The following is a 72,089-nucleotide window of genomic DNA, read 5'->3' as shown; positions in this document are numbered from 1 at the left end:
CAACCTTTCGCCAAAATACTGCAACTCGTTCGCCAGTCGCCAGTTAAAAAGGTAGTAAGAGACATGAGACATTTGAATTAGTTGATGAGATTTTGAGACTTTGTAGATTTGATAAATTGAGCAATTTGGAGATGAACAGAACTGGAAAATGGCGGTTCTTAGAGAACTGGAGATTGGAAAAATCATCTCATAGATGAAATGGTATCCGATCACTTACAAGCAAGTTTGACGGATCTGGATTAATTCCGTATGTTTGCTTCATTAATTTCTAATGAGTGGACAACATTAAACAAATAAAGATAAGGTGGAAGAAAAGCAAATTAACAATTGTTTGTTTTGTGGGTACCTATCTACATATTGAAGAATTCGAGCTCGTTGCTCGATTGTGGCATCATCACAATTTTGATTTGTGTGTACCGGTTGTAAGAAATGTTTCAGCACGAACGGTAACGTATATCTTGGAATCCCACAAAGTGTGTGTATTTGTATCCCGTCGAGAACAAGGGATCATTGTTTATTGGGCAAATTACATTTTATTCCTCTGTGATTTAGCATTTTTTACATAACCTCCCTATGGTTTCAAAAGCTATACATAATCCCCTCATTGTTTGGATTAAAGTGTCAAATTAACGGAAATAGTCACTTGTAACGGAACTTCTAAAAATGTCGAAATTACCCTTATAAATACATGACACATTAACCCGTATGATTTTTATATTTTACCATATAACCCCTTTATGGTTTAATACTTTACTATATAACCCCCTTATGATTTTCAAAATATCCATATAACCCCCCTTGGTTAATAAATAATTTTCAACTTTACATAAGGGTGTTTTTGATATTTTAGGTGATTCCGTTACGAATGATCATTCTTGTCACTTTGACATATTAATCCAAACCATAAGGGGGTTATGTATAACTTTTGAAACTATAGGAGGGTTGTTAAAAAAAGGCTAAACCACAGGAGGATAAAGTGAAATTTGCCCTTGTTTGTTTAATGGTCTCAAAGCAATAACCTTCTTGGATCATTGTTTTCAAGAAACATTTCTTTTTGGTATAAATCAAAGGTATTTTATCAATTTTTCGGTCTACGGTTAATGCTGTTTGAGTCGGACCATACAAATATAAAGATCACATAAAACATGTACTCTACATGAGTCTTCCCTTTTCTCATCCAATTTCCCGAGCGATCCCATACTTGCACTAATGGGGTCAAAAGCTATATATCTATAGTGGGCTAGAACGAAAAATTGCTTGTTGGACTTGCACCAAAAAAAGGCCATGGGCTTGAGTTGTTACCATTTTGTAATTTTTTTAAAATTTTTGTCTAATGAGAAACTCCAAGCTTTAAGCGGTGGAAAAGGAGAGGAGCAATATCTTAAAATCGAATTAGAGATTTCATGGTGGACTAAACCAAGTCTTGGAGACCATATCGTTCCCTATGATTATGTGTTAATTGTGATTGCAAACAAAAATTGGTTTAGTTTTCAAGGTTTGGACTTTGAACACTCTATGTGAAAGATGTTTATATCAAAAGTTCAACTACCAATTGTCTCTTTCTTAGTATGCACGGATTGGCCCAAAAAAAAGAAGGGTAAAAAAAAGGTCCATCTGGGGTGGAAAGCTATATTTTTAGAACCGGACCGAGTATCGACTCGGTCGAACTCAGGGCTCAGGGCTCAGGGGTCAGGGGTCAATGGGTTCAACCGAGTTCGATCGGGGTTGAACCAGACGATGTCATAAATAAAAATTATTTAAAAATTAAAAGATTATATGTAAACTACCTAATAACATGTTAATATTAATAAAGGTATATTCATATATATTTGATGTTTCAAATATATTTAATAAGAAAATACAAAGAAATTAGAATAATCAAGTAACAATTTATATTATTTAACGAGTATTAACAAGTTTAGAATTAAAATTATGGATTTAATTAAAAAATAACACCAAATTTTAAGACAACATTTATAAAGTATGAAATATTTAAAGTATATTAATAATTTTTAACAATCTAGGGGTCAAAACATAATATTAAAAATATTTTGATCTTTCAAAAAAAAGTTCAAAAAAAAAAGAATTGATCTAGCACGAATATTGTTATCTTCTTTTGTTGACTGAACTTCCTGTATACCTTTGACCTGAAAGATTTGACCAATTTTTCTCTGACTGGGCCATAGCCCAATGGGCACAAGAAGAGTTCAAAAATCCTACCCGTGTACGGAAGTTTCCCGGATGAATGTTAGCTTTGAGAAAAGAAAATCGCCCGGTTCTTATTTTTTCGGTCAAACCCTGTCAAACCCGATTTTTGACCTGATTTGACCGAGTTCTTAAATTTCCGGTTTTTAGAATTAACTCGGACCGAACCATTGGCTGATTCCCGGTTCGATCGGTTGGACCGGCCGGTCCGGTCGGAGTTTAAAAACAGAGGTGGAAAGAGGACTAGGAACAGTTAGGCCTTGTTTGGATTGCATTTTCTTGGATTTTTTGTAGAAAAATTACTGTAGCGATTTGATGTATGTGAGAAAAAAGGTAATAGGTAAATGTGATCACAGAAAATAATGCAATTTTTCGACGAAAAATGGCTGTCCAAACACAGCCTTAATTTCCGACCTATGAGAAATCTTGTAAGATGACATGAATTAAAGGATTGAAGGAAAATAATTAGGGATTGCGGATGAGAGAGAGTGGTTTCATGGTTGTAAGCATAGTCATAAAACACAACTCGATCGCTCGTTCAACTCAGTGAGCTCGCCATAAAATTAGACTGGATTACTAATTAGATCGAACAAGTAATAAAACTGTTAACCATTCAACAACCCGACGATTCAACTGGTGAACCGAGAAAAAACTATTGGTTGGACTATTAGTCGAAAAGTCAACTTACAAATTTTATTATTTTTGCAATTTAATATATATTATTATATTACATAATATAGCTACCACGCAAGCTACAGTTGAACCACCCAACCGAAGATTGAATCGGAAATCGTGGAACTAATCACCTCTTTGGGTTGAAGTTTGAACCACGTTTTATAGTTCTAGGGATTGGGCTGGTGGTTTGATTTGTAACCATGCCTGGGTTGATATTGCTCCAGCAAGAAAATCTAATAGCGGTCCTTTTGGATATAGTGATTGCCCTTAAGGTTTGATTTGTGACACCATGCAGAACCCATTTTACCAAACTAGCAGTGCTCTACAACACAGGCACAAACTTTGTTCTGGGTAACTAAATAGACGTGCAAACACTACACATGGTGCATGCCTGCACTTACGTTTCCAGAGAAGCAATAAACTTCAACGGATCAGCCAATAGGTACCAAGACAAGACTCCATAAGTCTTTGTTCTTATGGTTGAAATTCTGACTTCATCTACCAGGCTTCTTCTTGACACGGGCTGCACCTAAGTTGTGTGCGGCCGTGCCTTTTCGCACAAGTATCCGCGCGCGCCCGTGCCTAGTCATGAGCACGATCGTGCCTGGGCGTGCACCCACGCGCGCGACTGTGCCCATCCGCACAATCACCCGCACGCAACCGTGCTTAGTCACGTGCGGCTGTGCCTAGTTGGCTAGGGTTATTCCACAAGATGCTAGAAATGTGGAAAAGATTCTAGAACCTTGTGGAATACTCATGAGCCTTATGGACAAATATGAACTTTGTAGATAAGCATGAACCTTGAGCATAGGGATGAACCTTGTAGATAATGTTGGACCCTAAGGATAAGGGTTGACCTTGTGGATAAATTTTGACTCATGTAGATAAGGATTGAGACCTGTAGAAGCCTCTAGTGGATAAGTATAGATAAGAGTTGTGTAGAGATTTCTAGGAGAGTGTAGTGTTTTGGCTTGCCTTGCCTATAAATAGGCCAAGCCCTTTGTATTTGAAATGGTTGGCAACCTTTGAAAAGTCGGATTTTAACTTGGGATTGAAGGTATATTGAGGTTCCAGAATTGGATAATAGTGCCAAAGGATATAGGGCTTAAGAAAGAAATTTTAGAAGAGGCACACCGATCAAGATTTACGATACACCCGAGAGGGAATAAAATGTACCAAGATTTGAAGAGTTTGTAGTGGTGGGAGAGCATGAAAAAGAAGATTACTCAATTTGTCCAAACCTATTTGATTTGTCAACAGGTAAAAGCTGAACATCAGAGACCATCGGAACTTTTACAACCTTTAGAGATACCCGAGTGAAAATGAGAAAATATCACCATGAATTTTGTATCAGGATTACCTAGGACACAAAGAGGCCATGATGCTATTTGGGTAATAGTGGATAGATTGACCAAATCAACTCATTTTCTGCCGATTAATATGAAGTACCCATTGGAGAAGTTGGATAGGTTGTACTTGGATGAGATTATCAGGTTACATGGTATACCTGTAAGTATTGTGTCCCATAGAGAGTCTAGATTTGTTTCGAGATTCTGGCAAAAGATGCAAGAAGTATTGGGGACTAAATTGAACTTCAGTACTACATACCATCCCCAGACCAATAGTTAGTCTGAGAGAACAATTCAAACTCTTGAGGATATGTTGAGAACTTGTGTTTTGGATTTTGGGGAGAGTTGGAGTACATTTTTAACTTTGGTGGAATTTGCTTATAACAATAGCTTCCACTCTTCTATTCAAATGGCCCCGTACGAAGCACTTTATGGTCGGAAGTATAGATCTCCGATTTATTGGGATGAAATAGGTGAGCGAAAAATCTTAAATCCGACAACAGTGCCTTGGATTGAGGAGGCGAATGAAAAAATGAAATTGGTACTCCAGAGAATTTAGACCGCACAAAGTCGTCAAAAGAGTTATGCGGATAACCGAAGGAAGGATTTAGAATTTGCGGTTGGAGATCTAGTATTTCTTAAGATTACACCTTTGAAAGCAAGTTTGATGGCAGGAAAGGGAAAAAAATTGCAACCGAGATTTGTAAGACCTTATAAGGTTATCTAACGCGTGGGAAATGTAGCGTACAAGTTGGAACTGCCACCGAATTTGTCTCGGATTCCTAATATTTTTCACGTGTCCATGCTTAAGAAATATTATCCAGATCCTTCTCATATCTTGCAACCGAAAAGTATCGAAATTGATGAGACGCTGACTTATGAGAAAAAACCAGTAAAACTTCTAGATCATAAAGTAAAAGAATTGAGGAACAAGCGGATTCCATTGGTGAAAGTTCTCTAGAGGAACCATGGGTTAGAGGAAGCAACTTGGAAAGTTGAAGAAGAGATCCGAGGAAAGTATCCAGACCTGTTCGCAAATCAAGGTATAATTTCGAAAACGAAATTCTCTTAAGGGGGAGAGGATGTGATGACCCAAAAAAATTTACCTATTTTAAACTTCTTTTACTAGCTTATTTGAATATTTAATTATCCGTTTGCTCCAAATAATTTATTTCAACCCTTTTAGACCCAATTGCATGGAACCATGACTTACATACATTTTAAAAATGGCTTATTTCAAATTTAATTCTTGGAAGCTCGTTTAGTGAAATTAGTGAATACGCGTTTGGAGGCGATAATCGAATTGAGGGGGGACAGTGAACTTGGAGATTTGAAGACTCATATGTTAGTCTTAAAATAGGTATTTTATGTCTAAATACTCAAGTATTAGTTAGTTATACTATCGTTATATGAATTTCTTAAAAATTCCACTTTATCGCGCTCAAATCGGAAGTTCGCATTTTCGCGCGCGCGACTAATTGGAGAATTTTGAAAATTATTATTAAACTATCAAGAGTGAATAATAATAGTGTTAATGGAAGTGCATTAGAGGTTTAGTGCACAAGTGAAACAAACCCGAGAGGAAACGGGCACGAAACGGGCGTGTACGCGCACTATTAGAGAGTTGACTTTTGTGCACCTTAAAGCCTTACCTACCAAGCTTCCTCAAGAAGCCAAACAACACTCTCTACTCTCTCTTTTCTCTCTCAAGACAGCCGGCCACACCAAGGAGGAAGAAGACCCAAAACTTCTTCATCATCTCACTCAATCTTTCACCAAATTACTTCAAATTCATACCACAACTTGCAAACAATTTGGAGATCATCTTGGACTAGGAGAGGAGCTTCATTCTCACGGTTTTCTTGGAGCTCAAAGGACCAAAAATTTCTAAGTTCATCATCTAAGGAGGTAGTTAATCATCCAACCCTTGAATCTTAGCTTTTGTAAGTTAGATTACACCTAAAAGCTTGTAACTTCATGTGGGTAGCTTTGGATTGTTGAAAATCATGTGAGTGGACTCTATGAAATCCTACAATGGACTTGTTGGACTGATTTGATGATTTTAAATGTTATTTATGTTGATTAAGTGTTAATCTAGTGGATTTAAGTTGAAATAGTAGAAAGAAACTCAAAGAAAGTTGAAATGGAAGAAGGGCCAGTTTTGCCTGTCCTTGCCGCGCCTTTTGGTGCAATTTTTTGTGGTCAAATTGTCTTGATTTTGATGTAGATATGTTGTATAGATTGTGTGGAAAGTTTCCACCAAAAATCACTTGATTTAGTTGGGTAAATGTTTGGATTTTGAAATTTCTTCATGGCTGGAAAACGTGTCCAGAGATACTTTGGCAGCGAATTTCAAACGACTATAACTCTTTACTCCAATGTCAAAATCAAGTTCTGTTTGCAGCATTTAAAAAATAGACACTTCCAGTTTTCTAACGGTATAAAATTCATCCCCTGATTCGACCTAAGTGAACCGTACTAGCTTTTCAAAGTTACCTGTCCGGTTTCTTGACTGTGCTAGAAAACATGTTATGAGCTACGACTTGTTGCTCGAATATGAGTTAGTTATGGATAGAGTTTCAAAATGATTTCTTCTGAGAAATTGTAGCCTTATGAATTTAGTTTCTAACGCCACCAACCACATGCAATTCCAAATTGAATTCAGTGAGTTGTGGCCGAATTACATACCTGCTTCAAAGAAAGAAAACCCTAGTTTTGGCTAGCCAATGGCTTATTTTGAATTGGGATTTGTTATTTTGAAATTCTTGGTGTTAATCACCTACCAAACATGTTTTGGATGTTTCTTAGACCTTTCCTCTATAAATGAACTAGATTTGCAATGATTTCATTGGACCAAAAGTTAGAAAAAGGAAAACGGAAGTACAAGGCAGATTTGCCTTGAAAATTCTTGGAACTTTAGTGGCTTTGTTAACTGACCATCCGTGCGAATTTTTGCATGAAATTTGACAGAGGAATAGCTCTTATATGTTAGGGTAATACCACCAAATTTGGTGCCATTCGAAGTCCATTTCAATACCTAACTGAAGTCCCAAATTTTACATTTCAAATCTGGAAAATCCTTGTTCAGTGAGAAATTTTCAGCAACTTTGAGATGCTATATCTTGGCGCTCAAAACTCCGATTCTCATTTCTTTTATTGTGTTTTAAACTTTGATTGTAACTCTAATTAAGTTCCAAATTTCAGAGGCTAGTTCGCATTTTACGAATTTTGCCAAATTTCCAAAGTTTGCCAAAAATCAACCCCGAATTTATCCGGGGAGTCCATATCAGCAACTTTAAGCTGAATTTTAGGTGTCTTCCATTTTGAATCATGAAAAAGTGCTTTCTAGGAATTTTTAGAACTTTGAAAGAAGTTTCCAACGGCATTAAGTTTTCCAATTTTGGACCTACAGAGAGTGAGACGTGATTTTTCAAAGATCGCACCTCAAATCTGAAATTTCCGAATTTAAAGGAAATTGAGTTTTTAGAACTCTCTATTTTCCTTCAAGATTGCTTGACCGTTTCACACTTGGTTTCAAAGAAGAAAATCAGATTTTTTTCTTGTATTATTAAATCCCACTTTTGAGTCTCGATTTATGAGTAATTAAGGATAATTTTTATGATATTTTTCAAGATTGTACAAGTGAGCAATCTTCCATGATAATTGGGGTTTTTAAGTGATAGTTCATTATTAATTGTTCAGGCATTCAAGAGTACCTTCAAGAAAATCCCACAGTGGATGCCTGAACCCTCAAGTTGGCACTACTTCTTTGTTTTTGATTGGTGAGTGTCAAGTGTATGTGAACTTGATACGTGCTTAATTGTTATTAGTGATTGGAGATTTTGAAAATGCTGAGTCGAGTGTGTACTTTACCGCACTCGTTCTCATTTGAAATCAATGACTCGTGATTGAATTGATTGAAATGAAATGAATGAATCATGAATGACTTGATTGAAATGAAACGAATGATTGAATGAAATGGAATGGTATGCTATGGCTGTATATATCGTTGGAGTGAATCTCCTAAACTCACAAATGTTACATGGGGAACGCCCAAACTCATAAGCCGACATTAGGACTCGAGCCGGCATGGGATTGGTCAAAAACCTCAGTGAGTCATGAGAATTACATGATAAGTTTGATCTATTGGAGAGATCTTACTTGGCATACTCGTGGAGTATCGCCTTACAAGTGACGTTCGGATCTGGTGCGATGTACGGTGGATGGACATGAGAAATAAGTGGAGTTCTACGGATTGAAAATACTAACCCGGTTGACGGAGTGTCATCACGGAAAGGTATACAATTGAGATCTGGCAAAGCAAGTGGAACTTAGCTCCTAAGAGCTACCATATCCTTGAATTGTTTCTGTTTATATTTCGATTGAATTGTTAATTACTCGAATATTATCGCTTTCTTGTTAATTGGGAATGTTATTTGGACAGCGTGCTTGCATGTGTGTTTCTTGGCCTCACGAGCAACTGCTCACCCCGTAGATTTGTTTTCCTTAACGGGAACGGATTTGGAGTGAAACTCGAAAAAACCCTTGGGATGTACTTTTGTATTAGGGTTTCAAATGTAATCGACTAGACCTTTTGGCAGTTGTATATTTTGGGAAATTGATGTATTTTGAACTTGTGGTGTAAGATCGGATATTATTTATAGAAGTTTCCGCACTTCCTTACTTTGTCTTGTCGTTTTAGTTACTATTGTATTAATCTTGAACGGAAATTGTACCGAGTCCTGGCGAGAGTTGGACAGGCATCCCGCTGATACCATTTGGTTCGCCTTAGGGAGAAATGGGGGTGTCACGATAACATACAAAAGTATACTAGGTTCAACCAAAAGTTGTTAGTTTAGAATCTCGAACTTTCACCTCCAATGCCTATTAAGGAAAACAAACTTAAAGGAATGAAATAACGCTCAGTGAGACCAAGAAAATCAAGCAAGTAAGCAAGTAGCACCAATCAATCAAATAACATACTTGAAAGCAACTTTAAATATGAACTTTCATTTAAGTGCACAAGTAGGAAATGAACACACATGGAAGGATACAGGAGCTCTCAGGAGCTATTTTCACATCTCGACCAATTCAAGCCATCTGTGGTTGACTCTCCGTCAACTCAAATAGTAATATGACCGTAGCGCTCCACTTACTTCCTCCATCCAACATAACACCCACTCGGATTCGGAACCAAACATTCATGTAGTGGCGATACTATTCGAATATATCAAGCGAGATTTCAAAAGATCAAACTATATCATTTCCCAAGGTTCACCAAACTTCTCGACCAAGCCGTTGCCAGCTCGAGTTACGAGGTTAGCTAATAGGTTAGGGCATCCCCACAAGCATGATTGGTCGATGAGACAACGCTCCAATCGACTTAGAATCGTTCATAACACTGAGTCGAGATGAGCGGCACCTCCCACCCGAATAAGGTATGGTACATTCTGCCTTTCAGTGCTCACGAGTTAAAACATGTTCGAATACAAGTGCAAATCACAAACATTCATATAACAAGTATCATTTAATCAAGAGAGAGAGTGGACGAAGGCGGTAAAGTACACCCTCGTCTCGGTAAGTTCACGTATCATATAGCACTTGTATAAATGTCATTTCAATCATAGTAACATTAAACATGCACTTGACACTCACCAAAAGTCAAGGCAAAACAAGAGCAAAGTGAGAGGTCAGACAAGCTCCTCGGCGTCTACGTGACCACCTGAGACATGCACAATCACGATTACTAGGTACTCGACCAAGGCTAATTAGAAAAACATCTTCTTGCTACATACTTTCAAGGTCACAAGTTCAAGTCAAGTTAAAGGAGCCTTTCTCACTAAGTCATTAAAATAATACTCAAAAGAAACTCAAAAATCATTTTCGAGTCAAGTCTTGGCAAGAAATCTCAATTCCAAAAAGAAAGTACCATACTTAACTTTCGGCACGAAAATCGAGAAAAATGGAAGATGGTTTTCATCTCTAAAACTTCTAATCTTATGTCCAAGTTTTAGAATATAAAGGAGCATTCACATTTTCTAATCTTATGGGGTCACAATCCATCGAAACGCGACTCATTTTTATAGTAATTACTAAAGGTAAAAGTTTCAAGTTTCGAATATAAAACCAGTGAAATCTTTCAAGAATTACTCTAGTTAAAACGCTCAATTTTTAAGGTTCAAATTCATGGAAACCAAGGGCATAAGACTAGGGTCGAAATCCATTTCTCAAATATGAAATGAGGTGCAAATAACTAAGAAAGTAATGCTTGTCACCTAGAAAATGTTTCCAAGTGACTTTAGAATATTGTCACTTTATGAGAAAAAATTCAGTTTTGGCAACTATTTTTGAAAAATCGTAACTTGAGTTCCATAAGTCCAAAATTAGCAAATCTTATACCGTTGGAAAATAGACTCAATTAACTAAAACTCTCTACAAGATACCTTTTCCAGATTCGAATCTGAAATCAGTAAAATTTTAGCTCCAACTAACAGATCCAGTCAGAACAGAGCAAAACAGTCTTGCATTTTCAGCGAACTTTGGAAATTTGGCAAAATTCATAGAAATAGAATCAACCCTTGAAATTTATACCACTGAAAGAACTCCAAGTCTAGTTTCAAATGCAACAAATAGAATGCAATTTGGACCTTTATACAGCAAGATACAATAGTTTCATGAAAGCTGATTTTTAGAACCTGGTTCACGGAATTCCAGCTTTGGAGCACTTGACACAGTTTGTAAATCAGGTCATAACTAAAGCTACACAAATCAAAATTTAGCGTGATTTGTGGCATTGAAAAATAGATTCAAAATTCTAAAATTCACTAGAAGAAACTGTCTTAAAATTCATTTTATAAGATGAGTGAAAATGAGTTACAAACTGCCGCTATGCTTGTTTCTTGGATTGAAACAGTGAGGAAAATCAGTCATTTTTACGGGTTCACTACGGCTCATAAAAAATGAACTAGTAGGTACATTTTATACCGTTGGAAAGGTCTCGGAGTCTAGTTTCATATGCCATAAATAGCACTTGATTTTGACTCTTGGACGAAAAGTTATGGCCTGTTAAGCACACATTGGTTTGGTATCCTGATCAGAAATTTTCCAGGTTTGCTTCCTCTCTTTAATCCAACTTTCACTCAACCAAATGAAATGTTTTTAGGGAAATAATTTACACACATAAACACCAACATATAACAAGCATTTTGGCATCAAAATAACCACAAAATTTGAAATTAAAATAAAGGAAATAACCCGTAAAGTTTTGGACATCTTGCTCCCTTCTCTCTTCAACTTTTCTTTTCAACTTTCCAAACCAAAACCAAGCCATAAATCATCAAAATAATCACCAAACAAACAACTAAACACGCAATAATTCTTCAAGACCACTGCCTAAGAAACCACCTCAAGACATCTACCTAGAATCAAGGTTCATTGAACCCATCAACAATCCAATGCTTAACTAGTTAAAACTAACTAAACTAATCATAAGTTGAAAGGAAAGATGAGGGCTTTTGGAGTTTTACCTTTCTTCCAAGTGTAGGGTGCAAGAATACAAGGAAACAAGCTCTAAACCACCAAGATTCTTTCTCCTCCAAGTCTCCTTTCAAGCTTGAGTGATGATCCAAGAAGTTGAGCAAGATTGGAGTGAGTTTTTGGAGCAAAAATGGAAGAGATGCTAGCTGAAATTTTGGCAAGAAAATGAGAAAGGATGGCTGGCCATGAGGGGAGAGGAAAGAAAGGGTTTGTGTGGGTTGTTGGTGAAGTGATGGAATGAAAGGAAGAAGTGACATAAAGGTGCTTTTGGTGAAAAAAGTCAACAAATGAATAGTGGGCCATTAGTGCTCCGAATTGAACTTAATTCAACTCACTCACCTCTAATCCCTCACTTAACTTTTCTTAATCTACAATTGATTACCCTTAATTCTCCAAGATCACTGTACTCTTGGACTGAACATTACCTCGAAAAACTTGTTTTCACTAATTTTCACTAACCGAGTAGCAGAAAAATTAAATTTACTAACAAACATTTTAAAAATATAAAATGAGACAGTGTTCCATGCAAATGCAATTAAAATGGATGAAATTAATTAATTTGAGCAAACAAATAAATAATTCATTAAATAAGCCAGTAAAATAAAATAAAAGTAAGTAAAATAAAATTCGAGTCCTCACACAAAGTCCCAAAAAAGTATAAAGTCGTAGACAAGCTGTAAAAAGTCATATACAATATCTTCAATTCTATCAATTTTGTTAACTTCCAATAACATAGAAATGTGTTAATCATTTTCCGTTAAAAAATGTAGGGATATTGCTAAGTTTTGAGGATTGATTTTTAAAGAATCTCCATCCAATTTTATTGACTTTGGTAGGATGGTAGGATATTGCAGGGTTATGTTTTTGTATGGATAATGTAGGGTTATGTTGGTATCTGTTTTGAACTCATCTTAAATCTATTGAATTATAGTTGGTTATCTATTTTTTATTTGATTTAAAAAAAAAGGCTTGTACCAAATATAAGCATTTCATCCACATATAAACTAATTATCACATACTGATCATTTATAAGTTTAGTATATACACATTTATTCACTTCTATAGATGAAAATCTATCTCTTATCAAAATTTGATTAAATTTCTTATGCTACTATATAACATGTTTTAGACCATAAAAAGATGTAACTAATTTACAAATCTTATTTTCTTATCTAGATGTATGTGATAAAATCTCAAGTTTGCAAAAAAATTATAAAATAAGAAAAATATATGACAAATAAGAATAATATGATTCGTAAGAAAATATGTGAGTTACAATCTCCGAGATTTTCTCAAACTTGTAGAGAGATTCCTTCGATTCTTCTTTTCAAATGCTAGTCCAAGGGTTTCGCAACTTATTCTTGGATCAATAGCTAATTTCTTTAAATCTTGTTATGGAAGATTTGAAGAACTTGACAAAGTTAATAGAAGATACGTAAAGATTCAAGTCTTGATATAAAAAAGAGTTGAAAAACTTGAAGAAGCAGGCCTTTATAGCTTGGAGTTGCAAAAGACTTGAATCTATGAGATGTGTGATGTCTAGTTTTGATAGAGAGACCCCCTATTTATAGTTGTAGTATGAGGTAGAGGTTGAGAACTTATGCACCCCCTTGTTTGCCTTGCAAGACATACAGTCATATAAGAGCTGTGTCACTTGAATATTATCTCCTTATTTTGTAAAGAGATAATACTTATATGTATTTTCTTGATTGGCCAACTTGTAAAGAATTGTGACATGGCGCAATTTCACTGGATGAACCTTTGCAGTATATAAAACATATGTAAAGACTAAATAATTCTAAATATTATCTCTTTAATAAGAGATAAATATTGAGATATTTAATATTCTCAGTCATGAAGACATGCGACATTGCACGATTTAATTGGTAGAAATGTTTCAACTCTTTTAATTGGTTGGAACACCTCATCTTGAAATGTGGCAGAATACTATTGACTATTTAATAGCCAACCTTCAAAGTGTACATAACATATGACAATATCCAATTGAATAACAATAAACAATATAAATAATTTATAGACCAATGAAAATATTTAGAATTAATTAAAATTTCATTATCTACACCAGGCACAACACATGTCTCAGATTAAATCATATAATTTTTTTTTCTAAGTCACCATTTAAAAAAAGTTGTTTTGACATCCATATAAAGAACTAAGAGTTTGTGGAAAGAACTAAGAGTTTGTGGATAGAACTGAAAGTAAATAAAATATGAATGAAAGAAATTCTTGTTATTGGTGCAAAGGCGTCAAAATAGTTAACATTTATGTTTGAGAAAATTCTTTTGCTACTAAACGAGTTTTGTTTTTCTATAGAGCCATCAGGATTGTGTTTTCTTTTAAAAACTCATTTGCAATCAATAAGTTTTCCACCAGGAGGTAAATCTACTAAAGTCTATGTTTTGTTTTTCATAATAGAATCAATTTTATTTTTAATTGTTTCTTTCCAAATTTTGCCATCAGAAGAAAAAATAGCATCAAAATAAATTAAAGGATCATTATCAATAAAAAAATGTTTGAAAATCATTTCCACAAGAAAATTCTTTTCTCTATCTTTCACTCATCCTCAATTCTTCATTAGAGGCTATTTCTCTATTTATTTCAACAGATGCATGAGAAATTTTATTTGACAATGAAAAAATATGTTTAAAGAATCCAACATTCTTTGTCTCAATAATTGTGTTACAATCAAACACATCACTTCTTAAAATAAGAAACTTATATGCAACACTATATTTAGTATATCCAATAAATATACAATCAAAAGGTTTTAGAACCTAATTTTCTTTTCTTAGATTCAGACAATAATACTTTAGCAAGACATCCCCACACTTTTGCATATTTTAAATTTGGTTTATAATGTTTTCATAACTCATAATGTGTTTTACTAGTTTTTGTACGTGACATACAGATAATATAGTTTCTCCCCACAAATTATCAAGAACATGAGAATTAACTAACATGCAGTTCATCATTTCTTTTAATATTATGTTTTTCGTTTTAGCTACTCCATTAGATTTTGGTGAATAAGAAAGTGCTATTTCATGTATTATGTCTTCATGCTCACAAAATTGATATAAAACTAAATATCCACGTCCTCTATTAGATCTAATTCTTTTTATCTTCTTATTAAGTTGATTTTCTACTTCAAACTTATAAGATAAAAAGGCATTATGACTACTATCGTTATTTCTAAGTAAGTAAAGTTTGGTGTATCTAGAATAATTATTTATAAAAATAATATAATATATTTTGCCATTCTAGTCATAGTTTGTTTTACATCACCTAAATCTTTGTGAATTAAATTTAATAATTCAGTTTCTCTTTGGACAGATATACAACTTTCTTTGTTATTTTAGTTTCTACATATATTTCACATTTAGCCATGTTATTATTAATATCAGAAATTAGGCCACATGATTACATTTTCTTGATATTTTAATATTAACATGTTCTAATTTAGCATGCCATAAAGAAATTGAATCAACAATAAAAGTAGAAGAAGAAAGATTTTTATTGATCACATAGGAAATATTAAGTGCAAAGAGTCCCTGATTATAATAACATTTGCCCACAAACACATTATTTTTTATCATTACAATTTTGTCAGATTCAAATGACACTTTCACCTCAACTTTTCCTAACTAAGCTATGAAAACCAGATTTGTCTGAATGTTTGGCATATGTAGCACATTATTAAGGGTCAAAGTTTTTTCCGAAATGAGTTTTAAGAGCACTTTCTCATTGTTGGTTAGAGTGTTGATTAAAGAAGAGGAAGATATTTCCTTTACATCATCGTTAGTTAGAGTGTCGCCACTTAAAGTAATTAAATTTATGTCATCTCTTATCATTTTTTTTATTTTCATGACTTTTTTAATTTTCAATCCCCATTTCTTGAATTCCACCGAGAAGAAGTTGGCAATAATTTACAGATTGAAGGTGAAGCTGATGGTACAATTTCAAATAAGAAAGATCATGAAGTTGTTATCAATAGTTCAAGATAATTTACCACCAGTGAGTCTAACTCATCAATACATAAGAAAGAATTGACTAGTGTGCATGAGATTCAAACGAGACCTAAAGTAGCATTGGTGTTAAAATCTAGTAGGCAGAAATTGATTCAGATATATCAAAAAAATACTTGCAATATTTGTGGATAAATTTTTATGGGTAGATCATTGACACTCCTATCGAACAACTCTCTTCTTTAAAAGTTTACGGAGAAAATTATTGCAGAAATCATAAGGACAGATCTTACAAATGATCTTCCTTTGAAAGACTTCTGACAGAATTGTTTGCTAAGTCAGAGACATATGATATTTCGGTATATTCATCATGAAAAAAGATAAATAAAGAGATACATGCAGAACTTTTTTTTAAAATAACTGCATAACTTGGGAGAGTCAAGCAAAGGAAGAAGAATTAATTTGTTACTTGCAGAATTGTGAAGAAAAGTTGCAATCTATTGAAGATAGAAAGAAAGTTCTTCAAGAGGAACTTATTGATTTTAAAAAGTAAGGCATGGAGGTCAATTCAACCATCAGCCAAAAGTATGAAACTCCCAAGAAGATTCAGGCCGAACTATCTCGAACATATGATGAATTCTTTTTCAATGAAAATGTTAGTATTTTAATTGATGACGTAGCGAAAAAATGTGAAAACACGAAGTCTGTACTTGAAACATATAAAACTGTTGTAGTAGATTGCAAGTTTGATAATTATATTTCCTCTCGTGTTGCTGTTTTTCCCTAAACTTTTTTTCGCATGTAATGAAGTTTTTTTTTTTTGAATAATACAATGGCTTTTTCTTTTCCTATCTTGTGTTTTTTTTTTGGCAAGATAAAAGAACCTAAATTTAAAATTTTATTTTCAAAGAAAGAGAAAATAAAACTTTTACAAAGGAAAAAGATTTGGTTTGGGAGGTGTAACTGAATTTAAAAATTGCCCTCTAAATTACCTACGAATCCCAAAAAGGAATCAAATTATACGTAATTCCTTCTGCTTATAGTTTAATTTCATATAGGTCGGGAGTATCTATTTATTTACCACATTAAATTTGATGAAATGTTTCAACAGTTTAACCATATACTACACTATTGATAGTTGCCCTTCACAATTTTAGTTCATGTGGGTCAGGAATAACATGTAGTTTCAACTCTTGCATTATGGAGCTTTCAAATTATGCATAATACTTCTTTAAGTATTTATCATTGATGGGGCCAACCCTTAATCCATTTTCAATAACCAATTTGTTTGACCGATTTGTATATATTTCTTGAACAATATATGGACAATCCCATTTAGGGATAAACTTCCTTTGTCCATCATGAGTAAGGATGATTGGTTTTTGAATAACAAGTACTAACTCTCCAATTTGAAAAGAGTAGGGTCAGACACGCTTATTGAATGCTTTTGAAAAACAAGTTTGATAGTATTCAATCTGTTGTTGAGTTTCTAATCTCTTTGCATCAAGTGCTTCTAACTCTTCAAGGCGAAAATAAACATTATTTTCTTCGCTAAACCCTTCTTGAATTGCAATTCTTAGTGAATGTATTTGAAACACGAGTGGAAGAACAATGTCAACACCGTAGACCAACGCATATGAAGTAGCTTACGTAGGAGTTTCAAAAAGTAGTTCTATATTCTCCAATTCAAAAATGCCAATCTCTTTTTGACTTGTCTATAATTTTTTCAATAAATTACATAAGATTTTGTTGAATGTTTCGGCTAGTTCATTTGCAGCAGCATTGTATATGGAAGAATTATAAAATCTATTCATCGGTGATGATAAACGTGAAACCCTATACCAGTAAATGATGTGTAGATGAAAAGAATCTACTACATTTTTCTTTTCAACCTCTCTTAGAGGGACTGCTTCAACCCACATTGAGAAGTAATCTACTGTAGGCAAGATGAAAATATGTTCACCAGAAGATTTTGAAAGCGGTCCAATTATATCTAATTTCTAAGTATCGAATGGCTAAGAAGCCACAGTTGGGTGCAATGAATCAGGAGGCTGATGGATGAAATTGCATGAAATTGATAAGTTTGACATCTTTTAACAAAGTCAATGCAATTTTTTGCCATCATTGGTCGGTAGTATCTTATTCTTTTAATGCAAAAGTGTAATTACTTGCATAATTTCATTTTCTACAAGATATCATAGAAACACTCCATCAAATAATCTTCGATAAAGTATTTTCTTATAGTAGATGAAATGTTGCGCTCGACGACATACGTCAACTCTTTTCTTGGGATCTTTTGATAATTTTTTATGATTACGATAATCAATAATGGGATATGGTATTCCTCCTTTTCAATCCCTTGGACAGAAATATGATTGATATTTTCTTCCTTACCATTATCTTTTTCGCCAAACATCAAAGGTGTAATTCAATTTTGACATATTAAAATTTAATTTCAATGAGAAGGTAAAGTGAGTACGGAAGCCAATATTATCGAAGAGTCAGCTTGTTAGTTAAATCTTCTCGAGATATGTTCTATGGCAACATTGCCTAAGCATCCCATGAGTTGTTTTGCATAATTATAATATGAGATCAATTCAGACTTCTTAACATTATAAATACCAAGAAAATGATTTACCAACAATTTGAAATCATCGTAAATTCTAAGATGTAACTATTTCTTGTCTATAGTCATTTCAAGTTCAACAATTAATGTTTGATGTTTGGCCATATTGTTTGAGCATTGACATGTCAGAGTAAAAGAATACGACAATTTGTCGGCTTGAAAAATATAAAAGATGACTCCCGCACCGGCTTTATCACGATGAGCAGGTCTATCGAAATGTATCAACCATGAAAATTCAACTATAAACACTTTTTCGTCAAAAAATTTATCAATCAACTCCCACCCAACAGGTATGAGATAATTAGCTAAGAAATCAGCCAATACTTATCCTTTGACGACCTTTATAGGTATATAAACAATTTCAAATTGTTGAAATTGAAGTATCATCTTGTAAGATGGTCAGACAACACAGATCTTGTCATGATATATTTAATGGAATTAGTCTTGGATATGAGTCGAATAGTATGTGTTTGGAAGTAATGCTTCAATTTATGGATGACAAATATGAGTGTCAAACATAATTTTTAATATGTGAATAACTCAACTCATTTGATGCCATTATCCAACTCAAGTAATACAGTACATTCTCCTTATATTCATTATTTTCTTGAGTAAGTAAGACCCCAACTGATAGTTCTTGAGCGAAAATATAAATAATTAATGGCTTCCAAAAATTGGCACAACTAACACAGGAGAATTTATGAGATAAATTTTAATATTTACAAAAGTATTTTTACACACTTCATTCCATTCGAAAGACACCCATTTTTTATTGGACGACTAAACGATTGGCATCGTCCGATCAAATTAGAAATAAACCTCTAGATGTAAGTCAATTTTTCTTGAAGACTGTTTAATTCATAGATGTTACATGATTCGGGAATATTTACAATGACTTCAATTTTAGATTGATCAACCTCTATTCTACATTAATAAACGATAAAATCGAGAAACTTGGCAAAAGCGATTCCAAATGCACACTTTAAAGGATTGATTTTCAGTTGATATTTTCAAAGGTGTTGAAAAACTGTTCGAAAGTCTTGGATGTGATTTTCTCGCATCTTTGATTTGAGCATGAGATCGTCAACGTAGTACTCCACATTTCGATAAAGCATATTATCAAAAAATTTTGCATTTCTCTTTGGTATGTTGCTCTGACATTTTTCAACAAAAATGGTATCACTTTATAGTAATAAATTTTTTTGAGAATGGGAAAAGCAGTGAATTCGTTTTTGACTGTCATGCGTATTTGATTATAGTCAGGGGACCTATTCAGGAAAGATAGTGCTTCATGACCCGTTGTAACACCTACTGTCAACTCTGTGATGGGTAGTGAAAAATCATCTTTCAAATAAGTTTCATTTAAATCTCAAAAATCTATGCACACTTGAATTTGTCCATTTTTCATTTTCACAGGATCGATACTTGAAATCCATATTGGGTATTTTACTTCTCGTATGGATCTAATTTCAATCGATTTTATTTATCTTATTCTCTATCAAAACAATTAACTCAGGTCGAAAGCATCTTTGAACTTGCTTGATGAGTTTTATGTTTCGCTTGATAGATAAATTATAAACAGCGATTCTTGGATCCAAATTAAGCATTTCTGAGTAATTCCAAACAAAGACATTCTTGAAGTCAAGTAGCAAATAAACATAATTCTTTTCTTGTTCAAGAGTCATCCAAAAATTTATGTAGATTGGGTGAGAATCATCACTTGTGCTGAAATTAATCACTTTTAGCACATCAGCTGCAGCTTTTACTCCTTGATTAAATTCGGACGGTGCATCACTCACATTTTCTTCTTCTTTAGGATCTTTGATTGTAATATGATGATAGGAAGCGTGCTTTCTTGATCTTGCTCTCAAAAATGATTTTAATTCTTGTATTAAACAAGTCTCCATAGTGTATGAAGAAATTGGAGACTCATTTTTTCGAAACATTTTTCTTTATCAGAGCAGGACTTTCTTCTTCCTTGACAGCTTGCTGCCCTTGTTTTTGGTTGCCTAATCTCTCATGGATAGGTCGTTTCAAGCTTTTTGGTTGTGGGTTAAGTCTATCAAATATAGAAATATGCTTCGGCTTATTTTCTAATCTATCAAAGATAGATCTCTTTTAACTTGTAACCTCATTTTCTTCCTTCATATAATTACAATTTACCCTTTTGATCGCTATACGAACATGTGAAGATGGTTGATAGCCAAGACCCATTGACAAATTTTCAATATTATAACCTCTTTCTTTCAACATTTTTTACATAGAAGTCAGTCCATGAGCTTTCTTACCAGTCACCTCAGAAAGGAATTTGCCCAATACATTCTTCTCATTTGGGTTATAACCAATTTTAGTAAGAAATTTATATGCATTTGAATCAAAATTTTCTTGAGTCTGTGTTACTGGTAACGAGTGATGTTCTACTACAGATTCCCTTTTAGGAAGGACTAATCCTTTCTCCCTTTTAACAGTTTCTATTTTGTTGAGTGGAACATTTCAATGTATCACATCTGACAAAAAGAAATTGGCCTTTTTTTCTCTTTGATTTTAAGACATAACGCAAAACATGTACTTTGAAATCTTGAATTTCTTTCCTCATTGATTCTTTTCTTTTTACTTCTTTTTGAAAATAAAAAAATTTCAGTAAAGGACTTATCATCAGAAATAACTTTCACGACTATATCATTTTGATAATATTTTAAAACATTAATGAAAAGTAGATGGTATAATTTCATTATCATAAATTTATAATCTTCCCAAGAGCATGTTGTAAGAGGTTTTGGTATTAATAATATGAAATAACGCACTTACAGACAACTCGCCAATAAATAATTCAAACTTTATGAGACGAATTGCTCTTTGCCTCCCTTAGTTAAATCCTTGAATCATGAGACAGTTTTGGGAGAGATTATCATTTTAAATCTTAAGCTTTTATATAGCATGTACGACCATGATGTTGATAGCAGATCCTCCATCAATGACTGTTTGATTTATCTTCTGCTCTCGAATATATCCACTAATAAATAAGGATAGATTGTTGGTTTTGGAACCAACTATCAAATCATCATTATAAAAAATAATAGTTGTTGTACAATCTACAGGTGATTTATCATTAATTTTGCACAATCTAGAATCGATATGATATACCTTACCAACAATGGAGAAGTTGGTGCTCTCAAACCAGGAACGTGTTGGAAAGTCTTTTTGACGGAATTTATATTTTTGGACCGAAAGAACAGGAAGCGGGCTATGAATGTATATTGTGATGCTGAAATTCAAGCACTGCAAGTCGATATGATATACCTTATCAGTGACTGAGAAGTTGGTGCTCTCGAACCAGAAACGCATTGGGAAAACGTCAAGGAAAGAGCACTGTCGATCGTGGCATTTCCTCTGAGCTACTTGTTCCGGATGCGTAGGATGCTACCTCCTCCGAAATTCTTCAGATATGCAATAATTCGGATGGAGTTGATAGGGAATGGTTGTCCCCTGGGGCAGCAAGGCAAAATTCTTGTGGATCGCATGATCAGAAATGACATTCCCAATGTTAATGTTCTAATAAATGATCTACTGGAATTAGCTGATATTGGTAGGCGCTTTCTCATGACCTACCATTTGATCGGCAAGAAACACTACTGAATTTTGAGTCAGAGACCGAATGTTCAGAGTTTTCAAAATTTTCAGGACCAGCATTTTCAAGATTTTCTTTCCACTGTGTCCACAGTTTTTGTTATACACACTTGCCGATTTTGAGTTGACGGAGTTGTTTGCGAGCTATTTTTCTGGGTTAACTATTGGTTTTCCAAATGAATATAGTGCTGACAACATAGCTAACAAATTGTACAAAGTCCCATAAAAGTATGAAGTCGTAGACAAGTTGTAAAAAGTCATATACAATATCATCAATTATATCAATTTTGTTAACTTCCAATAACATAGAAATGTGTTAATCGTTTTCCTTTCAAAAAATGTAGGGATATTGCAAGGTTTTGAGAATTTTTAAAAAATCTCCATCCAATTTTATTGACTTTGGTAGGATGGCAGGATATTGCAGGGTTTTTTTTTTGTATGGATATTGTAGGGTTATGATGATATCTGTTTTGAACTCATCTTAAATCTGTTGAATTATAGTTGGTTATCTTTTGAATTATAGTTGGTTATCTATTTTTTATTTGATTTAAAAAAAAAAGACTTGTACCAAATATAAGCATGTTATCCACATATAAACTAATTATCACATACTGTTCATTTATAAGTTTAGTATATACACTTTTATCCACTTCTATAGATGAAAATCTATCTCTTATCAAAATTTGATTAAATTTCTTATGGCACTGTTTAAGAGCATGTTTTAGACCATAAAGAGATTTAACTAATTTACAAATCTTATTTTCTTGTCTAGATGTACGTGATAAAATTTCAAATTTACAAAAAAATTATAAAGCAAGAAAAATATATGACAAATAAGAATTATATGAATCGTAAGAAAAGATGTGACTTACAATCTCAGGAATTTTCTCAAACTTGTAGAGAGATTCCTTCGATTTTTCTTTTCAAATGCTAGGCTAAGGGTTTTGCAACTTATTCTTGGATCAATAGCTAATTTCTTTAAATCTTGTTATGGAAGATTTGAAGAGCTTGACAAGATACTTAAAGATTCAAGTCTTAATATATAGAAGAGTTGAAGAACTTGAAGAAGCAGGCCTTTATAGCTTGGAGTTTCAAAAGACTTGAATGTATGAGATGTGTGGTATCTAGTTTTGATAGAGAGACCCCCTATTTATAATTGTAGTATGAGGTAGAGGTTGAGAACTTATGCACCCCCTTGTTTGCCTTGCAAGACATACAATCGTATAAGAACTGTGCCACTTGAATATTATCTCCTTATTTTGTAAAGAGATAATACTTATATGTATTTCCTTGATTGGCCAATTTGTAAAAAATTGTGACATGGCGCAATTTCATTGGATGAACCTTTGCAGTATATAAAACATATATAAAGACTAAATAATTCTAAATATTATCTCTTTAATAAGAGATAAATATTGAGATATTTAATATTCTCAGTCATGAGACATGTGATATGGCACGATTTAATTGATAGAAATGCTTCAACTCTTTTAATTGGTTGGAACACCTCATCTTGAAATATGGCAGAATACTATTGACTATTTAATAGCCAACCTTCAAAGTGTACATAACATATGGCAATATCCAATTGAATAACAATAAACTATATAAATAATTTATAGACCAATGAAAATATTTAGAATTAATTAAAATTTCATTGTCTACATCAGGCACAACACATGTCTCAGATTAAATCATATAATTTTTTCTTCTAAGTCACCATTTAAAGAAAGTTGTTTTGACATCCATATAATGAACAAAGAGTTTGTGGATAGAATTGAAAGTAAATAAAATAAGAATGAAAGAAATTCTTGTTACAGGTGCAAATGTGTCAAAATAGTTAACAATTATGTTTGAGAAAATTCTTTTGCTACTAAACGAGTGTTGTTTTTCTATAGAGCCATTAGGATTGTGTTTTCTTTTAAAAATTCATTTGCAATCAATAAGTTTTCCACTAGGAGGTAAATCTACTAAAGTCTATGTTTTGTTTTTCATAATAGAATCAATTTTATTTTTAATTGCTTCTTTCCAAATTTTCCCTTCAGAAGAAGAAATAGCATCAAAATAAATTAAAGATCATTATCAATTAAAAAATGTTGAAAATCATTTCCACAAGAAAATTCTTTTCTCTGCCTTTTACTCCTCTTCAATTCTTCATTAGAGGTTATTTCTTTATTTATTTCAACAGGTGCATGAGAAATTTTATTTGACAATGAAAAATATGTTTAAAGAACCCAACATTCTTTGTCTCAATAATTGTGTTACAATCAAACACATCGAGGAAAGTGGACACAAAATATTGGGCAGAGGATCCCGTCTATCTCGGAGACGTCTCGGCTAAGTTCTTGGCGATTCATTATCTCGGAGTCATCTCATCCCGGTATCGAATCGGGAAGCCCCGTTCCAGTGACGACTCGGCCGAGTCTTTGAACCAAGGACTACCAGTTAGTGGCGGCGGCTGGCCCGAGAGAATGGAACATAACCGGTTTTTGCAGGCGTACAAATGTGTGCCCTTTATTTTCGGTATATTATTTGCATGGCTTGGCTTGGCTATAAAAGTCCAGCAAATTTGTTCATTTGTTCATTCTCTTTTGCTTACGCTCAACAAAAACTTATGGCTTTCAAGCGTGTATTCTGTCTTTCCAAACTCTTCCTTCCTCCCGGAGTGATGTCCTGCCATTCCGGTACTAAGAGACGCTGGTACAAAGCCACCATGGCATCCCGCTCTTTCACATGGCTGCATTATGGGGTCAAAACTTTGATCAAACGTCAAGATGGGCCAACTTGCGTACCAATTGCTTTCTGTGGTGCATTGGAAATGACATACCAGATCCATCGCAGGCAGAAGATTCTGCTCTCTGAACATGAGCTTATCAAGTACAGCGTCGTTGGCTCCTCCTCATTGGCTCTGGCATGGGTTTCAAAGTATGGAGTAAGCCTCCGGGATGACTATCTCCAAGGAAAACAGGAATTTTATAAAATTGAGGGAAAAGTAGTGAATGCTTTGCACACAATGGTAATAGTTGGATGGGCGTTGGATGACAAAAATGAAGTGTAATTCATGGTGCTCAATTCTTGGGGATCTAACTGGGGCAAGAACGGATATGGCTGGATTCATCAATCGTGCATAGAACTTGTTAAGAGTGGCTATACTCTATCCTGATTGCAGAGTCATTGCTTGAGTGGTGTATAATATGACTTTCATGATATGTGCTATAGGTTTAATTCCTTAGAAGGAAGTTTGGTTGTATGGCTATCGTTCTTTGCTTAGGAGCAGTGATGAAATCAGGATTTTTTAAAAAATTTTTTTTTAGAACAATCAAAATTTTCTTAATATGCTATATTCAAAATTAAAAAAAAAATCAAACACATCACTTCTTAAAACAAGAAACCTATATGCAACACTATATTTAGTATACCCAATAAATATACAATCAAAAGTTTTAGAAGCTAATTTTCTTTTCTTAGGTTTAGACAATAATACTTTAGCAAGACATCCCCACACTTTTACATATTTTAAATTTGGTTTATAATGTTTTCATAACTCATAAGGTGTTTTACCAGTTTTTGTACGTGACATACAAATAATATAGTTTATCCCCACAAATTATCAAGAGCATGAGAGCTAACTAACATGGAGTTCATCATTTCTTTTAGTATTATGTTTTTCCTTTTAGCTACTCCATTAGATTCTGGTGAATAAGAAAGTGCTATTTCATGTATTATGCCTTCATGCTCACAAAATTGATATAAAACTAAATATTCACCTCCCCTATTAGATTCAATTCTTTTTATCTTCTTATTAAGTTGATTTTCTACTTCAAACTTATAAGATAAAAACGCATTATGAGTACCATCTTTATTTCTAAGTAAGTAAAGTTTGGTGTATCTAGAATAATTATCTATAAAAATAATATAATATATTTTGCCATTCTAGTCATAGTTTGTTTTACATCACCTAAATCTGTGTGAATTAAATTTAATAATTCAGTTTCTCTTTGGACAGATATACAACTTTCTTTGTTATTTTAGTTTCTGCATATATTTCACATTTAGCCATGTTATTATTAATATAAGAAATTAAGCCACATGATTACATTTTCTTGATATTTCAATATTAACCTGTCCTAATCTAGCATGCCATAAAGAAATTGAATCAACGATAAAAGTAGAAGAAGAAAGATTTTCATGGATCACATAGGAAATGTTAAGTGCAAAGAGTCCTTGATTATAATAACATTTGCCCACAAACACATTATTTTTTATCATTACAATTTTGTCAGATTCAAATGACACTTTCACCTCAACTTTTCCTAACAAAGCTATGGAAATCAGATTTGTCCGAATGTTTGGCATATGTAGCACATTATTAAGGGCTAAATTTTTTTCCGAAATGAGTTTAAAGAGCACTTTCTCCTTATCCAGAACTTTAGCAATTCGTGAGTCTCCAAAGTAGACCACCTTTTCATCATCCCCCTATTGGAGTATAGGAGGTAAATGCTTCTTGATTTGCACATATGTACTTATTAGCCCCAGAGCATATCATCCATTCTTTCACAATGACTGTAGTGTTTACTTGAGAGATGACTGCAACAATTATTTCATCTCCTTCGACTATAGCTTTGTCACCTTTCTTTTTATGTCTACACTAAGTAGCACGATGTCCTGACTTTTCAAAAACATAGCAAATGCTTTTTTTTTTTTCTTAAAGTTGGGATCATTAGGCTTGTGATTTTAAAACTTATTTGTGTATCTCTTATTGTTGCTTTGTACTAGGTTAGATTTGAGGGTCATCTCCTTGACTTTGACAGCTCTTAATTCCTTCCTGTTGGAATTTTCAGTGAGGATGTATTTCACAATTTCCTCAATGGTGTAATTCTTCTACTTGTGCTTCAGGTTATTTTTGTAGTTGATCCATGATTTGGGCAACTTTTCAATTAGCATGCTTATAGCAAATTTCGAGGGCAGACTGATATCTTCATTTTTCAATTCTTCAAGCAATATTTGGTACTCTGTGATTTGAGCCTTCATTTCCTTGTCGTCAGTCATCTGTACTTTCCTATGACAAATTTTTGTTTGGTTGCATCTTCAATAGTAAACTTTGTTATCAGAGTTTCCCAGTTAGTTTTGGCTTCCTTGCAGTTAGAGTACACATCAAACTATTTATTAGAAAGCATTTGTAAAATAGTATGTCAACATACCTTGTTGGCATATTGCCATAACTCTTATGACTTGGCATCCACGGTTGCAGCAGGTTGAGCATCAGCAGTGCATAGGCAACTCCATAGATGTCGATCAATGAGTGTACACATTCTTGCCACTTTTTAAAGTTTTCATTAGCAAAACCTTCAATTTTGGAGACATCCAAAAAAGGCTTAGTGAATGGGAATGCGACTGCAACTGATGCTAGTGACAGCTGCGATGTGCCAACATTGTCCAAGGTTATAGTTTCTTAGATTGTTGGGAAATAATCTGAACAATATTAAAGCAATAATAATAATGAAATGGACTGAAAATTGAGTCGTGCTAAATAGCATTGTCCTAATAAACTATTACTAGTTGTTGAAATATTTCTCCAGAATTAAACAATCCTTTTTCTTATTAATAAGCAGAAACTGGAACAACAGTTGTAACAATCTAGCAAAAGAGTAGAAGAAAGAATTTGGAGAGGGATAATTGCAGTAAAATAGAAGAAAAGAAAAGAATGTGGAGGTAGTGCGCTTTCTAAACTAGAAGAGCCTAGTATTTATAAGCTCCAAAAAGTAAGAAACATTGCAATCCTGATTTTTTGTAGCATTCAGTTGCAGATAAAATTTTATGCATTGGAGGAAAATGTGTAGGAAATTTGTTGCAGATATAGTTTGTGGAAAGAGTTAAAAGTCTATCGATTGAAGTAAAATAAATAGTTGCAAGAAAGAGTCAAAACTCTATCTATTCAGGTAGGATAAATTGTTGCAAAACAAAATAATTTAAAATGAAACTGGACCATCCTTAACCCCATGCGTAGGAGGGGTGCAAATCCACCAGTTTATATTGGATTGACCCAACTCAACTTCCCTCTTGTGTGCGCTAGGCACACTAATTCTCAACACCTCACAAGCCCAGTAAGAAGTTAAACTTTATAAAATGATTGGAAGTCTCTTTGGTTTTTCAATATGGGATAAAATCTTTTGAAAGACAACTATTTATAACAAATTTTCATTGTTAATAGAGCTTATTTCTTGAGTAAATTATTTAGCACTTTTGCCATTACAATCACGATTAGTTGGCCATTAGTTGTGATTATCTAAAGCTATTATTTGATAAATAGTCATGGTAATTCAATACTAGTTCTTGGAAGTGTTAAATCTAAAAAGTTTATTCACAAATGTATGGTTATACCTTTGTGGCTTTGGTAACCTGTTTTACGTAATTTTATTGAGTTTAATGAATTTGTAGCTAGTTTCCTATCATGTTAATAGGTGTGGGATATTTATAGGTATGGTTGATATATCAACAAAAGCATGTGAAAATTGCACCATAACTAGTCAAGATAATGAACTCATTTAATCGGTTATTTTGTTTGCATGAGTAGATAGGAATTGCATAATCCTAGGCACATTTTCTTGTCAATTTTACTACTTTTATTACATGATAGTAGGATAAATTTACTTGTTTTATTTGTGGAGTTTAAATAATAGAAGAGTCCAAATACCACCGGTAGTTAACAATCTTTCCTATGGAATCGACACCTAATATTCCCTATAACGATCTGCATATTTGCAAAAAACGGGATATTTAGATTTTAAAAATTTGATGTGAAGTAAAAGTCTCGTCACCAAAAATGAAAACCAAAGAGACATCTCTCTAATTAACTTTTAACACCATCAATTCTTTCAAATTCGGCTAACTAAATTAACTATATAAAATATTTAACAAGCTTGTCCCCGCGAATGGACCAATCATTAATCAAAATTTCAAACTTATAACCAAATGGATCCACATAATCAATATAGTTTTCTTTTTTCCTTTTCTCCCTTTCTTTCTTTTTTTTCCTATGAATTCCGATGCACTTGAGCTTTTTCAAATTTTGACAAGAGGAATGTACTTAATGCTTAACTATTCAAACCTTTTGATGCAAACTCCAATATCTCTTAAATAAAGGAGCCAGTTACTCAACTTTTACCTCTCAAGAATCATATACTCATAATTACCGTCACTGTTTGACACGAAAGTCAACTTGTATCCAATGAAGACCCCCGATTACTGGACAACAACAACTAGCAGGGTATAGTCAAATTGATAAACTGAGCATATAAGTACAAAAAAAAAACACACACACACACAAGGCTAATTTAGATCCCATTAATACTGAGAACTAAGATTAATAATCAGTCCAAATTCACAAGAAAAATGCTTCCATCTCAAAATCACTTTTGTTTTTCTCAAAGCACAAATGCACATCATTTGATATGAAAGGCATAGTTAACATCAAGTTCAGATTGAGAAGAAGAAAATAGAAACAACCATTTTGGTGTTTTGGGGAGAGGGGGGAGGGGAGGGAGGGGGGTTGTAGACTGATAATAGAACATGCGGGATTTGAACTTGAAGGAGAGCAAGAAAAGATTAGGATGAGAAAACTGAAAAGTGATAGGCGCAAGAAGAATGGAGATGAAGGTATCACTTGTGGCTGCAGGAAGGAGAGAACCTGGAGGTAGGAGGGCGAGGGAGGGAATGGTCTATTTTTTTATCAATAAAACTATTGGGTCCTTTTCAAAATATTAAAAATCGATAAAACAGGCATTTGTAAGTATGAGGTCACACATGTTTGTAACGTTAGAGTAATTCAAAAAAAAAATTCCACTTTTCTTCTTTGACACACTACCCACCACCATCACTCATCACCCTCCACTACCACTGTCACTACCATCCCTTGTCCACCACCGCCATTCTTCTCTCTCCTTCTCTCTCTTTCCTCTCTCTTCTTCTCCTTTCTCCCTTCTCTTCGCTCTTTTTCTCTTCCTTATCTCCTTCCATCCTCCTCTCCTCCCCTCACCCACTACCCCCTTCCCTCCCTTCCTTTGCCCCCAAGACCCACCTTCTCTTCCATTGGCCGCGACATTGCTAGTCGCAACCAGAAATGGAGTTTAGGGGGGTAGGGGAAGAGAGGGGAAGAAGGATGAATGAGAAGGAAAAAGTAGGAAGATGAAGGGGAAGAGAAGGGCTGGTGGCAGTAGGTGGTGTAAATATTTTCAAAAATACCCTAAAAGAGTTATGAATTCTAAGAATATCCCAAAATGCAATACAAAATTCCCCTAAAAATACACTTTAAAACACTCAAAAGTATTTATAGTAAAGTTATATATGTTTATATATATATAAATATAGTTACAGTAAAATTTTTGAAAATACCCCAAAAATAGCTAATCCAAGTAAAGCCTAAGCAACCAACTCCCTCTAGAGGAGTTGGCCACCACATTAATTGTGGGGTATGAGGTCAAGGGTTCAAATCTTACCTGATGGTGGTTCAGTCCCCGTCAGGTTCCCCCGACCACCCCATCTCAATATTGACACATTTTTTTTTAGATTCCAACTTTTTAGAGATAGAAGTAAGGATTAAATCCAGATAATATGCTAGTGGATGAATTTATATATGTATTATTTCAATTCAAAATATACCCTTGTTGAATGTGAGTGAGATTTAGAAAAGTTATTTTTTAAATAGTAAAATTGAAAAATACGTGTTATTACCTTTAAAATGACTTTTATATTAGAAAATCCAAAAGTGAAAGCATGCTATTAACACTAAGGTGGATGAGTACCATATCTAAAACGATTAAACATCATGACAATTCTATTATGATTCTTATTTATCTAAACATCATGATGCTATCATAATTATTATTCATCTAAATCTAAATCTAAGTCCAAACTTTATGATTCAATTGTAATTTTTAAAATAAGAGAAGGTCTAAGTGAAATTATGGAAAACCTCAGGGGGAGGGATGTTTCTAAAATTATACCTTCTCAAAATTTAGGGTTATTATCACTTTACCCCCTTAACGTTCGGTGCCACTATCAATTTCCCCCTTAACATTATCTTTTAGTCACTTTACCCCCAAGACTAGCGGTCAAATTTAACGGAGTTTATTAATTAAAGTAAAAAGACAAGTTTAGCCCTTAAAGTTACTATCACTTTACCCCCATAAACTATAATCTCATTATCAATTTATCTCATCGAGTTATTTTTTAGCCAATTTATTCCACCATTAAACCAATTTAGCAAATTGAAAAACTTTAGAAAAAAGTACCCTCCTTTTTATATAATAAAAATAATTAAAAAATTTAGAGTGACTCTTCTCCTCTTTAGTATAAAAAAAAATCAAAGTATTAATCTCTTTCTTTTTTGCAATCTTATTAATATTTAAAAAAATAAAAAGATTGGGAGGGGAAGGGAGAGGGGGGAGAGAAAGATAGAGAGAGAGAGCTCAATTCTTTTTTTAAAAAAACAAATAAGAAAGAATTAAATACTTTTATTATTTAAAATTATTTTTTTTATTGTTTACTACTAGATTTCAATTCTAACCCCAATAACCATAAATTAATACAATAATGTTAGACTTTTTTATTTTTATTTTTTGCAAAATCTAATTTTCTATCTCCTACTTTCCTATCTCTTTTTCTTTTCCTAATATTAATAAGTGTGAAAAAAGAAATTTGAGAAAACTCTTTTATTTTTATATATTTGGATCTCTTAAAGTGAAAAAAAAAGAAGAATAATCATTCCAACTTTTTTATTTTTAATTATATATATAAGGGTAAATATATTTAAATTTTTTTTATCATACTAGTTAGATTAATGATGAAGTAAAATGTTTAGAAAATAATATTAGAAATTAAAGTGATTATATCACTATAATTTAAAGGAATAAAGTAGTAATAACAATGTAATAATGCTATAGAATAAAAGAGTATTTTTGTACAAAATTTCTTAACGTGTTGAGTTGAATTATTTATAGAGGTAAAGTGACTAAAAAATAACGTTAGGGGGTAAACTGCTAGTAGCGATATAGTTGAAGGGAGTAAAGTGATAATAACTCCAAAATTTAATTTAATTCAAGAACTTACTTTTAAGCCGCACCGTCTCTCTGCCTCCGTCCTTACTCCTACCAAAACTCCGGCCATCCGCTGCTGCCGACCGTTGCTTCTGCACTTCATTCTACTTAGAAACAATCTTTGCTCTTTCAACATTTTTACGCCCTTGTCGGAACAGTTGAATACATCCCACCTGCAACTAGTTTGATTACAATAAAAGCTAAAATTCAGGCTACTCTCAGGCCAAGTGAATCAAGAAATTGATCTTAATCCTGAGGGTGGTCCGTGATTTTCTCCTTTTTTTCTGCAAAAATCAAATTTGTTAGGTAAAATTTCATACTCTACATTACTTCTAAAATTTTAAATTCAATAAAAATTTTGGTTCTTGGTTTTTTTTTTCTGTTCTTTAGCATGTATGTTGATTGGATTAGCTTTTGCCTCTTAATTATGTGCTCTTCAGCTAATGAATAAGTTGTGCTCCTCAAGCCCCCCACCCCTTCTTTTAAGGATTTGGTTGTGGAAGTGGAACTCTTTTTTTTTTTTTTTGGGTTCAGTGATTGGTTGTCTTTGGGTTCTCTTCGAATCTTTTTTTCCTTGTATTTTAGCATCTGCATAATTTGTGTAGGGTAATTTGGCTTATTTGATTATAGAATTAAAACCCCATTTGTAAAATTTGTTTACCTGGTCAAGCTTTCCTCTCAACTCACGTGTATTATTATTATTATTTTTTCTCTTTCTCCGGTAATAAGAATCTAATGAAAAGTAGCTGGTTCATGTTACATCAATAACAGGCTTCAAAAAAGTGAGTTTGGTTGGAATAATTGATCATTTCTCTGATTATTCATCGATTATGTCATTTCTTTTGGTGATGCTTTCTTATGCAGTTATTATGATAAATCTCCATCTAATGATTCACGATATGTTATTTGTGTTAACTTTTCATCAGGTTGAGTTTTGGGCCATAGTAACTACTTTGTTCACACATGTCTATGCTTTGTATATTGTGCAGTGTCGATATAGCCATGGATTAGCGTCACTTGAATTGGATTACTGGTTGTTGGATTTTTGCTTGACAAATTAGATTTTTTTTTAACATTTACCGTTTTAAGATTTCAGGCCCGTCCTTGATTTCTTTTCTGTCATAATTTGGATTAAGAGGTAAAGGATATAGCAGTTAGTTTCAGTTCTATGCTTCTGAGAGTTTGTGTGAACAAGTAATGCTCAGAGGGTAGAAAAGAAAGTGAGTGAAAAATTATAATGATGTGGCCTATACTTGGTAAAAAGTCAGCCAGTCTGCCCTGTTTTAATCGGCATGAGATAATCTGAATTTCTGTATGTTCGATAATTTGCTTCTAGGTGTGTTTATTTTACTGTACTTGTTTGTGCTCTTCTGACGATTTTTCTTCACCTTCTAACTTGTCATTTGTTCCCAACAAGCAAACTAAAGAATGCATTTTTCATGTTCAGAATGTAATGCAGTTTCTTGTGATATCTTTTAAATCCATCATGACTGATATAAGCATGCAAACTGCACTTCCTGGTATCCGCTGTAGAGACAGCATAATGATGAAATTTGAACTACTTTATGTTCTTATATGAATTCTTTACACCTATCTTGATGTTATGTGAGACATTTTTTATTTTGACCATTCCTTGTTTTTTCACCCTCCCTTTTGGATTTAGTCAGATATTGATTAGAATGGTGTTATTTAGTTGAATTACTTGAGGATGTTGGATGAATCAGAACTTAAACAGCAATGTTCTGCCTATAAAACCGCCACTCTGACATGCGTTCGTGTAAACGACATATTTGACTAGATGAAAAAAAAAATACTGAATGTATTCTTTTAAACCTAGAAAACAGGCATGGTTGTATACACACAGCAATCACTTGTCGAGAATATTGAGAGAATTGTAAGTATTTAAGATGGATGGGAATGACTAAGTGTGGCATTCTGCTGTTAGTGTACTGGTCAAATAATGGAGCTTAGTTAGCCATTGGGTTGTTCGGTGTCCACTTGTCGAGAATATTGAGAGAATTGTAAGTATTTAAGATGGATAGGAATGACTAAGAATGGCATTCTGCTGTTAGTGTACTGGTCAAATAATGGAGCTTAGTTAGCCATTCGGTTGTTCGGTGTCCCTATATTCTTAATGTCCAGCAAAAAATCTATATTCTGTGAAGGGTTTGCTGGAATTGCATATCTAAAAGGTGGGGGAAAAAATTGGAGAGACTTTCCATGTTTAGGAAAAAGCTGAAAAGAACACAGATTATTTGATTAGTTTGGAAGAATGAATTGTTCTTACAATCAGTGATAATTTGTTCTTTGTGGATTCTGTATTTTTGTCACATTTTTCTAGTTGAAAAAGGATATAGCACTTTCCTTTTAAACTGGATTTCTCCTGGCATGAGGTTACAGTAAATATGGTTGCAACAAGAACATGGATAGCTTCAGGTCTTATATACGTAGCTGAATCCTGGAATTTTACAACACAAGTATTACAACTATTTTTCCTTCTTTTTTTTTCCCACTTTTGATAAGGTTGGAGTAACATATGAAACTTGTATTCATTTTTGGAAATGTCATCAAGTAGCAAATGTTTTTTTTGCCGCTTGCCTAGGGAGTTTGTGTTGGAAATGTTTTTTCTTGCTGCTTCCCTTGGTAGTTTGTTTATGTTTTCTTATTTACTTAATTCCCGTACTCTCCATTGTTTCTTTTTGTCTCCTTGGTCACCTATGTAGATACCTAATGGGTATTGAAACATGAAAAGTAACTTTTGTTTTCAAACCTTCTTATTCTAGATGGTGTTTGGTAATCATTTACTTTTTTCTCTCACAAGTCTGTCTACCTTGTTTACTGAGTGGTAACCAATCTCCAATCTTTCAAATTTGTTTGCTAGCTAATGTCAGATACTATTTGTCTTGGCAGTTGGCACAGAGTTAAGGAACTCTCAAAGTTATAAAGCTGGGGCTAACTAGCCCTATGGGAGATCCATTTGAAATGGAAAAATCATATAAGGTGTGCTACTCTAGGCTTCCTTTCTTACATCAGCCAACTGCCTTCACTTCTTACATCAAGAACTAACCATAAAAAGTTCAATTTGCAATGGTAGACTTTTGTTAAGAGTTCGAACATGAGAAAAGTGTTTTTTTTTACCAGATATTCTTGGCAAAAAAGGTGATTTATCATTAATAGAAACAAAAGCCAACTAACAAATGATTCCAAAACAAATGTTGGAGCAAAAACAGGAAAAAACATGTTGAGTAATTGTTAGTGTTTTTCATGCTTGTATGCTTTTTGAAAGTAAAAGCACCATGTTATGTATCTGCAGTGTGTTTTTATTTTTTTCCTTGTTTTTTCTATGATAAGCAGATAACTTTAGGTAGGGTAATGGGTAAAAATGGTTTTTTATATTATAAAGCCGCAACATAATAATCTGGTTAATAGAGTCTTAAATTAATAGCAGAAATTCATATATAGTGGCACAATGGATGGCTTCAAGAAAGACTTCATATTGTTGTTTGATCATCATACGTGTTTTGAGGTGTAGAATATAAAGTGGGGAAAAGATGAGTGGGGAATTATAGTTCACGTGTATTTCTTGTGCAAGATTTCTTCAATCAGTCCTGTTATCCTTTTGCAGTGGAATGGATATTCCTCATAGAGATTTCTTTTATGGTTGCATCTGTGGCAATGCATTAGAGCTTTCAATATAAGATATTCCTGCTCTAGTTGGATTCATAGATTTAGTTTCACAACTTCCCAATTTTGCAATTTCTCATTCAAATATTTGCTGTGCCCTAAGCTCCTAGCCCCATACTGACCTGACTTCAGAGTTCAAGTGTAATTTTTTTTTCTTTTTAGGTTTTCCTTCAGTTTGTTGATTTTTTTTTGGTGATTATAGTTATTTAGCTTTGTGTATTCTTGGATTTGCATGTGCTTATTAGTTTGAAATGTGGTTTTGTAAGTCAGGGATAATGCTACAGTTTTGATAAGGGCAACCTCTCATTTATTTGCTCAATTCCCCAAGAAACAAAAGGTTGAAATTGAAAAACAGTTATGCTGCCTATGCACACAAATTTTGATGCTTCTGTGTTAATTAAGGCAGGTCTTTTTTGGCTATAATGTTGTCTGATTGTTATGCATGAAGAAGAGAAAGATGAGTGGGGACTGGGGAATTATAGTTAAATTGATGCAGGTGTACAAGTCCCTTTCTTCAATCAGTTATCTCTTCCCCTTGCTGTGGAATGGCTATGCCTCAATTGTTCTTTCATACAGATTTCTTGTACGAGTAAGTTTGTTGCCATGCCTTAGAATTTTTCATATAAAAGATTTCTGATTTAGTTTATTCTCACAGATTTAGTTCCTAGTTCTGTAGGTGTTTTCGATTCAACTGTTTCTTCCGTTTCATCTGCTTAATTAGGGCCCTTATTTTAGGAGTTTTTTTCCGCTTTTCAACTAGGTACTAATTATGTTTTGCTTTAACTTCATACATGGTCTTAGTGAGTTTGAACAATTATTGTTACTATTATGCCCTCACCGATGCCTATTTAACAGTTCTTAATTTTCTGTTTGCTAGTTATTTCTCCTTTTTCTTCTTTTCTTTTTTATTTGATTGTCGAGTTCAATGAAGCAGTAGTTCTGTCAGCACTTTAATGCCTTTCCAACCCTTAAGATGCCACCATGTATTTTTTTTTCTCTTATCGTATTTTTCTGGTCATTTCGTCCATTTTGCATCTCTTATTGATTCTTTTGATTTTGCAATATTTATGTTTTTTCTTTTTTTATTTCATGCATTCAGTTGTATTATAATTTTGAGCATTAAATTTCATTTCTATCAATTTTGTTTAGAGATTAAATTTTAGTAACTTTATTCTTTTTGTGTTTGTTGTGCAGATCATTGGGCCTCCTATCACAAGGTATGGTTGAAGTGTTTGTGGCTTTTGCCTTGAGATTAAGTCTCTTTACGTGTATGCGCAAGTTTTATATGTATCCCTTTTTTGCTATGTACACTAGGTTGCTATTTGGTTGTACAAGTTCCTTGAGATGACATCATGCAATTGAGGTATTTAGTTTTTTCTTTATTTTCGTTTACGTAGAAGTTGACATTGTACAATTATTGAATCAAATTCCCTGCAATTCTATGCCAGCTTGAAAGTTTCTTGCCTTTTCTTTAGAACAATGCGTAATTGTATCTTCTTTGTTGTGTTTGTTTCCCATTTATGCCTTTACACTTACCATTAATTTGTGATCCTTATTAGTGTGCTTCTTTATTGTTTCTTGACAACGTTCTACTTCTAATTGTGAGATTTAGGATGTCTGATAAATGTTATGAAATGGCTGCTCAAAACAATTTAGGCAACGAAAGTCGAGGGAGAGCTATACTATGTTACTAGCAGAAGAGAGAGAATTTCTTCCCGCAAAACATAGAGAAGCTTATCTGATGAGAAAAGCTCTCTATTCCCCCACCTCCTTTCCCCATAGTGAGGGGAAATGCTGGAGGAACAAGGGAGGGCAGGAGGGGAATGGGGAGGTTAGGGGGAAGCAGGTGGCGGGGGAGGATGGAAGTGGGTCGGTGAGGGGGAAGGGAGGGGTAAAGGATGTACCCGTATGTGTACAATTTACCATCCTAACCGATGCACCAATTTGTTGCCTCCCCCACCCTACCCCCCCCCCCCCTTTTAATTAATTATTCAATTTAATGTGACTTTTGTTGAGTTTATCATCTTAAATGCATATCAGGTACCCTTTAGATAAATAGTCCATTCTAGTTATATTCCCTTTTATCTTTATTTTCATGTGTGTGAAAAGGGAAGGATAACTGTAGAGAAAATTAATGCTTTTCCATTTTGGAATTGGTCAAAAATTTTTGGTAGAAAAATTTTATTGATATTGCAAGAAATAATTGCTTAAAAGCAAATTTTCAAGGTCAATTGGACAAGATAAGTTGGTTGGTCAAGGACAATAGTAAGGTTTATCCATTCAATTATGATATTTCCCTCTCCTATTGAAGAAATATTATGGGTGTGTTTGGATATGTGGTTCTTTGGAAAAGATTGTTTGTATTATTTGGCACATATGTTTTTAATCTTTATTTCAGTTAAATTTTTATCTCACATAGATCATATCATGAAAGCGCTATAGTATCATTATGGAGAACAAATTTCAAAAATCTTAATTTAAAGGAACCCTATACCAAATTTATCAAAGCTATATCAGTAACTGTAAATTGTATGCAATAGTCCCATTTTGATCCTTATTTGTTTCAGTTTTTGTCAATGTAGTCCTTAGCTTATCTATACTTGACGAATTAAGTCATTTCAATGATTTCATGTGGGCTCAAGAGTACATAATAGTAAGGTTTGAATAGGTAATGAGCTTAATTGGCCTATTTGAAACATTACAGGATTTAAAGAAGACACTGTATTAGGTAAGAGACTAAAATAAACTATATTTTTCAACTATATTTTCTTATTTTTTATACAATAACAAATGGCAACACCTATCCTACTCTAACTGGGGAGTGAGGGTGGACCCAATTGGTTATAAAAGGGGCTAGAGGGAAGGCATCGATCTAGATCAAGGGTAGTGCTATTTCACACCATTTAGATTGTTTTCTTTTTCCTTTTTTTTTTTTTAAATGCAGTATGCGATGCTTTGAGCATTTAACCTACAGCCCAGGAATTCTAAATTTAACTTGTTGACCAATTTTACGTGAAAGCTCAATTTTGCTTACGAGCTTGCAAGCCAAATACAAAGGTGTTCTAGTAGCTTTACTTAAACTATATTGGAAGTCAAGCGACCACTTGGCATGGTCAAGCATTCTCAGTGAGCAGCTCTTTCTTTTGCAGCCGTCCTTAGCTTATTTATCCATTGTCTGCTGCTGATTGGGTTAAAGGTCTAAAGGCCCAAAATGGGCTTACAAGTTCTATTGCCAAAACTTGGAGAACCCAAAGCCGAAAGGTGAAACATAAAGCAATTAGAAGATTTGAAAACTAGATCAACTAACCAAAGGAGGGTTGCTCAGAGGATTTACGCTAATGATCGTCATCATTATCTTCAGATAATTTCCATCTTCTACGCATCCCTGTTATGCTTAATCCACCTTAATATATTTCAGTGCACAGTTCTTTTTCTCTTCAGTATTTCTGAATATTTATTATTTTTGGGTTCAGTTAATTATCTGTTAATCTTGGGAATATCTTTTTTTGGTAATTAGAGCTATATAAAATAGGTTCGATGGGTCTATTGACACGACATTACAGTTGTCATTTTAGAAGGAATGATATAAAGAAAACTGGAGTGGTAATTAAGTGCTTTTTCTTTGAATTATTGCCGTTGTACCGTAATTGAAATGTTTATGTTTGCAATTCTTTTTTGTTTTTTTTTTTATAAATATTTTATAGTTGTTTGAAACAACTTTGGCTTTGTTACATGCTGAACTCTCTGCAATTTTGTGTAGTCGATTGAAATAATTTTGGCTTTCTTACATGTTGAGCTCTCTGCAAATGAGCAACTGGCGGTTTAACTTCCATGCTAAAGTAATTTTACTTGTGGTATTGTGCTAGGAATCAAGAAATTTGACTTCTCAAGATTCGGGGGTTTAAGGGCTCAAGTGGCAGACTTGGGACTTCAGATATTATAGAGATTTCTCTCTAACTATGGCCGTGAAGACATTGAATAATATATGGATTCGACGGCAGCAATGCCCTTGTGGAGATTGGAAGTGCTATATTAAGTACGAAGGAGATGACCAACCGACAGTTGGATTGCATTCTATGAAGAATGAAACGACAATTTCTTCGTCAAATGAAGTTGTTTTCACTCCTTATGTTGGCCAGATATTTCGAAGTGATGATGAAGCTTTTGAATATTATAGCAACTTTGCTCGAAAGAATGGATTCTCAATTAGGAAAGCCCGTTCAACAGAAAGCCAAAATTTAGGGATTTATAGAAGGGATTTTGTTTGTTACCGGTCAGGATTTAATCAACCTAGGAAGAAAGCCAATGTGGAGCATCCAAGGGATCGAAAATCAGTACGATGTGGTTGTGATGCAAAAATGTACCTAACAAAGGAGGTTGTAAATGGCCAAGCTCAATGGTATGTCTCTCAGTTCAGTAATGTTCATAACCACGAGCTGTTGGAAGACGATCAAGTGCGCCTACTTCCTGCCTATAGAAAAATTCAAGAGGCAGATCAAGAGCGCATCCTTCTACTCTCTAAAGCTGGATTTCCCGTGAATCGAATATTAAAGGTGCTGGAGTTAGAAAAGGGTGTTCAACCAGGTCAATTGCCTTTTATCGAAAAAGATGTAAGGAATTTTGTCAGGACATGTAAAAAAACAGTTCAAGAAAATGATGCTATGCTGTCTGAGAAGAGGGAGAATGATCTCCAGGAGCTTCTTGAGGCTTGTAAAGCTATGGCACAGAAGAATGATGGATTTGTCTACAATTATAGTACCGAGGAAAATGGAAAAGTAGAAAACATTGCATGGGCTTATGGAGACTCTGTCCGTGCATTTTCAGTTTTTGGTGATGTTGTTACATTTGACACCACTTATCGTTCAATCACTTACAATCTGCTACTTGGGATTTGGTTTGGCATTAGCAATCATGGGAGAGCATTTTTTCTCGGCTGTGCTCTATTACAAGATGAAACATCGCAGTCATTCTCTTGGGCCTTACAGGTTTGTATTGAAACCTTGATCTTTCATATTCTGCTTCATACCCCGCACTTACTGTTACTGTTGTCTCTTAATTGCACAGGTATTTATTCAATTTATGAGAGGAGGGCAGCCTCAGACTATCCTTACTGATATAGATTCAGGACTCAGAGATTCTATAGCCATGGAGATGCCAAATACCAAGCACATTATATGTGAATGGCAGGTTCTCTCAAAATTATCTAGTTGGTTCTCTTTGTCACTTGGTTCACAATATGCAGAATTCAGACCTCGGTTTGATATGTTGTGTCATCTGGAAAATGTAGAGGACTTTGAGCATCAGTGGAATCACCTGGTTGGTCAGTTTGGACTTGGTTCAGACAAGCATATTGCGTTGCTCTTTTCTTACCGTACATCATGGCCATTTTGCTACACCCGAAATTTCTTTCTGGCTCGTAGCTTAACTTCTGAGTATTTGAAATCTGTGGAGTCATTCTTGAAGAATATATTGAGCATGCAAACATGCCTGCAGTCCTTCTTTGAGCAGGTTCATTTCCTAATGACTTTTCATTTTCAGCTTTCCCACTGTGTTTTTGTTTGTCCTGCAATATTTGCGATTCCCCCAGAGTTGGAGGATAATTTAGTTAGTATTTGAAAAGGTAGAAAGCTGCAATTAAGCAGTAAATGAGGCTGAAAATAGATAGATCTGCCATAACTCGAAATACAAAGCATTAAAACAAGAAAGAACATTTGTAACTCTAGTAAATACTCCTAGAAACCACTGGGCCTAAAACCAAATGCAAAGCTGTATCATACAACCCCTCAAGAAGGCTCCCAAGTGTCTATGGGAAAGCTCTCTCTCTCTCTCTCTCTCTCTCTCTCTCTCAAACTGATGCATACTTTGGCTAGAATTTGTATCTTACCTAAGAGTACAGTTCCTTGCCTCACTCTAATACTAATTCAAATCAGAAGAAGGATTTTTCAATTTATTCCAGCAGAAAGCAATACATTAAAAATAACTACTGTTAGAATCCTGGAAAAAACTAAATTATCAAAATACCCTTTTCTGCTACAAATTTAGCAAATTGTAAATCAGTTCCTACTACTCAGTATTGAGTTCTAGGTACCAAAGAGGCTTCTCATTACTGAAGGTTGTGCAAAATTATTGAGCGAACACTCTTGGAAACTTTATAATTCTAAATTTCTTTAAGCTTTTCATCAACTACTGAATTTTGCAGGTTGGTATTGCTGCCAGCTTTGGATATCAGAACCAGGATGAGATGCTGTATCTGCCCATGAAAACTGGCCTGCCACTTGAAGAACATGCAAGGAGTATTCTAACTCCTTATGCCTTTAATGTGGCACAGAATGAAATTATGCTATCTATGCAGTATTCTCTTACTGAAATGGCTAATGGTTCATATCTTGTGAGGCACTATAAGAAAATGGAAAGAGAATGCCTTGTTTTCTGGATGCCTGAAGACGAGCAAGTTCACTGCTCATGCAAGGAATTTGAACATTCTGGGATTTTGTGCAGACATTCCCTGCGTGTGCTCATCGTAAAGAACTACTTTCAGATTCCAGAAAAATATTTTCCAATACGATGGCAACTGCAGAGCTCCTTAGTTCCTTTGGATGATCAAATCATTGAAAGCCGCGGCAATGAGCTGTCTGAGGCCTTTCATTCCCTTACTTCAAGCCTGTTCTGTGAAGCATCAATCTCTAAGGAGCGTTACAATCATGTTCATAGAGTGCTAACAGAACTCCTTGAACATGTACAGAGTATGCCGGTTATGAGTGAAGTTGCATTGAATTTAGCACCTAATAATACCAGTGAACCTTAGGCTGACATAATCTGGTGGTTAGTGAAAAGTCAATTGGAAACTTGACTTTCTTTGGGGGGCCTGGCTACTGATTTAGATGTTGAACGCATCAATGTGGTTAGGAGCCTTTTTGTAGGAATGAAGAAAGTTCCTGATTTTTACTTTTGATCTCTGCAAATTAGCCCCTGCTTTAGATGCTAAAACTAGAGTTGGGGAGATAAGGTTGGGCTCTGTATCTGTAGCAGTTAAAAGCCCATTCTTCTGCACAAAATTTTCATGTACTTCTTTGCACTGTTCATGTAAGTGCATATAAACATGCCAATTCTTTTAATGCCATGTAATACTCCATTCTGAGATTAGAAATTTAAAAATCTCTTAACAACAGGTTCAAATGTTTTATTTTTCATATTATGATTTTTTATTCCTGTCAGCTTTAGTGTTTCCTTGGTTTGTTTTTAACTTTTGCTTATCATAGGTTTGAAGTTGACAATGTCAATCATCAGTAGGCGATTTATATGTATATATATGTATGTATGTATGTATACACAAGATGATGTTTCATCAACCACTATCTATTGTAAATAGGATTAATAATATCTTTTTTATTGTCAATTTGATCAAATAGGCAACAAGAAGACTGGTTCCAGATTAACAAAAATAACTATCCATTGCAGTGGAAGAGTTAGGTTTTTTTGTTGGGGAGGGGCGGGGGCAGGCTTTTTTTTATATATAGAATATTATAAGTGCAATGTGTAATTTTAAAATTATGGTTTCTATGCTTTTTTATTTTGAACATTTAAGTATCCAATCTTGATATCTGATTGCAACTTAAAGTAAAAAATTTAAAATCACATTTCTATATGAACAAGCTCCTTTGTATCACTATATTATTTTAACAAAACTATAAAAGAAAAAAAAAAACCTAATTGTATGATAACTTAAAGTATGAAATAGGCGTTTGGATAGTAAGTAAATCGTGTAAATTAGCGTTTGGATAGGTGCTCATTATTGAATTTAAGCAGATGACTTTGACTTTGAAAATTTTGACTTTGACTTCGAAAGTTTTGACTTTATACTTACGCTAAACCAATTGCATACTTAATACACAAACGGTATAGATTAATTTAGAAGTTGGAAATTGAGGGCATTTTAAGTACACTCTACACATGGGAAAATAAATTTTAGGGACAATTACAATCCTTCGTAATGCGATGAACACCTAACGGCGGCGTCGCCCCCGTGTTGCGCGTACATTTGAGTAAATGCCTTTACTGTGGCTTTTTTTTTTTTTTTTTTTTTTTTTGCCTTTACTGTGGCTTTACTCTTTAACCAACGGTCATTTTTATTGCAGGCCTTTGAAAAATTCAGTTGCCACGTCAGCGAATGAATTGTTTGCATGACTTTAGTGCAAAAGGCTGCACCTAAGGAATCTAATGTCGGAACTCTACACAGGAAACAACCCCACTTTTATTTTACACAGTACAAACGCTAATTTCTTAAATTTTCAAATAACCTACCAATTATGCTTTCCAAACGGAGATTGCTACTTAGATGTATATGTTGGTTTTTATGTATTTAAAAAGGTAATTTTGAAAATATACAAATTTACTAGTTTCAACTTCACATATAACAAATCATATATATGTAGAACTAGGTACTTAAATATCAAATTTGGCAGATAGAAAATGAAAACTAAAATAAACTAAACCAATTAAAAAAGAGTAAATCTTTCCTACACTGACGGTGTATACACTATCAGCGTTAGATTTATGACATATGTGCAAAAGTTGAATTTCAAATTCAAATTTGCATAGTTGTCATTCATCCAACGCTGATAGTGTATACACTGTCAGTGTAGGAAAGATTAATCCATTAAAAAAATGTGCGTAGTTTTGCTTTAAACAAATTTTTCTTGACATAATAGACAAAGTTTTAATAAGTCAACATGTAATGCTAATGCGGCTAATAACAAGTTGAACTTCAAAGATTAACTAACCAAACAGCAAGGTGAAATATGCTTAAAAGCTGAGTATAGCAAAAGTTAGGTGAATGGGGGACAATAACATTTTATTAACATCTAGAGGCAAGAGAAATAATTTTAATGAAAATTCTCAAAATTCTCTTAGAGCTAAAAGAAAATTTTCAAAACTTGGGGAGCAGCTGCCTCCTGCCCGCCTACTGTATTCGCTTTCGATCCATTGTTAATTAGAAACTAAAAAATTAACAGTCATCTAGGCTGTTGGTCACCATTAAAACTTTAAACCTTATTTTCCACCAAAACGCTTGTCACTATATATATAGCTTGTCATTTTCAATGACTTCCTCCATCGGTCAGCCTTCCCCTCCCCCTATAACAGGATAGATTAGGTTATAAAAATGTTATCATTGCGAAAAAAAAAAAAATAGAAACTAAAAAGAGCCTCTTCTCGTGCAATGCCACAACCCAGCAAAGGTTCTTGCATAAATTATGTATAGAAGAAGATCAAAGAAGATATTGAATATTGTGCAATTCTTCCAAAAAGAATATGTTATATTTATACCTCATACAAGCAAAAACCAACATTGGTGTTGTCGGCACAAAATATTTTTTTAAGGATATTTCTTGTGAAAGAAAATGCTTTATTTCTTTAGTAAATCGATTTTGGATGAGTTGAAAGTGGAAGACTATAAAAAAACTTCTTCGAAGTCGAATCAAAATTTTTTAACAAAAAGTAAAGATATATCTAATGCAACTAAAAGAGAAAATTTAAATCAATGTGGGAAAAAAAAAAAAAAAAAAACTCTTGTCGTCAAGGGATGGCAGTGGTGGAAGTAACAGAGGACCAAGGGGGCAACTAGGCCTCCTCCCTCCAAATCTCAACATATTCCTTTTTGCCCCTAAGAAATTTTGAAGATTTTCATTGAAAGTCCTTCTTTCAGCTCCTAAGATTGTAACAAAATTATTCTCTAGAATAATATTTTTGACCTTGGTATTTAGTTAATTGATTCATAAAATTCAACTTGTATTAAATTTTATAGCATTACATATTGACTAGTTTAAAATAATATATTATGTGAAGAAAAATTTCTTTGATGTTAAATTGCGCATCCCTTTCAATTAGTTATTGCATTCTAATTCATTTTTTATTTGCCAAATTTCATAATTAAATTCTTGTTTCGTTATGTATATATATATAGCCAAATTTCATAATTAATATATAAATTCTTGTTTCGTTATATATATATGATCCATGAAAGGTAAAATCTAAGCTTTACAATTGTATATATTAAAAGTTCTCATTGTAAACATATAAAACCAAGATTTACATCCAAATAGCAAATGCTATTTGTGCACTTCAAATTTTCACTTATTTATACGCTTATTTTCAAAGTTTGATATTATGGAATACCCAAATTACCTATTCTCCTTAAGATTGCGAGGATGAGGAAATAGAGAAATGAGTAGTGATAGTAAGAAATATATTAATGCATGTTTTGATTCAATAATGAATATATACCATATTATTTCTCATACACCTAAGTTTGTCATTGTTTTGTTAAAATAATCTAATGAAAAATAATAGAAATTTAAGTAAAAACTTTTTACTTTGAGTTGCAACTAAACATCATGGTGTCAAAATTTTTTTAAAAAAAAAACCATGATTCTAAATTTATGCTAGTAGGTTGACAATTGTCTACACATATTAGTCCATCTGCCTAACTTCAAATCCTGCCTCCGCCATTAGGCAATGTTTAGAAGTAACAAATGTGGCCATTATGGTGGTTGTTTTCCTCTTATTCTCTTGTCGGGTTGATTTAAAATACTTTCGGAGGTCTGGATACTAATCAGCCAGAATTCGTTTGTGATGCTTTCAAAGCAAAAATTTTCCTGCCAGAGGAACTGCCACATAAATACCAACAGTATCCCCTCACAAGTCAACTCCATATGACGATACAAATTAGGCCAACGACCCAACTTTCAACCATCTGTCTCTCCCTCTTCCCCAATCAAATTTGGATCAGATACCTACAAAATTAAATAGATACATTTTATGGATGGTGTATATTTTTCCCTTAAATTATATTATTTTTTTATTTTTGGTAGAATTGGTGTTGTTTTCATTATTATTTTTTGTCAAAAATAAAAATTTCCATATCTAAAGGCTAGTAGTATTTTATTTTTTTAGTTAGTGATTTCATAATTTAGCTTTCATGAATGATACCATTCTTGATTTTTTAAATCCACGACCAATGAATATTATTCCTTTTTATTTTCTATATAATTTGCCCTTTTAGTTAGAATTACTAAGTTGGAAGGTAAAATGTTATTGTTTACTTTTTTTTACTTTTAGTAGGTTTGGTGATGTTTCCTTTTTATTTATCCTCACATTAATAGATTTCAAACCAAATTCTTATATAAGTGGAGTCATTTCTTACTTTTTGAATTCAAAAGGCACGAAAGAATATATAACAACTTAAAAATAATCAAAATTCTACAAAAAAAAAAAAAGAATGAAGAGTTGGAAGCATTTTGACTTAATTATATTAAAAACCCCTTTTCAAATTTATATAGATATAGATATGTTAAGAGGCCACTGCATAAAACTCATCGACTTGCTGCTTGTGACTGGCTTCATTTCTCTCTCTACTCGTCCCCCTCACAAGTCATAACTCTTTTGTTTTTGTTTCTCAAGTAACGTATCACAATCATTGTCAATTTCTATAATCTGTCAAACAACACGTCTTCATATACATTGTCTCATGTTGATCTAATACCTAGATTAGGTTATAGTCTAGTAACTAAAGTTGACATATCATGTCATAAAGATCTTTGGTTCAAATTCCCCTTCTCTCTCCCCACTTCTTAAATCGCACCATTTTTCTAGTGAAAAAAAATTTGACAAAAAAAAAGTTAATATTTGCTACTTGTGCATTTGACATCGAAGCACTTGTATCCTCTATTCTTGATGGGGAAATGTAGAAATGAAGATATGGTACATCAGTAATTCAACATACATAACATGTTAAGTGCCAGCAAAGCTTATGCTCTTCGCACAGAATCATTAGTTTGTGGAAAAGTACTTTTTCAAAACTTAGTTTCAATTTTTTCCTTTTAATACCATCGGATCCCAAGGTATTCTTTTATGAGTACACCTATAAAAATTATGATATTATTAAGCTAAAATCAAGAAAGTAGACCATCTTTTAACTTGTTTCTATTGCTAGATATATATTATTTAATATACTCCCTCCGTCCCATTGTTAATGTCATGTTTCACCTTTTTTATTGTCCCAAAATTAGAGTCATGTTAAAATTTTTCCCTTCCAGAGTTCCATTCTTACCCTTGTTGTGCACATGTAAAAAAGTCCCAAAAAATTTAATAGGACCCACCATTTATTCCCATTTAGAGAAGTTTGAAGAGTGTGCAGGACAACTCCCAGTTTATAAGGCCACTATTGATGCGTGTCCTTAACGTATGAAGAGATGCATTTGATTGAGGTGGGACCCACAAAATTATGACTCTTTGAAAAACACAAACTTTAGTTGACTAATGCAATTCCAGCAGGGTAAATTTGGAAATAAAGCATCGGTTGCTAATAATAGTCCACTGTACATAAAAAGTTGCAGTCCCAAGAAACAACTTTAAATTTGGGACGGAGGGAGTAGAATTTTCCTTTATATTTATATAGTTTGAAAAAGCCATATAAAATGATGTTTTTTGCCAAACCCATAACAATCATTTTTCATTAAACCTCCCACTCCTCAATTGTGACGTATAGTATTCGAATTCTAATCTTGGAGAAAATTTTATAGGTTCTCCTCGATCACTAGGTCAATTCCAATAATTCCTTGATGATTCTGAACGCTAGTCCTGGAAAAAATTCTAAAGATCTTCCTGACCACTAAGCCAACTCCAAGAGTTCCGTGACAATTACTTAACTTGGAGGCATTAACATTTTGAACCCAAATATTCCCTCCGTCCCACTTTGATAGTCCTGTATTCCTTTTTTATCTGTCCCAAATTGTAGTTCACTTTCCAATTGAAGAATGTAGTTGTATTTTAATTTTTCTAAAATACCCTTATTCATTATAAGTGGTTGTTACTATAAACTTATTCCATTTAATGAGAGTTGATTCTTTTTTTACCATCAATTCAAGTTCCCGTAAAGTTGTACCATATTTAATGTGAGGGTATTTTAGGAAAATAGCAATCTAAATTTACTTTTCCAACAAAATTAACTACTTTTTCTTAAACTGTGTGAGAAAAGAAACAGGACTATCAAAGTGGGACGGAGGGAGTATAAATATTGACTCTTTTTCTTCCATTTTAACATAAAAATTTGAGTTCTGTCGGCTCCAATACAGTAACTGCTAACTAGTACAAATTCGAAACGTGTCCCAACTACACTTTACACTTTCGGTACTTAGTATTCTGAGTTTCGTTGCGTCTTCAAGTTCACTTCTTCACTTCACTTGTACAGTTGTACTCCATTTTTCCACGTCTCGAAACCGCCAAGCTCTCGGCTTATCGACACTTGGGCTTTTCTTTACCTCTCTAAAATCATTTCTTCAATCGTCTTCTCGTCATTTTTCCTCGTATCCACTCTAGATCAAACCCCAGAACAAGAAAAATAAATCTGATTGTGCTTTTTTTTTCTTCCTGGTTTTTCCTATCAAAAGATGGTGGTGAAACATAGTAAGGCCGAGAAGAAGATCGCTTACGATCAAAAACTGTGCAAATTATTGGATGAATACAGTCAGATACTCATCGTCGGAGCAGACAATGTTGGATCAAATCAGTTGCAGAACATCCGCAGAGGTTTACGTGCAGAGTCGGTTATTCTCATGGGGAAGAATACCATGATGAAGAGGTCCATAAGGGTTCATGCAGAAAATACTGGCAACAAAAGTTTCCTTAATCTCATACCCCTTCTTGTTGTAAGTATACTCCTTAGGAATCTGCATCTGAATTTTCTAAGCCTGCTTTTTTAAATTTTATTTTAAAGTTATATAAGTATGGTGTAGTCAAATGCTTTATTTGTAGGACATCTTGAATGGGTTTTTTTTTTTTGGTGATTTATTGAAAGAATTGTTTTCATGCATAATTTTCAAATGAGAATTTTTTTTCCCGTGTTTATTTTTTGTTTAATCTGATAGGAATTGAATTTGGTTTTTTTTTCGTTCAGGGAAACGTGGGATTGATCTTCACGAAGGGTGATTTGAAGGAAATAAGCGAGGAGGTTTCAAAATACAAGGTAATTGTAGCTTTTGAACTGTGTGGACAAAATTCTTCCTTTTTTTTTTTTTGGCATTGATTGTTTTCATTATTATTGATGATTGAATGCATGTGCATGGAAACATGAAATGTTTGCTCAGCTTGTATCGACACTTACTGTTTTAAGAATACAAGATAAATAAATATATATATATATATATATATATATATGCATGTGTGTGCGTGTGTGTGAGTTTTTTTTTTTTTTTTTTTTTTTTTTTCTGTAACAACTTTCTTGACGGGCTATAAAGCAACTATAATGCTAAAGAAAACATGCGACTTTACTATATGCTATGTGTTTCCTTATTGAAACAGCAGATTTTGCACCTACAGTGATAAATCAAGAACCTACAGAGAATATCACATAAACCTTTATGTAAGAGCTTTTGTCTTTGGTTTAAGTAATTAAGATGATCAAGTAATACAATCTAATGATAATAACTATGATTTACACTTGCAGAGAGCAAAAAATCGAGCAAGTCGGTAAGAGATGGGGCAAAGAAAGTGGCTGCTTTGGTCGAAATAACTATGAATTTTCCTTTTTTTTTTTTTGAAGTTGAAATAATTATGTTCAAGCTTTTGATATAAGCCACAGGGAATTTATGTTTTCTGTGGCTTTCTTTGGTAATTTTTTCCATATTTGCTAATTTTACTAGTTTGTGTAAATCAGGTTGGTGCCCCTGCTCGTGTAGGTTTAATTGCTCCAGATGATGTTGTCGTTCCTCCAGGAAATACTGGACTTGACCCATCGCAGACATCCTTCTTCCAGGTGCTTAATCATTTTCCAAGTATCAGGCATTCATAATCTCTGATTTTGGTCAGAATTCTAGTGATCTTTCTTGGAGTATAAGAGGCATATTTGATGCATATGCAACCCTGTTCTGATCATCCACAGGGATATTTGAATGCATACAAATAAATGTTTAATCTCACGTATGGATGTGTCCAGGTTCTCAATATCCCCACTAAGATTAACAAGGGAACTGTTGAAATTATTACTGCTGTGGAGCTGGTTAAGAAGGGGGATAAAGTTGGTTCCTCTGAGTCAGCTCTGCTTTCAAAACTTGGGGTTAGGCCGTTCTCTTATGGCCTTGTTGTCCAGGGCGTTTATGAGAATGGATCAGTCTTTAGCCCTGAAGTGCTATATTTGACAGAAGATGATCTAGCTGTGAAGTTCTTGGAGGGACTTTCTATGGCAACTTCTCTTTCTCTGGAAATTTCATACCCAGCCTTGTCAGCTGCACCTCACATGTTGATAAATGGGTACAAAAATGCCTTGGCCATTGCAGTCGAGACTGAATACTCTTTCCCTCAGGCTGATGAGGTTAAGGAGTACCTCAAGGTATGCAACTTAATTTCTCGTACTAGTCAACTTAATCTAATCAAAAGCATAACTGAAATCGAATTCATCTTTGGAAATGGTACAAATTGTAGGATCCCAGCAAGTTTGCTGCTCCAGCTCCTCCCCCAGGAGATGGTGCTGCTGCTGCCGCCAATGAAGAAAAGAAACCAGAACCTGTTGAAGAGGAGGAAGAAGATGAAGATTTGGGTCTTAGTCTTTTTGACTAGATTTAATTTAGATTGATTGCCTGCTACATATCTTCTAGTTCTTTCTTGCTTTTTTTGTTTTGCACCAGTGGAATAATCCTGAGTTTTAGTACCCTACCAATAATTTTTGATAATATATCTGCATTTGCATGACTTCTTTTTGTTAGACTTGTTCGTGATAATGTTGAGCTTTATCAGCTGATCAACGAGTTATCCAGTTTATGCATCATTAATGCAAAATAACTGATTCTGCAAAAAAAAAAAAAAAAGAAAAAAAAAAAGATGACTGGTGACTTCGTTATACCCAAAATCACAGATTACAGCTTGTTTTTGTGCTAAACATGACATGATTTACTGCATAACCCCACATTTTTCTTTGTTATGCACAAAAAGTGTTGCTCAACGATCTTTCTTTTCTCATGTTCGCCGCTTCATATTGATAAATTTGCTACGAGTCTAAACAGACCAAAAAGCATCAGACAAGGAAAGAAAGCCTTGAGCCCTGATGACTCCAGAAAAAATTTTTTAAACATGAATATACTGCTCAGCTCTCACTGAAAAGTACCTTCACCTTATAGAAAATCTTACTCGTTCCAGGGGATTCAAAGATCTTCAAGCTTAGATGCAAAGCATTTCCCATCAGGCCATGCAAAACTGTGCAAGACATTGTCCTGAAAAAGCAGGGACGGCGATAGTATCTGTACAATCGGAATCATCTTTCATTCTCCTGGTCATCATTGTTGGCCATGGCTCTTGGAATAACAAAAACAACTATATCTAAGACATTGTCTGGCCACTGACGAAAGATTGACTAGATTGTCGACAGTAGCAGCTGCATGATCAATGTAAATTTAGTATGTAGAGCAGAAACAGTCATTGAACTTGATAAAGAACTCTAACTCTGGATCTTTATCTTGCAAATCGCAAGCAAGCAGAGTCAGTCTAATTAGTAACGAGTAATTTAACACAAATTAACTTATCCAAGAGAGAGAGAGGAAAACCATCTCAAAACATGCTCTCTAAAAACCCCCCACAAACAACAACATAGTACAACTCCCAATTTCTGAAGGCTTTAAACTTCGTTTCAGAGACAGAACTCTTTGTAAACTCTCAAATTTTAATCTTATCTTTCTCCAACTCAATTTTAATTCACACAGAACCAGAATCCTTGTAAAAGCAATTGAAAAATCCTTTCTGTGTGAAATACATAAAAAACTAACCTCTTTAACAAATGTTTAGAGCAACACAAAATCAAAAGGTCCTTGAAAAGTGCAAGTCAATTAACAGCTGTGATCTTTCTGGTCTCAACAATTAATGGACAACAGAAAATAAATGAGAGGCTCAAATGTCTAGAATAAGAAACTTTTTCCGCGCTAAGTTTAGCATCCCAAAGTTCTTATCAAAATGAGGAATTTTCAACGAATGAAAAGAGGCATCGTTATGCTACAATTGCCTTCCTCTTGTGTGTTTTGATTTCCAAAAATGGTTACATCCCCAGTAACCTCTTTACTCTTCTGGAAAACCAGAAGTTATGCAGCAACTCCTACTTCTAATAGTAGCTACAAGTACGATAAATACTAAGATTTACACTTTCACTGAATCAAAGATTCAATGCATCTGATGAGGCATATTATTGAGCACAGGAGGTTGAAAGAAATTGTTTATTACTAAAGACCAATTTAAGTCCTAAGTGCATAATTTCCAACTACCAGCATCCCAGTTCAAACTTCAAGAATTCAACAACCTGTTTATATTGCAGCAGTTCTAAAAAAATTATGATGCGTCACAGAAGGCAAAATCTAGTGAAAGAAAAAAAATTGTGCTCTACGTATATCACTCAGAAAAACAGACAAAGACATCCATGAATATACAGGCAAAGGCTGCCTGTAAATTCTATCCTTTTCTTATGTCTCCTTCCTTACACTAGGTTCAAACTACTCGACTTAAATTATGCAGGTGATTCACATTGATAAATTGACAGAGAAAAGACTTGACAATTCAATAGAAGGAAAACACAGAGGAATTTATCATTCCAGGGTCCAGATCCCAGCAAAAATAGAAGAAAGTGTTGAGGAACAATTTTCAAGAATAACAATACCGAAGTTACGGGATTACAAACTATGCAAAAAATGGTCCACATAGATCATACACCATCAAAAATAAGTGAAATGCAAATCAAACTAAGAGCAAATTTTACCTAGAGTGGACACTAATGCATTAACAAAAGAATACATAGAAAAGGGTACTTTAAAGAAATGCATACTTAGAGAAGCTAAACGGAAAAACTGGATCCATTTCACAAGCATGTGGGTAAAATATTATTCATAGATTTGACAAAATGTCAAACACAAATAGATTTGAAGCAGACAGGAAAAGAAAGCAGCTTCCCTTCCTGATGAAACAGATTGACATTGTGGAACAGGGATGATAGACTACTGGAGCTGTAGAACAAAAGTGAAGTTCAAACATAAGACGAGGAATTCAATTGCATGCCACAAGTATCTTTTACATAATGCAGTTCCAAGAGCAGTATACGCAACACATTTAGCTTTCAAATTCTTATTTGACTGAAACTCTCTTTAAGTATCTCCCCTTTTTTTGGCAGGTTTCACATTTATCTGCCTCCATATGGAATGAATATTAGTCACACAATTTTCAATGGACCTCCAAGGAACTGTCGGACACTTGGTACTAATTATTTTTGTTTTGCATCAACCGAGCAGCTCATACAGAGCAAATCAGGAAATTCATGCTTTGTCCAATAAAAATTTCAATCAACTCTAAGAAGAAACCCATTTTTAAGTAGGTTTTCTATGGTGTATGACAGAAGATGTATTTAAGCATAATAAAAAATCTGGACAACAAGATTAGTGATCAGTACAAAAATCACATATAATGCATGTTGGATGGGTAACATGTGTGCACTGCATATCAAATTGTTTTGGTCACAACCTTGTGATATGGTGTTCATTGGCTGCCATTGCTTGATTGACCCCTGGATTCTAAGAAGAGCCTTACAGTTGAGAAGATGAGCGAAGGTTCAGCCATTGCACCATTCCCATAGTCTCCACAAGCTAGCCTCTTGGTTACAGGTGGAATAAGATTGATCCCCAGGTCATCAATTAACATAAGATGCCGTTCTGTAAAAGGGTTGTTCCACATTAATGTGTTCATGGCTGGAGCTACAAAAAGTGGCTTACTATAATCCCATGCTCGCACAATGCAGGTAAGCAAATTATCACACAATCCTCCTGCAATCTACAAATAAGCTAAGATATCAGGACTGTGTCTGACCTTAATGGAAATGGGTGAGTCTACTTCAAAGAATGTGAGAGATAGTATGAAACCACATATCATTAAATTCTGTAAAACTGTTCCTCAGTCTAACTTCACACAATTTGTTGCAAGATGTCTGAGTATGGGTATCAAATCAAGAGTGCTTATGATTCAATAGTAGTCCCTCAGTTCTGTTCAAAGGTTATGAAAATGCCCATACACATGAAAAAAATTCCTCAAAGAGAACTTCTGTCTTGATCACAGATTTATGAAGCATAAAGGGTGAAAAACTTTGATGGAAAGTGATCTTATTAACACTTCTCAATCAATAAAATAAAACTTAAGAGCCATAGATTTGAAAACATATGGCCAAAAGTAATATGGCTTTGCAAATGATGTACCATTAATATTGCTTCCTCAGTTCTGATCATTCCTTTTCGTTTTTCTTTAATTTTAATCAATAAAAGGATTTTTAGAATTTGCGTACATCTAAAACAATCAAATTACAAGCAGGTCCTCAAGGTGTTAATAAGCAAACTTCTCTCTTTTGCAATTATTTCATAATTCTAGTATCCATACCCTTGTTTAAGCACAAACTTTGATGATATCTCACAAGTTTAAGCATACAGGTACACAAATAACATTAAAGCAAATATGAAAAAAATTCACCCAGCAGTTAAATCAATGGCAATCTGATAAACATAAATAACAGATATTTACCTTCCCAAGTGTGTTGGCAGACAAAGGTGCAATGACCATAATATCAGCCCACCTACGGAGCTCAATGTGTAGCACATCATCTCCTAGCTTATTCCATGATGACCATTCCTCCTCATCTGTGTAAAGAGTCACATCCTTAGGAAGTGCAGCTTTATCTATGAAATGCATAGAAGCTTTTGTAGCAACTGCTTTAACTTCTGCCCATTCAATAAAGCAATGACAAAGGTTTGCAAACTTTATTGCAACCACACTTCCACTTGCAGCGAGTAGGATTCGAGGTTTCCTCAAAGAAGTATTACTCTCAACTTCCATATCCAATTTCAGTGATTCAGCAATTTCCATAACCTGCCAGACAAATAAAAGGAAATTAACACATATTCAAACAATAAAAGGAAGACAAAAAACAGAACTAAACATTCATGCTTGACTTCAATTAAACCCCATTTCAATTGATTAACAAAATCTGGTAGTAACATATTCTGAGTGAAAATCAATCAAAACCCCAATTCAGCTCTGAAATTATCAGTTATCCAACTAAGAAACGCAATCAATTAAACCAAGAAAAGATATACAGACTTAATTAACGAAAAAAAAGACTCAAAGCGAAATACATATTAAAACAGCATCCAGAGGAGGATGAGATGAATCCAACAAAAAGTTAAATGGAATGTAAAAATCTATGTTTGATTGATATATGTAGACATATATAGGTAGCAGGCTAGCTGATTGACATACTGGTGCAGGACGCTGCAGATTCAGTTACTGGGTGAAGGAATGACGATGTGTTCCGGCAAAAGAGGGGTGACCCAGGAAGACAACTTACTTTTTCTTTTTCTGTATTTTGGTAAGCGCCATGCATAGCTTTGAACTAAACGTGTACAGAGCTAAGAATTTGCAGTCATCCTGGAAAGTGCTAATCCCCTTAAATTATCTAACAGTCAAAGAGGGGCTCGAATTAAAAACAATAAGCCCACAATCACTACTGCTGCTTTTCCTAGCTAAGCTGTCCGCAAGGCGATTGGCTTCTCTGGAATTATGCACCAAATATACCTGGTGGAATTCAACTGGCAGCTCCCTGCAATCAGATGAAATAGGAACAAGATCATGAAAACCAATAATGTATGTTGTTTTTGAGAAAGGGAGAGGATAATAGAGGAGTCAACTTCAACTTCAAGTAGAAGGAAATGCAGACAGGGGTCCAAACAAGAATATCATGTTCACGGACTTGGTGGAGTTAAAAGGGCTAAGCAAATAGAATTTGTGGGCAGCAGCAAGGCAAAACTTAACAAGGTCCCTGTTGTGACCATGGTTCAAAGTGGCCGTCGCGGTCGTGGCCCGGAACGTTTCACATCGATTTTGGTATATCGATCGCGGTCTCGGTGAGAAGCAAATTTTAAAATATTTAATATTCTAAAAACTATTAATAATATAAAAAAAGTATGCTAAACAAAAATAATAAAAAAATAGCAAAAGAAAATTTGTAAAATGTACTATTTTTATGCATATTAAACACGATAAGTACTTTTAATTATTTAAAACAATGGCATCACAAATAAAATCAAAATAACATAGACCACAATTTTAAAACTAATAATTGCAAAAGTAATATCAACCATTAACAATACAAACTAAAGATTTATTTATAGCATAAAGTTGGAATATTTTGATCAATCTCCTGCCAAAAATAAAAAGAAATCATATTAGATAAAAGGTAAATATGTAAAAAGATATACTAGTACTTTATATTTTTGTACCTGTTAATACCAAGTAGAATGACGATGTGGTTCAAAATCATCCTCATTTGTCGATGAATGGTAAAACAGATGTGGAAATGGCATAGGACCTTGAGTAGGTAGTGTATACGAGTTATCTGGTGTATTTACTAGATGTGAGGATTGACTAGATGTTCCATAATCATTGGACGGAAGAACTTCTGGATTGGAGATGATTTGCTAATGGTAATATCCAAACCCTCGATAGTTAACACTATCACTGGTACCATATGATGCAGTAGAATCATGACCATAAAATCCAATGTTATTGGAATCAAAAGAAGAACTATCATGAGACTTATCTATTTCTTTTTCATAGTATCCACTATCATGAATGCTAGTAGACCTTTCGACCTGTCCAAATCTGTTAAATGGCCGATATCCACTGTAATAGTCAGGAGTGATTCCATATGATTGGTCATAGCCATATCCCAATTAACTAGTACTACGGTTTTGACTAGATTCATGCTCATAAGTTGGGTGTATACCCAAATTTTGCATCTGATCATTAACTCCTCTATATCTTTGTGACCCTGAATGGTGGAGAAATTATCTTCACTTGAAAATTGAGTTAAATCGTTGAGGAATTGACGTTGTGCTTCTATACCAGGACGATAGCCATGATCAGTATCTTGGGTGGCATAATAATTATCTTGTCCTTGAGCCCATGACATACCTCCTGTTTGTTGGCTATCTTGATTGTAACCACTATGCTTGAAAGAATTGTTCCCTCCATCTCCATTGTCACCATTGTCATCATCATCATTACTGCTGTCACTTTTATTTGAAGATGACGGAACAGTCTGCTTACTGGTTTGTTTAGTCTTACTTTTGTGTTTCCTACTTGAGGATTCAGCAAGACCTTTCTTATTTCTTTTGGTAATATATTGGGACAATGTATCACCAAAACCATCGTTGTCATGTTCTTGATATTCACTACTTTCTGATTCAGTTTGATGAATGCCCATTATCCAACCAATCCAGATTATCTTCAGGCAATGTGGGTTGTTCATTTTCTCTTATCCAATCATCCAATATATCATCTTGGTGAAAAATGTGATTCAAGTCAATTGAGTTGTAGAAATCATCAGTATCTCTTTGATGCATCAAATTTTTCACCTTCAATCGCATATTGTAATGCACAAAAACTAATTTATGCAATTTTTTAACTGCCAAACGGTTGCATAGTTTTGTATGAATTAATGATCATGTACTCCAATTTCGCTCGCAACCAGAGGATGTGCAGGTTTGACTCAATATTTTCACTGCAATATTCCTTAAATTTGGTGCATCTTCACCGTAGTTAAGCCACCATTCAGCTAAACAAACAAAGTAATAATAACATTCATTTATTATTATTATTTTAATATTATAAAAATATTAACTTCATTTATATGATTTAGATGTTTATGTAAGTATGAATTAAGTTGAAACCTGGTAAAGATTTTGGTAATGCTCTTGCTGCAATAGCACTTCCAAAGCCTCCCTTTTTGTCTGCAAAAATTTTGATCTACAAAAATAATGTATACACAGGTGTTAAAATTTTAAAATTTGTTGATTAATATAAATAAATAAAATAATGAAAAGAATACCTCATTTATTGAATCAACTTGTGCATCTAAATTTGGCTCCAACTTTGCAATGACTTTCTTTAACCCTTTTCGAACTTCATCCAGATTAAACTCAAAAGTTCCAGAATATTGAAGGATTGGGTTCAAAAAATATGCTAAATACAATAAAATAACAAAAATTAGAAAATAAATAAATATATATATTACATATTTAAATTGGATGTAATATTTTAAATTACCTGCCGCATCTAAATCCCGATGAAGTTGATTGTACCATCTATTATCAATCACTTCCCAAATTGTTTTCCAAGATTTCACCGACTTTTGAATAGCCATTTTTGCTCTATCCATTGCCTCATAAATAATTGGCAATGTTGGCTTATTATCTTGATCAATAGTTTTTAAAACTTTGACCAGAGACTCCATTATTGCACACACATTTCTAACTTTTTTTCAAAACTTCTCTGACAATATCAACTCAGCTACTTTAATAGCTTCTGCTTTTCTCTTGGTAGTGTTATTAAATTCTGCCCATTCATTTGAGGTGCACATTCTTTTCAGTTCTGTAGAATGCCGAGGAAGACTTTCCACAGAAATGAATTCAGTTGCAAATCTAGTGATACCTGGACGTAGCAGTTCCCTTTTTTTTGTATATGTATTCATCAGATTCACTACTTTGTCACTGTTATGTATGAAACTTGTTATCTTCTTCCCCTGAGCAATAGTTTCTTTTACATTATCTATTTTGCCAATATCCTCCAACATCAAATCTATACAATGCGCAGCGCAAGGTGACCAGAAAAGATTTTTTCTTTTTTTCATCAACAGTTGTCCAGCTGCTTTCATACTAGATTCACTATCTGTCACAACTTGCACAACATTTTTTTCTCCCACAACCTCTACTACCTCATCCATTAACTTGAAAATATATTCATCAGTTTTCTTGACATTGGTACAATCAACTGAACTATGGTATATCATGTGCCTATCACAGTATACCATAAAATTTATTATTGGATGTTTTGTACGAGTGCTCCACCCATCACACATAAGTGTACAACCAAAAGTTGAAAATTTATCATAAATATCTCCAAGATATTTCTCAAGCTCTTCAAATTCTTCATCTAAATATTCATTTCCAATTTGATAAGCTGAAGGGCCTTTAATACCAGAACCAGCTTTGGCAATTTCATCAATCATCGATTGATAATAAGGATTGTCAGCTGCATGAAATGGTATAGCATTGAAATGAAAAAACTTTGAAACTGCTTTACCAACTCTTTTTATATTTTCCGTCGCAAACATTGACTTGAATGATTTTTGTTTCGAAGGAAACATATGTGAGTCAATTCCTCTGCTTGTCATTTCATCTGCTTGTCTGACACTGAAATTACATGACAATCCTCTTTTGTTTTCAGAAGTCGTTGGTATTGAAGTGCCAACACCCATATTTCCTAAAATTCACAATGTTTAACAAATAAAAAATGAATGACTAAATTGCAACTTTATTTAATTATATTTAATAAAATGATATCAAATTTGTTATAATATTTTAGTTTACAAATCATACCTGACATAAACATAGAAGGTCGACTCCCAGATACCGAATGCCTTCGTTGTTCGTCTAAAAATTGCAAGTATTGGCTCTCTCTAATTGCTTGCTTCATCTGTTTTTTTTCCAACGCCATCTGACTTTCTTCATCAATTTCAAAAAAGACTTCGTCCTCCTCGTCGCCAACCATGTTGAAATTACCATACATATTTTCTTGTTGGAGAGAATTCAATATTTCTTCTTTTTTCTGTTTTATTGCAGCTCTTTGAATCTTACCAACCTTTAGATGCATTTTCATTAAATCTCTAACTTCACTTGAGGCCCTTGGACAAGGTTCAACTTGTCCTATGACATGACCGACATGTTCTTTCAACCTTGTAATGCCACAATGCATTATTTTTCCACAATGATCTCACAATTTTTCTATTCCCACCCACGGATTTACCATGTTCCCAACCAATATCCTTGCTCGTCATTGTAACTATTACACATATCAATATAAATAGTTAATACATCACAAAATAATTAAAGATATATGGAAAAAAAATACAACAAGCAGTTTCTGACATTTTATAATTGTAATAATTTATTTCTATTATATTAGTAAGTTAAACATCTAATCTATAATGTAAACATGCAACAATGATCATTTTTTCATTTATTATAAGAACTTCGGCATTTTGTTTGTTGATGGGTGATTAACTTAAACATATAATTTAGCTCTCCATCTTCCTATAGTTTTTAGTTCACGATCATGATCACCAAGATAATTATGTATAATAATAAGTTGGAAAATAATACAAAATGTCCCTCTCTATTAGCACAAAAATATACACGTACAGTGGAAGCAATTCTCATATCTCTCTAATTTCTTTGTTAACCATCGTCATATATATATATATATATATATATATATATAGACTAGTAACAATACATACCAAATTCAAATGACCGAATTCAAAAAAAAAACCCTTTGAGTGATAGTGCATGCCTATAAGCCTATGTGGACTAAATGACCGAATTCACTGTGAAACTAATTCCTATGCCACAAATAACACTAAACCCCTATTTAATTAAAACACTTAATTAACTACATCAAATGCTAATTAGTTTAGTTTAATATTGTCGACACTCTCTTATATGACAAATAGCACATGACTTGAAACTAATATACACGATTGTGTTATGTATATATGCCGCCCCATGCTTACTGGTATGGCAATAAATAGCGTTATCATTATATTTTTTTAGCCACACAACTCTATCCATTGTCCCTATCAATAATAGCTAATATGATACCAATTTGTACATTGCCAAATAGTTGTTTATGCCATATTCTGATAATGACCTGATTAAGAGTTATATGTGGAACTTCTGCGATTTTATTGATTCTTTTTTCTTGTTTGCAAATCTGGACTTGTTGGCATTAAAATTTTAGAAACTTGACCAAAAAAGATGTTAAAGTTAACAAATTGCAGCAAATCTGATGAACAAAAGATATAAGAAAATGAACAAAATCAACAATAAAGACAAATGTCATATACATTCGTGAACATGTACCTTTCGGAGTGGAATCAACACAAAAAGACCAATAAAATTAATTGCACAGAGATAACTGGTCATCCAACCAATCCCAGGTTCCTTGTAGCTGCTCGGAGGATTTCCCGTAGTGCTTACTTCTGCCTACTCATATGTCTTCTTAATTAGAGCTAACAAATAAGAACCAAGTCCGCCTGAAAGTTCAAAAACAAAGCAAAAGAGCTTAGAGAATCAGACAATACTAAGAAAAAAAAAGTAAAGTGAAGGTAGTATGTTTAACGTGGCAAATTCAAGGTAGTACCTTCAAAGTAAAGTGAAGGTAGTACCTTCAAGGTGGAAAAGAAAACGCATCTTTTCACGTGATAGTACTGTGGCAAATTTGTTTCTATTTCCCAATGAATGATTTCAACCTTTGACTTCTCCTTCTCATGTGTTAGGATCTAGCTGTAGTTTTTACTCCAAGGGTCGATGTAATTGAGCTGCGGTCCCAGTGCTTCTCCTAATTATGTCCGGTGTTTCGGATGAGCTTGTCCCAATTATTTCTGGAAATAGAATAGGGAACCACTATGATTAATCTAATGAAGGCCCCACGAAGTCTTTTATAACTTGTCCATCACTCGCATTTCTTTCCTCGTATGAAGGATCATCAGTACTAGTCATGGTTCGATATAGGCGGTAGAGAGGTCCCCGAATTTCCCTTTTTTAATCCCTTTTTTTTTTCCTTTTTTTCTAAAGGTTTTTTGTTGAATTCAACTTGACTCAGAGTGACTCGGAGTGAGTCGGTGTGATTCGACCGTAACAACCCGTCGCGGTGACGTCTCGACGACGTCTCGACCGATTTCTCGGCGAGACGAGTATCTCGGTCTTGATTCGTCGCGGTCTCGTCTCGGCCTAGGCCAAGACAGTGACGACTCGGCCGAGTCTTCGAACCATGGTTGCAACTGAATTTCACGTTGGAAATGTTAGCTCAGGTTAGTTGCAGTTAGTTAGGACATGTCAGAATTAGTGCCAGTTAGGAATTGTTCCATGCAAATTCGTTGGGCCATGCATGCAAGATTGAGTGGGCCATGCAGGTTAGTTACGCCAGCTAGATTCTGTTATATTGTTACCAGAATGAAAAGTCGGTTAATAAGTTTAGTTACGAATATGGAAGGTCGGCGCATGATCTGTATAAAAGTAGGAGAGCTAGGAGGAAAAGTTGTGGAATCATTTTCTATTGTATTTTGCATCTTGTATCCCTTTACCTATTTCTTAATAACATCATTTCTCTCTCTCTCGGGTTGGCTTCCCATTCTCCAACCCCTGATTGAGAATCCTTCGCAATTGAGATTTTTACTACCTTTTGCATCAGTGGTATCAGAGCTGGGTGAAACCAGCTCAAGCAACAATGGCGGAAGGTACTAGATCTTAGGATAACAGGCGGCTAGAGGAGAGCGTCAAAGCCATGATGAAGGAGCAGAAGGAACAATTTGAACAGGAGATAGCAGCTCTCAGGAATCTAGTACTGGAGTTGCACTCTCAGAGGGGGCAATCCGCAAGGAGCTCTCCCTCTGACAATGAAGTTTCCCAGGGAAGGAGTTATCAAGCTCCCACGCGCTTCTCTCGCTTGGAGTTTCCCAGAGTCCATGGAGAAGATTTCCAGGGATGGTTGTTTAAGATTGAACAATTTTTTGAGGTAGATGAGACGCCTAATCATGTGAAGGTGAAAATGGTTGCTATGAACTTGGAGGGAAAAGCTCTCTAATGGCACCAGATCTTTATGAGATCTCGCATCACCAGGGAATTGCCTGCTTGGGAAGAATACATCAAGGAGTTGACATTCAGGTTTGGAGGTTGTTGGTATGATGATCCGATGGGAGAACTGAAGGCTTTGAAACAAGAAGGATCAGTGCTGGAGTACCAGGAGCAGTTTGAGAAGCTACTGAACAGGGTGGAGCTGCCTGAAGATTATGCCACCAACTGTTTTCTCAGTGGTCTGAAGACAGAAATACAGTTGGCTATGAGGATGTTCATGCCTAAAACACTATAGCATGCCAGAACGCTAGCCAAACTGGAGGAGGCTAAGATTCTAACTCAGCAGAAGAAAAGGGTGATCAGAACAGGCTTCCATCCTAACATGGCAGATAGGTGGAGAGGAGACAAGAGCTTTGAAACTCCCTGGAAGAAGGAAAACAGTTTTGAATGAAATTGGGGGAGAGATGGTAAGGCACTACTACCCACCTCTAACCAGGCTAAAAGTGAAAAAACTACAGAAGAACACACCAGGAAACCATTCAGGAGGCTGTCATCCGCGGAGATGGATGAAAAAGGGCAAAGGCCTCTGTTTCTGATGTGATGAGAAATTTGGAATTGGCCATAGATGCAGGAACATGCAATTATTTCGATTGGAAGTGTGTACAGAGGAGGAGGATGAGGAAGTGGAGGTTGAATCTGAGGAGGAGGGAGGAGTCTCACAAGGCAATTTGGCTCATATTTCCTTAAATGCCATGACCTTAACTGCTATTCCTAAATTCAGAATAATGAGGGTGACTGGTCATGCGGGAAAGACCCCAGTCAACACTTTCATAGATTGTGGGAGCTCTCACAACTTTGTTCACCCAGAATTAGTCAATAAATTGGGGTTGAGAGTGCAAGGAGTACCATCTCTGGTGGTAGAAGTGGCAGATGGCAACAAGATCACCACCAACACATTGTGTGCTGGTTTTACTTGGAAGTTGCAGAACCAAACTTTCAAAACTGATGCCATGGTGTTGCCTGTGGGAGGCTGTGATCTAGTACTGGGGTGCAATGGTTATCAACTCTGGGTGATATTAAATGGAACTTTGGGGAATTGAAGATGGAATTTCTCAGTGGAAAAAGAAGAGTGGTGTTAAGGGGCAAGGGTCAACAGGCTATTTAGTTGGTGAAAAGAAGGACCATGCAGAGGATTCTACACAAGCCAGAGCAGATTGCTTCCGCTCAGCTATGTTTCCTTGTACCTGTGCAGTCAACGACAGATGGACCTGCAGCTAGTCTTTGTCAGGTGACCAGTTCCACCCCTGACTCTGAAGCAAATGAGTTAAATGAAGTATTAATGGAGTTTGAGGATGTTTTTAAGGAACCTTCTGAACTACCCCCACATAGAGATCATGACCACCAAATTCTGCTCAAAGAAGGGACAACACCTGTGAATGTAAGGCCTTATAGATATCCTGTTTTTAAAAAAAAATGAGATTGAAAAGCTGATTCAGTAAATGTTGCAATCTGGAGCTATTAGACACAGTACCAGTCCCTTCTCTTCCCCAGTAGTGTTGGTCAAGAAGAAAGATGGAACATGGAGAATATGCAATGACTATAGGGAGCTGACCCTAGCAACTGTGAAAGACAAGTTTCCTATACCAGTAGTAGAAGAATTGATTGATGAGCTATTTGGATCACATTTTTTCACTAAATTGGACCTCAGATCAGGCTACCATCAAATAAGGATGTGTCCTGATGACATTGCCAAGACTGCATTCAGAACTCATGAAGGCCATTATGAGTTTGTAGTCATGCCATTTGGCTTGACCAACGCACCTTCCACCTTTCAAAGCCTGATGAATACTGTGTTCAGACCTTACTTGAGGAAGTTCATACTGGTTTTCTTTGATGACATTCTTGTCTTTAGTCCTACATGGTCTGACCACATCAAACACTTGCGCATCACCTTGGAGATTCTGAGGCAGCATAGTTTGAAAGTAAAGCAGAGCAAGTGCTTTTTTGCTCAAACATAGGTGGCTTACTTGGGACATGTGATCTCAGGACAGGGAGTGCAGGCAGACCCTCAAAAGGTGCAAGCTATTCAACAATGGCCTGTACCTTCAACCCTCAAGAGGTTAAGGGGATTTCTGGGGCTAGCAGGATACTACAGGAGATTTATAAAGGACTTAGAAAATTGGCTAAACCTTTGACAGAATTACTCAAAAAGAACAACTTCACTCGGACAGATCAAGCCACAGAAGCCTTTCCAGGTTGAAGTTGGTCATGAGCTGCCCACTTGTGTTGGCCTTGCCTGACTTTTCACAGACATTTGAAGTGGAGACAGATGCCTCCAGTGATGGCATTGGGGCAGTCATGTGTCAGAAGGGGAGACCTCTAGCTTATTTCAGCCAAGGTCTGGCTACCAAGCACAAAGGCTTTTCTGTGTATGAGAAGGAGATGCTAGACATTGTGAGTGCAGTGCAGAAATGGAGACCTTATCTGTTAGGCAGACACTTTATCATTAAAACTGGCCTACTTTTGAAAGAATTGCAATGTCTCGACTAGTTTTTTCAGTGAACCATAGATTAAAACCTTAAAAGAAAATAAATGGGTCAAATGGGCTGGATGGAGTTGATGATTTATTCAAAAATTGATTAAATTGTCCTAAAAATGAATGAATAGATCAAATAGATCGGATGGAGTTAATGATTTATTAAAAATGACTAAATTATCCTAAAAGTGAATGAATTGATCAAATAGATGAAATGGAGTTAATGATTTATTCAAAAATTGATTGGATTATCCTAAAAATGAATAAATTGATAAAATGGATTAAATAAAATTGATGATTTATTTCAAAATTGACTAGATTGTCCTAAAAATGAATGAATTGATAAAATGGATTGGATGAAATTGATGAATAAATTGGTCAAATGGATTGAATTAGATTGTCCTAAAAAAAATGAATAATCGATTCAAATGGATTGAGCGGAATTGATGGTTTATTCAAAAATCGATTGAATTGTCTGCCCATTGGTAGTTTCAAAAAATTCATTGTGATGTATTACTCTATGAGCCTTCTCAAATCAAGTTTTGGCCTCAATATATTTACCATCTCAATAATGAGGAATTATTTATAAATTTTTTTATATTAATGTCCTTTACGTAAGGGATTTTACCAGTTTTGACAAAATGGCCAAAAATGATTATTAGAGGCTCATATTCTAATGTGCAAAACTGTTCCATCATTCTCAATGTCGTCATTACGGAAGGGATCGAATCCTACCTTACCTTGTGCACTATCCCTTTGGATGGTACAAGAAATATAAACGTGCAAGTCTCATTGGATTACATATCCGAGACACAAGGTGGTTTATTCCTATCGTGGGATCTCCTACATGGCATGCCCTCTATGGTTGATGCATGACGACAGTTTATTAAAGCGTATAAATATACGGTGCGAAAATTGGAATATGAACTAAAAGTGTCCTATTTAAATGCCTGGGTGGGTCTAAAATGATGTGCAATTATTAACCTACGAATGCAATACATCGAAATTTAAATATGCAATAACCTATCTAAGAGGGTAGGTTCTACAAGAGTATCATGCCAGAACTCTTATTTCTAAGGTTTATAAATGCAATAGAACAAAGAAAAGTTAGTTCGATTGATATATGACACATAACACAGAAGACAATTAAAGAAAGAAGGGTGTAATCCTTCCCCTCGTGCCTAGTGTTCCTATTCGGGTAAGGTTGACTCTATCTTAGATAATTTTCTAATATGGATGCATGAGATTGAGCTTACTAATGCATCTAGACTCGATAAAACTTCAAATCCCCAAACCTTCAGACCAAAGGCGAAGGGTCATCAATCCCAAGGCCTAAGAATCCATGGTTCGAGTAATATTTCGGACATTGCTACGCGCACATCGTGCCACGGTCACATGTCCAATTGGATCAATTCTAATCCTAATAAGGAAGAGTGGTGTGACAACCACTAAAAGTAAAAAGAAATGAGATGTTATAAAATAAAACGTATGCACGTATGAAGTGCTCCTTTTGAAGGGAGGAATTACATACCATCAAATGCAGGTGAAGGTTCTAGAGTGACTATTCCTCCCCAAGATGCAAGCGCAATATATAAATATAAGTGAATGAAAGAAAATAAACACATTTATTCACCATATACACGGATATCGAGACGATTACCCGTGTAAAATGCAAGAAATCCTTAAAAGAAAAAATGCAACCTAAAACATCCTAATGTGATATGTAAAAAGTTAGAAAAAAGAAAAGGATCAACTAAATCAAATGCTTGGACTCTCTAAAAAAGTCCCCACTGGAGTCGCCAAACTGTCACGCCCCATTTTTTAGAAAAAAAATAAAATTACGAGTTTATAAAATGAATTTTTGATTAATTTTTGAATGAAAAATAAGTTTTTGATTTGTAGAGAATAAATAAAAGAAAAATGGCCTAAAAATGAGACTTAAAGTGCGATGATTTTGACCCAAAACAATAGTTTAAAAAAAGTTTTTAATGAAAAATAGAAGTCGCCACTTGGTATTGATTTAAGGTGTACCAAGTCACCTAAAATGAATTTTAAATAAAAAGCAAAGGAAACCCTTTTTAAACAACTCCAAGTTTCCGAAAAGCAAGAGAAAAGGCTCCGGGAGTCACGGTTGAACAAAGGGAAGGCAAGGATAAAATCCAAGACACTCTTTCAATTTAGCCAAGGCTAGTTGCATGATTTAGTCAGAAAATTTTCTTAATTTAACCTAAAACTTATTACATTTAGATGTTACTATATAAATGCAAACCTAGACCTAATGGCTATCAAGAGGGTCGAAATATCTATTTAAAGTTTAATTGGTGCGAATCACATTAATTGTGACTCCCAAAATGATTGTTAGAAGAGATCAGGAATATGCAAAGAGTGAGACTCGAAGAAAAGACAAATTATAATATATAAGTATACGTGACCTAAAAAGAGAAATGCAACATAACAGGTACGGGCGTACTAAAATTTGTGACTCAATTTTCTCTTTTATAGAGGAGATACGAGCGTGCTAAGGTTAAGGAGCTATACTCGTCCATATCCCATGTTTAAAGGATACTCTCTAACCTAATCAGGTAAATGCACTAACCTATTTCTAAATTTTCTTAAATGAAATGTCATATTTCACACATATAGAGGAAATATCAGGCAAAAATTGTAAGGGATCCTAAAAGTAGAAAATATGCATGAAATGTAGTGATTTGTCACACAAATATAATCTAGCGTGTGGACTGTCCCTAAGAGTCTAGCGTTGGATTAACCCATGCCTATAAGTTCTCACTAGCGTTAGACTGGTGAGAAATTGGAACAAAGGGCCACAAATATCATTGGACTATTGTGGTGATATCATGCATTTATTATAACTAAATAAATCATACAAAACATAATAAAAATAAGTAAACATATAAATCACACAAAGCACATAGCGTATAAACATGATATCTAGATGCAAAGATTCTAAGAAAGCGAGTAAACAAGTAAACACGCAAGCACACAAGCAAATAAAAGCAAATAGAGACCTAACTATTACATTCGGGGCCCTAACTACAATCTAAGTGGGGAAAGAATAAAATAATAATAACCTAACTATTACATTTATCTAACTAAATACATTTTTGGCAAAATTTAAACCTATCTATTACATAATCTATCTAAATACATCTCTTGAGCCCCCTAACTATTACAATTTGACATTTAAATGCCTCTCAAATAATCATCAAAATTAAATTAAATATATGGAAGTTAAAACAAATAACTAAAAGAAAAATCAATCAAAAACATGCAATTTCACACATAAAAACACATAAGGGCATATAATATGATTTAAAATAACGCAAGAATATACCTCCCTTGAAGTAGTAGTTATGCGGGATTGGATTTGCCCTATTTATACTCCAAAAATCAACAAAATAGTCAATGTACCAATTTAATTAACAAATAAAAGCAATAACATGTAAAGAAAATGGAAATAATCAATTAAAGCATTTAAATGAAAGTAAAAAATCTATATTCAAAAATTTTAAAACAATCAGGGCCCTAATTAAAAATTTTAAAAATTTTGGGGATCAAATTATAATTATCACAAATATTAGGGGTTGAAATCAAAGCAAAATAAAGCTCTAATTATCTCCTAAAACCAGAAAAAAGACTTGCCTAAAACATGGTTAAAACATAAGAACATGATTGAATCTCAAAAATGGTAACATTGATTGATTTTTCCAATTTTTGGGCCATAGTGAAATTAATTAAACTTGAGGGGGCAAAATTGCAAATTTTAAAAAGAGACCATGCAAATGGTTCGAAAAGCTTTCTTCTTCTTCTCTGGTTTCTTTCTTCTGCAACTTCATGGGTTTACGGTACAATTTTCTCTTTGCTAAACTTAACTAGAGTCACAACCAAACATCAAGCTTTGATTTTGAGCAGCAAAATCACAGAAATTCAACATCCAAACATGCAAATCTTCGGCAAAAATTTTCCGCAATCTTCTGGGTTTGCTTGTTACGAAAATCAGCCTTGAACTTCAAACAAAAACTCATAGATTCATCAGATAAAACCCCATGGAAAATCCCAAACTCCAGTCCCCAAAACCCAGGCCAAACCCACGAATTCCTCAACCAAAACCGAAATAGAACTCAACCTTCCTCAAATAACAAAATCCAAACATGATTGGCTATTTGTTAAAGATGAAACAGAGAGAGTCGGATGAAAAGCAATAAAGAACAGACGAAATTGGCTTTTGGGTGAAGTCAAATATGAAATCATCAAAACTGAACGTCATCCAGCTATATTTTCAAAACCCAATATCTGACCATCCCTAAACCCTCTTTACACGAATTGTGAGTCATTAAAACTGACTTCTTGGAAACAACAGGAATCCCATAAAGAGAAATAAGAGTCCCATACAAAAAACTCATGTATCAGTCCAAAGAAATTTCATGGAAGGTGTTAAACTAACTAATACAAGAAGCTATCGTTACCTGTAAGCGATTGGAGATTGATTTGGCGTGAGAAGACGTGAAATGTTTGCCTGGAAGACGAAATAAGAGCTCTCTTTTGCAGCTCCTCGAGTATGACGAAAGCAGCAGATTTGGGTTCCAAGTCGAGGATGTTGCAGCCATTTTTCCCAAAGACCTCAACACCAACGTTTTTCATCAACTATCACAGATTTCCCAAAAATAAACACTCGCGCAAGAGAAATTCTAAGGAGATTAGAATAGAACCAAGAATCTCCCTGGATCATCAGCCTTGCTTTTTCTGCCGAAATTTTTTTTTTTTTTTTGTTTTTCTTCTCTCTCTCTCTTTCTCTTTGTTGTTGTTTCTCTTCTCCTTGTTCTCAGCCACCTCCCTCTCTTGCTCTCTCCGATTCTCCCCCTTCCTCCTCTCTTTTCTTCTCTTTTTTCTTTTCTTGCCTGAAGCCTCTTTTTTCTTTTCTTGCCTGAAGCCTCTTTTTTCTTTCTTTCTTCCTTGCTTTTTTCTTTCTTCCCCCCTCCCCCCAAGCTCCCCCCCTTGGTTTTTCCTCCTCTTTTCCAGATTTTTCCAATCCAACACCTATCCTTGCCACCTAATCTAGCAAGTGTTGTGGTATACAAAAGGACAAAAACACATGGCTAATGTTCCCTTCAACCACTTAGCTATCTTGCATGCATTCCACCTATTTTTATTTTTCAAGGCAAAAAATTTTGGGTAAATAAAAATGTTAAATTCCTATTTGAGATTACCTTGCAAATTTTCATTTTATTTTGAAGAAATTGAATTTAAAAAGATTAAAACAAATTTTTGTAAGAATTTTCTTTTTTCAGAATTTAATGCAAAAAATGTTTGTTTTGGAGATTATTTTTTAAAAGAAGATGAAACTAATTCAAAAAAATAGCTAACTATCATTTTACAAACTCTGATTAACTAAAAATTAAATTAAATTAAAATAAAATTAAATAGAATTGAAATTTTGGTGTCTACAAGATATATCAAGACTTAAGAGAGTTATATTAGTGGGATAACATAAAGAAGAAAATTGCTCGATATGTTCAAACTTGTGTCATCTGTTAACAAGTTAAATTTGAACATCAAAAACCTTCTAGTTTGTTACAACCCCTCGAGATACGCGAATGGAAGTGGGAAAACATCACGATGGATTTTGTCTCAGGCTTGCCACGGACCCAAAGAGGTCATGATGCTGTTTGGGTAATCGTCGACCGGTTAACCAAATCGGCCCATTTATTGCCCGTGAACACGAGTATTCTATGAAAAAGTTGGCTCAACTGTATATGGGTGAAATTGTGAGATTACATGGAGTTCCAATGATTATAGTCTCGGACAGGGATCCCCGATTTGTGTCTCGATTTTGGCAAAAGTTACAAGAAGCCTTAAGGGCCAAACTAAACCTTAGTACTACATATCACCCTCCAGACAAATGGACAATCGGAAAGAACCATACAAACCCTCGAGAATATGTTAAGAACGTGTATCTTGGATTTTGGAGGCAGTTAGGGCCAGCACATGACGTTGGTGGAGTTTG

General features: G+C 34.3%; 4 protein-coding genes and 1 long non-coding RNA gene across 13 annotated transcripts in view; 3 read left to right on the top strand and 2 right to left on the bottom strand.

The window, feature by feature from the left end:
- Positions 1 to 32,163: 32,163 nt before the first annotated feature.
- On the top strand, positions 32,164 to 39,719 carry LOC113769890. Of its 2 annotated transcripts, XR_003468344.1 has the most exons (6): positions 32,164 to 32,401; positions 35,006 to 35,095; positions 36,276 to 36,368; positions 36,974 to 36,996; positions 37,094 to 37,142; positions 39,646 to 39,719. It is a non-coding gene; the product is annotated as an uncharacterized LOC113769890 (long non-coding RNA). The 2 variants fall into 2 exon arrangements; XR_003468343.1 differs by lacking the exons at positions 32,164 to 32,401; positions 35,006 to 35,095 and having other exon boundaries at positions 36,039 to 36,368.
- LOC113769889 (putative protein FAR1-RELATED SEQUENCE 10) lies at positions 39,720 to 42,969 on the top strand. The gene is made up of 3 exons (XM_027314207.1): positions 39,720 to 40,764; positions 40,844 to 41,287; positions 41,979 to 42,969. Exons 1-3 carry the CDS (start codon positions 39,739 to 39,741, stop codon positions 42,582 to 42,584), a joined length of 2,076 nt encoding a protein of 691 aa, XP_027170008.1. The 5' UTR covers positions 39,720 to 39,738; the 3' UTR covers positions 42,585 to 42,969.
- Positions 42,970 to 48,984: 6,015 nt separating this feature from the next.
- LOC113772573 (60S acidic ribosomal protein P0-like) lies at positions 48,985 to 51,533 on the top strand. Its single transcript, XM_027317198.1, has 5 exons — positions 48,985 to 49,482; positions 49,731 to 49,799; positions 50,490 to 50,588; positions 50,769 to 51,161; positions 51,254 to 51,533. Exons 1-5 carry the CDS (start codon positions 49,225 to 49,227, stop codon positions 51,386 to 51,388), a joined length of 954 nt encoding a protein of 317 aa, XP_027172999.1. The 5' UTR covers positions 48,985 to 49,224; the 3' UTR covers positions 51,389 to 51,533.
- The window catches only part of LOC113772574 (probable phosphopantothenoylcysteine decarboxylase), a 60,391-nt gene continuing 39,551 nt past the window's right edge, over positions 51,250 to 72,089 (bottom strand). Inside the window, exons 2-6 of one of the 8 annotated variants that reach the window (XR_003468569.1) lie at positions 56,187 to 56,438; positions 55,364 to 55,708; positions 54,320 to 54,625; positions 51,939 to 52,199; positions 51,250 to 51,335 (exon numbers count right to left, since the gene is read on the bottom strand). Coding sequence is in view for 2 of the 8 variants with exons in the window: in XM_027317200.1 (XP_027173001.1) it covers positions 54,335 to 54,625; positions 55,364 to 55,708; positions 56,187 to 56,222 (672 nt within the window). In the remaining 6 variants the exon portion in view is untranslated. The other 7 variants (XR_003468571.1, XR_003468573.1, XR_003468568.1 and 4 more) reach the window with 7 other exon arrangements.
- Positions 59,160 to 60,652, bottom strand: LOC113771111. Its single transcript, XM_027315730.1, has 2 exons — positions 60,277 to 60,652; positions 59,160 to 60,160 (listed from the first exon to the last, which is right to left on the bottom strand). Exons 1-2 carry the CDS (start codon positions 60,650 to 60,652, stop codon positions 59,160 to 59,162), a joined length of 1,377 nt encoding a protein of 458 aa, XP_027171531.1.

Source organism: Coffea eugenioides, chromosome 5 (genome assembly GCF_003713205.1).
Source record: "Coffea eugenioides isolate CCC68of chromosome 5, Ceug_1.0, whole genome shotgun sequence".
Classification (NCBI taxonomy): domain Eukaryota; kingdom Viridiplantae; phylum Streptophyta; class Magnoliopsida; order Gentianales; family Rubiaceae; genus Coffea; species Coffea eugenioides.
The sequence above is the reverse complement of the archived record's forward strand: the minus strand, read 5'-3'. Positions and strand labels throughout refer to the sequence as shown.

Excerpts from the sequence above, each read along its gene's own strand:
- LOC113771111 (XM_027315730.1), bottom strand. The coding sequence starts at position 60,652 with ATGCATTGTGGCATTACAAGGTTGAAAGAACATGTCGGTCATGTCATA. Across the intron at positions 60,161-60,276 it reads ACCTTCTATGTTTATGTCAG|GAAATATGGGTGTTGGCACT; the intron begins GTATGATTTGTA and ends TGTGAATTTTAG.
- LOC113772573 (XM_027317198.1), top strand. The coding sequence starts at position 49,225 with ATGGTGGTGAAACATAGTAAGGCCGAGAAGAAGATCGCTTACGATCAA. Across the intron at positions 49,800-50,489 it reads AGGAGGTTTCAAAATACAAG|GTTGGTGCCCCTGCTCGTGT; the intron begins GTAATTGTAGCT and ends TGTGTAAATCAG. Across the intron at positions 51,162-51,253 it reads AGGTTAAGGAGTACCTCAAG|GATCCCAGCAAGTTTGCTGC; the intron begins GTATGCAACTTA and ends TACAAATTGTAG.
- LOC113769889 (XM_027314207.1), top strand. The coding sequence starts at position 39,739 with ATGGCCGTGAAGACATTGAATAATATATGGATTCGACGGCAGCAATGC. Across the intron at positions 40,765-40,843 it reads CATTCTCTTGGGCCTTACAG|GTATTTATTCAATTTATGAG; the intron begins GTTTGTATTGAA and ends TTAATTGCACAG. Across the intron at positions 41,288-41,978 it reads TGCAGTCCTTCTTTGAGCAG|GTTGGTATTGCTGCCAGCTT; the intron begins GTTCATTTCCTA and ends TGAATTTTGCAG.